The sequence below is a fragment of the Nilaparvata lugens genome, chromosome 2 (genome assembly GCF_014356525.2).
Source record: "Nilaparvata lugens isolate BPH chromosome 2, ASM1435652v1, whole genome shotgun sequence".
NCBI classification, from domain to species: domain Eukaryota; kingdom Metazoa; phylum Arthropoda; class Insecta; order Hemiptera; family Delphacidae; genus Nilaparvata; species Nilaparvata lugens.
Genome location: NC_052505.1, coordinates 78,680,771 through 78,752,859, shown reverse-complemented (window position 1 = coordinate 78,752,859; position 72,089 = coordinate 78,680,771). Strand labels below are relative to the sequence as shown.

Sequence of the window (72,089 nt, the reverse complement as noted above, 5' to 3'; positions counted from 1 at the left end):
GAGATAATGAATGAGGAAAAGGGAATAGTAGTCATAAATAAGAATTCAACCCTAGATTTGAATGAATTTATTTTCTTCTTAAAAATAACATATTAAGCTACATCAGTGGAAATCATTGTGATGATCAATGCGAAATGACATGGTGGTAGTTATAATCAACTACATTCTAGTCTGTACGCATCTTAAAGCAAGTATTTCATTCATAAATGGAATAGTAAATGAAATGGAAGTATTTCATTTATGAATGGTCAACTACATTCTAGTCTGTATGCATCTTAAAGCAAGTATTTCAATCATAAATGGTAAATGAATTGGAAGTATTTCATTCATGAATGGAATAAATATCAGTTGAGAGGTAAAATTCAATTATGAAAATAACAATAAGATCAATTTTTCAACACACTAAACTATGTTTTTTTATCATATTGGTTTCCTTCAAAAAACTGTGATAAGTAGCTTTACCTTAGTACCTTTTATGTATTTAATGTATGATAATATCATTATTGATGTTAAATTGAAATGAGACTTTATTATTGTCAACGACAAATTTCAACACATTTTGATCAACAGAGTAGCGCAATGAGTCTAGATACTTATGGTCCATTTATTATAATTATTGTACAAATTTTCTCAAGTGATTATTATTTTATTCCCATGAAGCACTTTATTCTCAAAAACCTACAGGTACCTGAGAAAAACTTTCATGAATAGCTGCTTCATCAGAACTGCAACCAACAACCGCATTGTTATTGAAGGTAAAAGAAAAGCTGTGAGATGAGAAACTTAATGGAAGCCAGCATTCTATTGACAAGTTCATCTTCGGATTTGCATTTTTATTATTAAGATGCAAATGAGCAATTGGCTGAGTCGGATGGTCTAGCCACAGGAGAATTATTAGTTATACTTCCGAGTTGTTCTCGACTATCTATGAGTTAGATTGAGAAATAAGTAATTTTGTTCCACTTCCATCAAAATATAAATAATAAACTTGAAAAAGTTATTAATTTCCACGTAAAATAGAAATTGCACTTCTGATTTTTATTCTTTCTTATAGAGAGGATTCATAGATTCAAACTTTCCAATCAAAAACCTTTCCACCTCTTTTTTACTGTTATTACTCTAAAACAAAGTTAAGAACTTCATTTTCAATTCTAGAAAGCAACATTATTCTTTCGAATTGAAAGCAGCAGACAATAGGTTTCAACTAGGAGGTCGAATAAATTGTAAAAATAATATTCTCAATTTAGAATAAGGGATGATATTATTCTACGTATCAAACAAATTTACAAAGTTCTAATTCATAATGTTTTTTTATTCTTATGTTTGACGCAGAATATTTCAGAAAAACAATCTCAACTACCTTCTAAACAAAATTCTTTCCTCCTTTTTTACTGTTATTATTCTACAACATAGTTAGGAACTATTCTATTCAATTTCAGTTTTCTTTGAAATTCTTTTTTTGTCATAATCATTCAATTTCAGCTGTTTTACATCCATGAAATCAAGCCGGTAAACAGCTGATTGTAGAACAGATAAATATATGATTCTCATTACAGCATACTATACTGTAATAAAATCATATGTTTTCTTCACAGTCGAGTATGTTTCCTAATTCCGAATTTGGAACAGCAAAACTGGTGAAAAAGCCGCATTTTAGCTCTCCAGGTCGTCTCCAGAAGTCAACTACAATTAAGAAATTCCTGATTCGAAACTTGTAAACTTGGTTATGTTTATAGAATGCATGTAGTAATGTCAGCACAAGCAGGTAATGTTTTCTGTTTCTGAATTATTCTTTTCTAGATTATTATGACAAAAATAGTGTAAGTTACTTGGACGTGAATGTCTTTTGCAGTGCTCGAATGAAATTCTAGTCTCGGCTAACGCCTCGACTAGAAACATCATTCTCGCCTGCAAACGGCCCTTCCCGTCCTTGTGACTTAAGATACTATTCCCGTATTAGAACGACCGACAGAATAAATTTACGCACAGATATGAGTTTAGCAAGCTAAGCCCACCTTGTGTGAGACTCCCAATTCCTGAACTGAGAGGTAACCATGCAGGAGGCATTCAACACTGTCGTGCGTCCCCAGTATGGATATAGTAGTATCTATGCAGGAGACGCTCGGCACTGTCGTGGGTCCCCGGCATAGACACTCTCAACTCTGGATGAATACCCACTAAACTGCCTAGTGTTCCCCAAGAGTGAGACTGGAGTTCCCCTAGGGAGAATCATGCTTCAGCCTCATGGAAAAACTAGAAATAATTTTACACCACTTCTTCTGCAGTTGGAGGATTCTGTATCATGTGGAAAGATTTCATCAAGCGAGAATCATTATATTCGAGAATACATTACTATATTAGCACCGTTTCAGCTCAATTTTAGGCTCGCAACCAATCCAAATATAAGTAGGCTATTAACAAATTAAGCGGAATAGTTATTTGTGCAACTAGTGCGCAAAGTGACAGTTTGCTGCACCGAAAGAAACGTTTACGCCCGAGCCGTAGGCGAGGCGGAATGGTTTCTTGAGTGCAGCAGAGGAACTTTGCGCACGTGATTATTATTTTATTCCCATGAAGCACTTTATTCTCAAAAACCTACAGGTAACTGAGATAAACTTTCATGAATAGCTGCTTCATCAGAACTGCAACTAACAACCGCATTGTTATTAAAGGTATAAGAAAAGCTGTGAGATGAGAAACTTAATGGAAGCCAGCATTCTATTGACAAGTTCATCTTCGGATTTGCATTTTTATTATTAAGATGCAAATGAGCAATTGGCTGAGTCGGATGGTCTAGCCACAGGAGAATTATTAGTTATACTTCCGAGTTGTTCTGGACCTATCTATGAGTTGGATTGAGAAATAAGTAATTTCGTTCCACTTCCATCAAAATATAAATAATAAACTTGAAAAAGTTATTAATTTCCACGTAAAACAGAAATTGCACTTCTGATTTTTATTCATTCTTATGGAGCGAATTCATAGATTCAAACTTTCTAATCAAAAACCTTTCCAACTCTTTTTTACTGTTATTACTCTAAAACAAAGTTGGGAACTTCATTTTCAATTCTATAAAACAACATTATTCTTTCGAATTGAAATCAGCAGACAATAAGTTTCAACTAGGAGGTCGAATAGATTGTAAAAATAATATTTTGAATTTAGAATAAGGGATGATATTATTCTACGTATCAAACAAATTTACAAAGTTCAAATTCATAATGTTTTTTTCGATTCTTATGTTTGACGCAGAAGTGCCACCACCACAATATTCCAGAAAAACGATCTGAACAACCTTCCAAACAAAATTCTTTCCTCCTTTGTTTAATGTTATCACTCTACAACATAGTTAGTAACTATTCTATTCTATTTCAGTTTTCTTGGAAATACTTTTTCCCGTATTAGAACGACCGACAGAATAAATTTACTCACAGATATAAATAATAAACTTGAAAAAGTTATTAATTTCCACGTAAAACAGAAATTGCACTTCTGATTTTTATTCTTTCTTATAGAGAGAATTCTTATATTCAAACTTTCCAATCAAAAACCTATCCACCTCTTTTTTTACTGTTATCACTCTAAAACAAAGTTAGGAACTTCTTAGCTTAGCAAGCTAACCCCCCACCTTGTGTGAGACTCCCAATTCCTGAACTGAGAGCTAACCATGCAGGAGGCATTCAACACTGTCGTGCGTCCCCAGTATGGATATAGTATAGTATCTATGTACGAGATGCTCGGCACTGTCGTGGGTCCCCGGCATAGCCACTCTCAACTCTGGATGAATACCCACTAAACAGCCTAGTGTTTACCCAACAGTGAGACTGGAGTTCCCCAGGGAGAATCATGCTTCAGCCTCATGGAAAAAATAGAAATAAGCTTACATCACCTCTCCTGCAGTTGTAGGATTCTGTATCAGATTTAATAAATGTAATGAATATGAATGGATTTAGACATACTATAGAAATACCTACTAGAATAACTGAAACTTGTAAATCAGCAATCGACAATTTCATTACCAGTCTCAACAAAACTTCTATTAAAGTGGAATGTTTGATAACAGCTCTATCAGACCACGATGGACAAATTTTCCATATTTTAAACACAAATAATAAGTGTGAAGGTTTAAAGACTAAAACAATGGGTAGGAAGTTTGGGAAGTCCCAAATTCAGCGCTTTATAAATGATCTAGATAAATTGGATTGGACTGAACTTTATCAGTGTCCTGTAGAAAACAAATTTTCATACTTTTACAATGTGCTCAAATATTATTCTGATCTTCACTTTCCGTTTGGTAGAATAGTAATAGCGAAACAATGTAGTAATAAGTGGATTGATAATGAGATTATCGACGAACATAAAAGGCTAATTGAATTGCATCAGCGATACAGGAAATACCAAAGTAATATAAACTTGAAGAAAACTATAAAAGCACATAAAAAGCATCTAAAAAGAATTATCCTCTACAAAAAAAAAGAATTATATTGACTCAAAAATAAAAAAATCAACAAATGTAAACAGAACAATATGGCAAATAGTGCACAATGAAACAACAAACAAAAAGGACAAGAAAGTTATTAAAAATATTGTACTTAAAGAGAATGGTATAGACATAGATGATCCGTATAAAATTTATAACACCCCACTAGGGTTCTGTGCTATATTTATTTACTTATTATTATTATTATTATTATTATTAGCCGTCAAGCTCCCAGATGGAAGACGCTGAGCAAAATTTGGTTCATTTTTGTTTTTCTTGTTCTTTTTATCAATCCACCAGTTTTTCATTTTCAGTGAGAACTCCGCTTTCCTTGCTTCACTCCATTTTGTTCCCACTCTTGGCACAGTCATCTCTGGTTTAACTTCCCATTTTTCAACCTTTTCTCTGAAACTGTTCCTGTTGTATATTTCATCATTGTTAATGTTAGCAAGTATTAAGTCCTTCTTGACGTTTTTCATCCATGCACCTCCATTACTAAGGGTTGCTACATATGTTACTATTCTTTTTGTAAGTCTGTGATCTGGAAGCCTCATTATGTGACCATAAAATTTAAGGCGCCTTTTCCTGATGTCTGCTTCTATGTTAGAGTATTCTTCAACTTTGGCTGTTTTCTGTAGTCTATAACCATCTTCGGTCTTTCTTGGTCCAAGTATTTTTCTAATTATCTTCCTTTCTTCTTTTTTCAAATTTTCAGTATCTGTTTTTCTGCTAAGTGTTAGGGTCTCGCTGGCATACAACATTGTTGGCTTGATTACTGCGTTATAATGTTTGATTTTGGTATTGATAGACATACATCTCTTATTATAAATATATTGCACTAGCCCTAGGCCTTTACGAGCTTTCTGTATCCTTTCATTTTGTGCATGTTTTTCTGATATAATTTCCCCAAGATATTTAAAGTATGGTACCTTCTTAATTGTTCCATATTTTGTTTGTAATTTAGTAACTTCTATATTTGATGTTGTGAAAACAGTTTTTTCAAATGATATTTGTAAGCCTACTTGTTCAGCACATTCTTTTAAAATTTCTATTTGTTTTATTGCACTTTCCAATGAATCTGACATTATAGCAAGGTCGTCTGCAAAAGCTAAGTATGGAATTTGAAGATTATTTTTCTTGGTTCCCAGCGAGATTGGCTTCCAGTGGTTCACCTCCTTCAGTTTCTTTTCCCATTCTTCCATTACTCTATCAAGAACTATGTTGAAGAGCAGTGGTGATAATCCATCACCTTGCCTAACACCAGTCTTTATCTCAAAAGGCTTCGAAAGTTCTCCCATAAATTTTATTTTTGATGTTGTGTTTGTCAATGTTTGTTCTATGATTTTTCGAGTTTTCTGATCCAGGCCTTTCTCTTCAAGAATTTTAAATAGTGTTGGTCTGTGGATTGAATCGTAGGCTTTCTTAAAATCAACAAATACGTATATTGTGGCTTTACTTCGTAATTTTCTTATCTGTGATATTAATTTCAAGTTCAATATTTGTTCTGGACATGAACGATTTGGTCTAAATCCAGCTTGGAAATCTGAAATTTTGGGTTCTAGTTGTTTCTGGGTTCTTTCAAGAAGACAAGCGTCAGGTGATCAATTTTCATAACGGCAAGGAAAGTTGTGTGAGTGCGCCAAGCCAGATTTTTATTCTTTCTTATAGAGAGAATTCATAGATTCAAACTTTCCAATCAAAAACCTATCCACCTCTTTTTTACTGTTATTACTCTAAAACAATGTTAGGAACTTCTTAGCTTAGCAAGCTAAGCCCACCTTGTGTGAGACTCCCAATTCCTGAACTGAGAGCTAACCATGCAGGAGGCATTCAACACTGTCATTACTTTTATTACTTTCATCACTGTCATTACGTGCGTCCCCAGTATGGCTATAGTATAGTATCTATGTAGGAGACGCTCGGCACTGTCGTGGGTCCCCGGCATAGACACTCTCAACTCTGGATGAAAACCCACTAAACAGCCTAGTGTTCCCCAAGAGTGAGACTGGAGTTCCCCTAGGGAGAATCATGCTTCAGCCTTATGGAAAAACTAGAAATAAGTTTACATCACTTCTCCTGCAGTTGTAGGATTTTGTATCATGTGGAAAACTTTCATCAAGCGAGAATCATCACATTCGTTTCGACTATATTAGCACCGTTTAAGCTCAATTTTAGGCTCGCAACCAATCCAAATATAAGTAGGCTATTAACAAATTAAGCGGGAAAAATTATTATTCGAATTCCTATTCAATTCTCGGACAAAACTCACGAAGATATTAGAGATGAGTTAAATCCTACTGTAATCCACTTTCGAACAGTGGCAGTTGATATGAAGCATTATCTCATTTTGTTAACTACGCATCTATTAGAATCTCAACTTGATTTGATATTCGTATCCTCTCAGTTCTGAAAATCGATTTAATCATTTGAGAAATACTCCTGCAAACATATCCATTAACGCAGCAAAATCAAGCACAAAAGAGAATTATTCGTTGAGATTTTGAGGATATAAATATAATGAAAATACAGGAGGGAAAATCCCGGAGTTTCTACTTTCTCACTCTTTCGTCTAGCAAGTGCTCCCCTAAGATATTACAAACTATAGATAATAATATTCCAATTTAATAATTTTGAGAATTCAAATGTTTTGATATCACTTTATCATATCGTCTGAGTTCATTTAGAAATGTGCAGTATTTGTGTCAATTTTTCAATCAATTTAAACTTTATACCAGCCTTCGAAACACAAACAGTAGAAATCCTGGCAGGCTTCTTTTTCAATAATTGACATTGTGGGTCGGGGTCGAGTGAAAGTGAGACTCTGGTGGTTCGATAGCCGAAAAAGAGCCCGAGCAAAGGTCAACACAATCTATTGGAAGGTTAAAGTGAATTTGCAGAGTAAAACAGTGCCGAGCAGAGCAAAGCATAGCTGCGCTGACGAGACTTATGATTGGTCGGTTTGATTATGAAGTTGACAGCGCTCACTGCTGTGCCAGTCGATGAATATTAAACAGTGTGTGCGCGCGCGCGTGTGTTTGACTTTGCCACAGTAATTTGCGAAATCTGAGTGCGTCTCGAATTTGTGGTGCCAATATCAGTTGTGCATTCGGCACGTAGACTACTTGTTCGTTAGACTGCGCGGTGCTTCTCTCTCTTACTCCTACACACAAGAGATTGTTACACTCTTTCTCTCAGCCTGCATGAAAAATGTACGCCACGAACCCGGTACAGCCCTCAACCTGCGATTCCTATGCAGCTTTGCCTCGCGCATCAAATATTCCACCTCTCTTCGGCATGACTGCTCCGCCCGCGCGCCAACTGAGAACCCCGCTCGCTCGCCCACCCGCTTCCCTACTTTCCCAACTACTCTAGGTAAAACCGAGACTGATTCCCATTCATAGCAAATACAATATTGGCGAAATCATGCTTTACATGGTAATGCTCTTCATTATTCAGATGTGAGTTCAGCTCAGTTGATAGCGGAAATCAGAGTTTTTGAATTGTTTTCAATTAGTGCTGAATCATCTTCACTTTCCCCTGATGATGATGCCCACATGAGCATCATCTACATGGCTTATACAGAGTGGGGCGAAGCCGATTGACGAGTTTGGAAGTGTTATAAGTAATGAACCTTTCAACTTGGAAAAAAAATCTTTAATGGGTTCAATTCAATTTGAAATTTAGTTTTAAAAAATTATATCAGTTTAATGGATGTAGCGTATTTTTGAAGTTTAAAACGCATTTTGGCACACTGCGATTGGTAAGGCCTGAATCTCTTCTTTGATTCGCTCCCTCAGTTCTTCCAAGGTGTGTAGGCCATCTTTGAAGACTTTATTTTTGAGGTAACCCAATAGAAAAAATCGTATAAGCTTGAATCGAGTGAGCGTGCTGGCCATCTAAAGTCCACCCTTAGTGCGGTAAGCCGCCCTGGGAACATTTGTCTCAACACATTCATTGAAATGCGCCTGTGGGCTGTAGATTCATCCTGCTGAAACCATATTTCTCCCAAGTCATGATCCTCAGGAAGTTCTTCAAATTTAGGGCGCAGAAACATTCGTAACATTGTCACAACGCTGGGAGGTGACATTGACGGTAATGTTAATATTTTCAAAGAACTATTTATTAGGCTAGCACAAACAATACAATGATCAGAAAATAAAAAACAGGCTATTGCCCAAAACTTTTTCAATTTCCTAATTTGGTTTCAAATTGTCCAAATATTATACATAGGCTATGTCCATTTCAATTTCTAAACTATTGTCCATTTCAAACTATTGGCCACTATTAGGCCGCACGCTCACACAATTTTTTTGTTTCGTTCACCTCAAAAAATGTTTTCAAAGATTGCCTACACACCTTGGAAGAGCTAAAGGGGCGAATCAGAGAAGAGATTCAGGTCTTACCAATCGCAGTGCGCCAAAATGCGTTTTAAAACTTCAAAAATACGCTAAAAAGTAAATTCGTATGGCTTTTGTTGGTGGGGAGTCCCTTGCGGGAAGGTCCCACCGCCTGAATATATAATTTGAGCCGTCAATGGGCCTTACGACTGTCATACTTCAGCCGGGACCGTCAGTTTAACGTGCACATCCGATAACACGGGAGTGATCTGGTTAAAAAACTTTTGGTTGTGAGAGGGTTCGAGCCCGGGATCTCTATGCTGCTACGCATGCACTCTATCCACTAGACCACGGATCACTCCCACGGATCACTCACGGATCAAAAATACGCTACATCGGTGTATTCCTGCTGATGGCTGCCATTTAACTGATATAATTTTTAAAAACTAACAACAAAACTACATTTTAAATTGAATTGAGCCCATTAAAGAATTTTTTCCAAGTTGAAAGGTTCATTACTTATAACACTTTCAAACTCGTCAATCGGCTCTGCCCCATCCTGTACTTGAATGATAAGGTTAGAGAAAATCCAAATGATCCCATTGATTCTAATAACAGGTGTAATGATAGTAGACTGAATTTGAGGCCTCCGCTGGCCAGCCATTTATGTGGATTTTTCTTGCTAGAAATCGTCAACAACAAAAGAGTTGATTGTAATATAAAGAAAACATATCGAATGATACATATTGGTACAAAACAGATATATATATAACTTGAAGGCATCATCAATGATCTACTAAACAGCTTTCAACGTACGTATTACATGAAGCTTCAAACATCAATAACATATATTCATTCGGTATAACATATATTCTCTTAGACTGGGAAGAATTTGAAAATTATTTAGAAATGCCTCATTGAGTGAACGTTGAAAAAATAAAACAGAGCCTGGAGATATCCCGTTAATTAGCAAGCAAGGATCACTAAGACGATTGGTATTCATAGATTGTACCGTATTTCAAGGATTTAATGAATTATGTTCCCGATGAAAAAAAGGTGTTGCTTTAATTCAATGAAAAGTCATGCAAACTTAAAATACACCAACATTCACTTAATCTTACTCAATATCCTGTTAGTTAGATGAAGAACTTATGCTGCTAGTATTGCTAATTTTCAAATATTATATACTGTATGTATCCCTATTGAACTTAAATCGAACCGTCCTGTGTTATATGCAGTGAATGTCATTTACTTCCAGTATTTTATCACTTTCCTCAACGTAACTTTTTCTTCTTAGTTTATTCCACTTTCTAGTAGAGATTGCATCTGCTGAGATTCGATTCATATTGTCATCATAGGAGGAAGGCGGAAGTGACTAATGATGCAAAAGCACAAAGATCGAGCTGTCCATTGAGTTATTTGCATGACTGGAGAAATATTCAGCATATCGTATATCTTTCTTCGAATATAGTGCTGCGGCAATAGAGAAATTCTCCGGCTTTGAGATATTTTCCGAACCGAGCTCAGAGCATAAATAACGAACGCAATCTTCTTTGCCATTTCCCGATACAAAGGTGGTCGGACATAAATTTCAGCAGTGATACGCTTCGCTCGAAAGAGTCGCAATTTGAATCCGAGCCGAGCGCGCCAAAGTGAAATTTTCCGGCAAGAAAAGCGTCTCTAACAAGCGGTGGCATTGTGAGGACACCCTCGTCTGACCACACACTCAATAGAAGAGAAAGAGCAAACAAACGAACCAAGTGGGGGCGATTGAGCAAGCATGGGGTAGTTCTACTAACTTCTCCCTCTCAGTGCCCTGGTCTAAGTTAGTCTGCGGCTTCTTGAGGACCCATACTGGAATACCACTACTTTTATTACACATACTACTACTTTTATATTAGGCTACACTCTACTTGTGAATATTCTTTTGATAGCAGTGCAAGAGTCCAAACTCGATAGAATCAGATTCACAGAAATGAAGATACAATTTATTTTCCATGACTTTCTATTTATTTTTATCGAGTTTATAGAAAAACTATTGACGAGCGATTTTGAACAGTCTTTTTGTTCTCTTCTAATCAATTAAATTTGTATCGCCCAGCAAATCATTGTTTTATGATTCATGATTATAGATAGTGAATAAATTATCAAAATGTTAGAGAGAAATTATTATCAATTTCTGTCCTACTGTAGAATAGCTACCATCTGCCACTCTCCACTTGTCCTAATTTTCATCAAGTATTAATAGAAATAAACTTGCTTCACTTATAAATTGAATCATTCCGGGAGGTTTTATGACAAGCGCTTAGTAATACGATTAATTACTAATTCTGCTTAGTGGTTTTGTTTTGGTTTTATATATGTTTGGACTTTTTAAAATCAAAATAAACTTTATTCCGAAGTGAAAAGTGTAAATTTGAAGTATAGTGCTCACTATAACCTTAGTGTCCGGTTTCCCATTAGGAAAGTTTGGACTATATACGGCGAGGTGGAACTACCCTTGGGTCTCCCCAGTCCCCACCATTCAAAACCATACGCTAATAATAATAATAAGTAATACGATGTGCATAGAATTGACTGAGTATGATATGACTTAAAGAATTCAGGAATACGACATTTCAAACTCAAATTCATCAGGTTTAAAGACTTTCCTGGTCCATAAGGAAACTACTCTCTTTTATTCTGTTGTTTCATTAATTTATCTGCGCTTTCTTCAATCTTAGTCATTCCAGAAAGGCCAGGAAAGTAAGCTTTTTTTCTTTCTGTAAGATTTTGTTGAATTATTTCTCTTTCATTTTTAACAACTCAAATTGGAGCTATCTCCACTCTACCAATCTTCTAACCGTTCCACTGTAATCAGTCTGATCAATTTGAACAAGATTCTGTATATTTGACTATAAGTCTTCAATGGGTTTTTCAAAAATAAAAAGATATTCATAATAATACAAGCTTATAATGTTATTCTGTTATTATTACTTATTCAACTTTCATAGCTGTGTTACTGTTATAAGACACTATTCTAGTAGTATATTATTTGGAAGTTGTCATTATTAAAGTAACACAGTCAATGAAGATATAATGATAGTAATGAAGGTATTTACAGTACTATTATTGTGGCCGATTCATTTTGTGATTATTATTATTGAATATAGAAATTGAAATGATTGAAAGCTTTTATTGAATACACTAAAATTGTGACACGCGTTAAAAGTAGAACGATAACTGAATTGGATATCGTATCTTTTTGAAATGTGATATTTTAGACGACATATTGCAAGTGTTACTGATTTTTATAGAGATATAACACTTTACCATTTTGGTTGGTTACTATTCCACTATTTTAGGTTTCAGTCGCTATTTAATTCGCTATTTGATTTTAATTCGGTTACTACTCCACCATTCACGTTTTAGTAACTATTTTACTGACTGAATAGTACTTCTATTCCATAATTCAAGTTACTTGTTGTTGAAGTTGGTCATTGACACTGACACAAGTCAGCAACAGTGTGCAAAATATTGAAATTGAAAATCACAATGAACAAAGTAGGCGGTTGAGCATTGTTGGAGTTTGATGCCTATTCGAATTTAGAAACATGTTGAGTGTGCTTAGCTTAGCGGGGGTGTCCCGGAAGGGAAGAGTTTAAGGTCAGGACCAGGAACTGAGCTGGAGAAGAGTGTTATACAAAACGGCAGAACATTGTTCTGGACAATGAGCGCTGCGAGCAAAGAGGATTGTTGCAAGGAAACAATGGCGCCAACTGAAGGACACTTGGTCCGACAAAAGCCCTGCGCCCTCCAACCTTTGCTCCTCTCATAAGTACCAAAATTCTCCCCCCCCCCAACTCACACCCTCCCCTCAATCCACACAACGATCATCACCCGCTTCACTACTTGTCATTCTAATACCCCTCCACCCCCACCCAAGCTTCCTCCAACACTTCTATTCAACCGTTTTTCTTCCGCGCTTTTCCTTTTTTTTTGAAAATAGCGCGCGTTCTCTGACAACGTTCACCACCTGACAAGCAAACAGTGCACGGTTACAGTTGTAACAGGCCTATTCGCAGTAATTACGCCCCCGAGTCACACAACTTGGCTCAATGCTGAGGTCATTCGGTTGCTCTCTGATATCCCACTAACGCTACAAAGTATCAGTGTTCTGCTACACACAGATTGCAGCTTTGAAGCGGTGGCTGAGAATGGATTCTGACTCAACAAAACGACATACAAGTTGATTGTATGGTCGTTTATCAAACCTACACCTATCAGAATTTCCCCGAAACTTACAGGAAAGCTTAACGTGAACAGTTTCATAAGAAGAGGTTGGCCTAAAGTATGCCCAGCAGTCAGTTTTCTTCTGTGGTTTGACTTTGTTATACAAATTGTCACCCTCTATTATATAAATTGATGTAGGCCTACTAAACATGCATACGATATGTTGAATAAATATAAAGAATGAATTTTACATACATCAATGAGACTGCTCATAGGGATTATGGGATCGCAGTTTCAGGTGGTAGTCCTACTAGGTAACTAGGCTTTATCATTAGTCACGGTGGGTAGAATGGCCAATAGAGCTGATCATTGTAAAAGTAAATGTGTGTTGATCCAAGTATTTGTGGATTATCCTTTGCCTCCCTTTATAAGGTAGTGTAAAATATATCAAACTGTTCTCTGTTGTCTTCCATCCATTATTCACGATTCATTTTATTCCAAACAATACAGCTCATTACATGAATGGGCATCTAATAATCACTGTATTTTATAACAGGGGAAAATTATCACGAATATGAATTAGTATTATGATGATATTTTCAAAAAGCCCGAGAGCAAAATGAGGACAAATTGTGAGATTCTCTTCAAACTGACAGCATTGGCTAAATGGGTAGTAAATATATTATTTATGAGAAATGCTGCCAGTTTTATGTGAATCTCACTGGGAAATATAATGAAAAGTTTAAAAATAATTCCAGGAGCCCATCTGGATAGAGGAATTGCTAGAGGGAAAAGAGTGTGAAAATTGAAAAGGAAAGTTCAAAAGTTCAACACCAACACATAATTCCAATCTTCAATGAATGATTCGGTATCTCTTTTTCAGATCAATCACCCTAACAAGATATTCTCATTATCGTTCCGATGAAGGACTCTGTTAAATCATCTCATCATCTCTCTTGCGAGATGAGCACAGGCTGTCTTGATTTCACAGAAGAGCAGAAAACATGGAATTAATGGCCTGTTCATTTTTAATGGGTACAGTTTTGTCAGAGTCGTTTCAATGCAATTGAAGACTTTGAATTTTGCAGCATCTCTTTTATGAGAGCTGTGAAAGTGAACAAGAGAATGAAACGAAGAGAGAATTCAGAGCTATAACAAAAGCTTGCAATGACAATCCTATTGTTCTTTGGTGCAAGCGGAGAGACGCTTTAAATTAGCCATTCAATTGACTAGCGCATTTCTTCCCTCCAGCTAAGTCCTTTCTTTGCTCTTTCGTTTGATGTAAATTTGACAGACAGAAAGAAGTTTATACGTTCTTCGAACTCAGTTACTGATACACACAAGCAACAGGACTGATGTTCAACCACTGAGTGGTTCATTGCTTTGACATCAAAGAGAGCCTATAAATTGATCAAATTCCCGTCATGTAATCGCACAATTATATAATTTCCCATATCAAATGTTCATCTCTAAGAACCAGTTTTTTGATGGCGATCATGATTGGACAACTAACCAGCCTTCCATCCATTTACAAACATACGAATAACCTACATTTCAAAATTCTAATTCGGAACGTACGATCTGATGAATTAGATCCATTGTTATTCTTCCCCTTAGATAACTTAAAAATTTTACAATTCATGTAGTTTTTCACATTTTTCAAGATTCACAGTATACTATGTTTAGTTCAATTCAACTTGTCTGTCTGTTGAATAGAGGAATAACCTGTCAAAATTAATAAAGGTGGTTTGGCAAGTAGAGTGACGTCAGTCACAAAAATTCAAAAATGCGATGGGATGAGTGAATGATTGGCAAGTATAATGTATCTTCATCTATTTACTCACTATCCTAAGACATAATGACTATAATGACCCCCAAAAGGCAAACCGTGAGATGGAAAAAGCCCCGATTTTATTTAGGAGAAATAGGCTACATGCCGACAACTGAATGACAATATTCAATATAAAATAACTAATTACTCCCGAGATGTTATTAATGTTGTCACTGTGTAAACGGAATAATTAGATGAATGAATAAAAATATACTTTATTTCATCAATAAAACCCTATAATATAATAAATAATAGACTGAAATTCTATTATGCGGTTCTGTGGACTGAAATTCATGTCTTTCTTCCCCAACCAGCCATTTTCCGCCTGAGTAATAAAGGAAAATATGTTTTCTGTTTTTTGTTAATATAATTATGATCATGAAGGAAAAGCTGGGCTGAGTCTGTACGATTTATCTCCAATATTTTGATAAAAGTAAATGTTGTCCAAAGTACTAGTTGTTTATGAAATCAGACATCACTGCTTTGCCACCTAGTTTTCGGTTCAGGAACAATTTATTATCTGAAAATTTTCAATTTGAAGGTTGACGTAAGAAATAGAATGAAAATGAATGTACCACAGAGAACAAGAAATTAAAACCGTAAATAATATTCAAGAAAAATCGTATCACTCTTTTAAAGCATAACACTGGTTCTATTGATTTATTAACCATTCAAACCCATCAAGTGCAACATTCCTCTAGCTCTATTGATTTATTATTCTACATATGGAATTAAATAGAGAATGCATTTAATCAAATGCTGATTAATATATAATTATTATTTAACGAAAATCCCAAATAAATGCTGCAAATCACCCCGAAGACTTCTGCTACTGCAGACATTGACAACAGGGTTAACAGCTAGATGGAAATTCGATGAGAACTACTATCCAAAAATTAGTTGCCAGCCCGGGAATCGAAGCCGGTGTACCTCCCAATTGTTAGTCAGGAACCTTACACCCTTACACCAAACTGACAATCTCTGGATAGCAACGTTCATTTTATACGAAGCCATAGCAGCCAACCAGTTTACAGATGGAATTAAATAGAGAATGCATTTAATGCAAGGTACCGGGTTCGATTCCCTGGTTGGCAACTAATTTTTGGATAGTTGTTCTCATCGAATTTCCATCTAGCTGTTAACCCTGTTGTCAATGTCTGCAGTAGCAGAAGTCTTCGGGGTGATTTGCAGCATTTATTTGGGATTTTCGTTAAATAATAATTATATATTAATTAGCATTTGATTAAATGCATTCTCTATTTAATTCCATCTGTAGAATAATAAATCAATAGAGCTAGAGGAATGTTGCACTTGTTGGGTTTGAATAAATCAATAGAACCAGTGTTATGCTTTAAAAGAGTGATACGATTTAGAAAAATCTACTAAGAAGTAGCTACTACTTGAGAAGGGTCTTATGAGGCAAAGGAGACGTTTTAATGGAGAATGAGGATAAGATGTTTGTTTGTCGTGGGGTCGGTAGAATGTAGGCGTAGTGGAGACCGGCATATAATAGAGAGGAGAGGGGGGCTTCAGTCAACATCGTTGCAGATTGTATCGGCACTTAATTAAGAGCATTCAATCTTCAATGATGACCATCCTAAAGCAAGGCAGCACCAAGATAAAGCTGAAATATAAGTGTATCTTAACCTAAGGGTACTGGTTCCTCCGGTCGTTCCTTATGGTGCCATTAATTAACGCCGTTGAGATGAAGGGGACAGAGAATGAATGAGGCGGGACTTGAGAGAGAGAGAGAGAGAGAGATAGAGTGAGAGAGAGAGAGAGCAACTTGCAACCACCTGTTCCTTGCAGATGCCAGATAAGCCACAGACTAGCAGCCACTCATTCACTGCAGGAGTCCCTTCAGTCACGAACCTTGCAGCCTCCAAATATGAAATTCAAAGAGACTACAGTTTGAATATGAGTGTCTCAGATGATGCTGTTTTCGTGAAGGTTTCATCGTTCCTATTCACACCTTCAATGAGAGAAAATAATGGGAAAGCGGTTTTCCAATTTTATTATTCATAGTTTTTTTCCCGTTAATTGAACATTCCATGTCAGCTTAAAACCAGGATTATCCTGCACATGTTTCACTGGCCTGGGAAATTTGGAATAATGCAGATAATTTTCCAACATTTTCGCATAATTCATATTTCTGGAGTGATCCGTGGTCTATTGAATAGAGTGCTTGCGTAGCAGCATAAACACAATTAAGTTCATAACTCTCGGTCTGGCGAAAACCTCCACAGTACACGCTGATAACGAGAGATCCCGGGTTCAAACCCTCTCACAACCAAAAGTTTTTTAAGCAGATCACTCCCGTAATTTCGGATGGGCACATTAAACTGTAGGTCCCGGCTGAAGTATGACAGTCGTAAGGCCCATTGACGGCTCAAATTATATATTCAGGCGGTGGGACCTTCCCGCAAGGGACTCCCCCACCAACAAAAGCCATACGAATTTACTTTTTACTTTATTCATAGTTGTTGACCTATCATCTGGTCACTGTTTTTGTGTGATACAGTGACTTTTAACCACAAATGGCATTAAAGTGGAAGTAGCTTCAACGGTCATACATCACGGAATTTGTTCATTCTAAACAGATAAAAACTGTATCACATACAGTACCGTACGGGCCGATTCAAATCGGTTTCCATAAATGGCGCAGAAGCCGATTATTCATACGGAGATCTCCAGTCATTGATCAGTTGACTGGGTAAAAGCAGAGACAACACTGATACAAGTAGTATACTCACGCTATCTTTTCTCTATGGTAGAAGCCTGTAGAAGTTGGTATGTTTTGAGTATGTAACTAACACAATATGCCACTTCAGAAATTAAATGAAAGAATTGTAATTTTTAAATTTTGGTTTTTGAGAGCTTATACTTGAAGTCAAATTCAAACTGATACAATCTAAAATCAAAAAATGCATGGAGAATTCTAAATGGTAGTCTATAATTTTTTTTTTTCTTGATTTTTATAGCACCTAGTTAAAGACTAATAAGCTATTCTATTTTGACATAAATTGATAAGAATATTGTTTGTGAAGGTAAAACCCATTGGTTAAGCCTTCTATATTGGTCAAGGATTAAATAAAGATTATTTTTAGCATAAAAAGTCTATAATATGACAATAATGGGAATGGTGTATCAAGTGAAGATGGTAAAGTTAGGCAACCCGTAACACTGCTGAGGTATCTCTATCCTAGGTATCTCAAACTCTAGGCTCTTTTTCAGGAAAGTCATTACACAATTTCCATAACGATTTTGTTTTCAATTGACCTCTTTTTCTATTGATATGATATTTGCCCTTAATTTGGCTTGATCATTTCATATACTTCTCACGTTGATAAAGTATGATCTGAAAGAAGGCTGTTGTGTCGCTATCTGCGTAAATTATCTAGAACAATAACAAGATTTTATCTATCGATACAAACCTAATTTTGCCAAGGTATGAATAAACCAACATTGTTATATTCAATCCTGTATTTACAAAATGTATTAAAGATATTCCATAGATTTCGTTTTGTCAGAATTTGTGACATTTCTGATGACTGAGATTATTTTATGAATTCGTTGATAACGTTCAAGTAAGTGTATGTTGCTTTGAATATCTGAAACAAACAATGAATACCTTGTGTGAAATTCCTGTAAACTTGATGGAATATTTTCTTGTAAGAAGTGATCGGACCTCAATAAAATCAATGCAACTGGTGCAATGAGATCTTAATCCAAAAAAGAGAAACTGATTTGTCAGATCTAATGATGAATCTCTATCAACTCAGTTATAAGAAATTAAGAAGATTGACACAAGGGAAAAGTATTCTTTAATTTATTAAGTGAATCTGCAGACAGTTATGCTTGAGAAAAATTCAAGTCAGTTTCTGCAAAAGAAATTATCACAGGTATAATATCACACAATCAGCATTGTTCTAACTCTGCATAAAATCGTGTTCAGTGAGCTAAGTTATTGTCAGCATGTTATAATGATTATTTAGAGTTCTATATCGTACATAATTTTCTTTTAAAATACCAATAATATAAGGCCATAAGGTCATTCTAATAATATAAGGCTATCATTATGTACTACCATGATGGTCTACTATTTTTGAATGATCGGATGTGTTATTTCTTATGTTCAAGAGAACCTTCATTATCCTTCAACATGTAATCAGATATTACACAGGAATAAGTTTCCATCATGAGAGCTGAGAAATTACACCAATATTTTTATTCTTGGACAGATATATCCTTTTCAATATTACTCAAACATATTCTACTCCGAAGGCTGTTATTCAAAAATAATAATAAAACCTACAAGCTTACAAGAGAGAACAAAATAACGGAAACGATCTGTTAAATAACAGTATAGGAGAATAATTCATAAAATACTTTGGTACTGTACTGACATTAGCCATAAATACGCGGTCGACGACATACAAGCCATAAGGCTTCATAACCAACGGTTGATCAGCCATGCACTTCATTATCAAAAGCATTTTCTTCATCCATTGCGGCTTATCCACCCAACAGCATTCATACAATGTTTCTCCAAATGTCTCTCCCTGTAATATGATCAATATTAGCGGAGTGCATAGCAGCATGAATGTACAATATTACTGAAAAAATAATTCCATAGTACCCTTTTGTTTTTAAAAACTTTTTACATAAAACAAAAAAAGTATTATTATTATTATTCAACTAAGAAATCAAGTAGCCCTAATAAAATAAGTTATTACAATATTACATATACATGTTTAATAATATTGTCGAACAGTCTAGTAGTCTAGAGCTTACTGATAAGCACAAGCTTTTGTGGGCAGTTATTAAGATAATAGGCGAATTTATTTAATATCATTAAAGAACTACCTATATCTTGGAGCATCTTATAGTAAATTAACATTAAGAAAAGTTTGTGAATGAAAATTTATATTTTGATAATAAAACATTCAGTCAAATTACAGCAAAGGATACCATCAATTCTTGGAGATATTCTATCAAGAAAGAATTTTAACTCGTATATTCATTTATCAAATTTATGAAGAAATTATTTTGAAAGTGAAATTTGTTGTATGAAGTATCATATTAAATAAAAATAAATTTCTATTGGTGAATTTTATCTGATTCAAACAAAAGCAACTGTCTAATTTAATAATCTCTGGAGATGTCCAAAAATAAGGGAACATTCCTGAATCACTGATATTCTGTATTGATAGAATGGGCTCCGTATTTTGATGAAGATCGAAGCTCTCTCTAGAAAAATAAATGGTAACACTATGTTGAACTTAGCAATAGGCTACTTTATATTATAGATTACATATTTTTGCCTTTTATTGTAATTAATGTATTTCATATTACATATTGTCAGAATAAGCATTGAGCATGGGTTACAATGATAAATAGTATGATTTTGCTGGTGAAGAATAGAAGATTATAAAATACCAACCCGATCTTTAATCCTTTGAGAACAAGAAGCGTACTGGTATTGCAGATACAATGCAAAAGCATAAAGTATCGCAAATTTTATTCGGAAAACGATATCTTTCAACTGAAAAATAAATGTCAAGAAATTTAGCAAACACCAAAATTTAATCGATTCTATAGATTAGCATTTTTATAAGGCAGATTCAGATTTAGAAGACATAACTTAGTTGCTTCCCAATTCATTATGATCCTGTACGGATTTGAAATCATTATTTTTCATCACAATTATGTTCCTATTGAAAATTTTTTAATGAAAAAGATATCATTTTTATAAGGTATTCTTCTCCAATTTTTATTTTTCAAATCTATAGTAGTACCAAGAGGTCTATTGAACATTATCATAACTTGATTAGTATTTATTTTCCCAAGTAGAAACACTGGCGTTTTAGGTGATGAAAGCTAGAACTAATGCATCATAATATTTATTGTTCTCATCATGTTTTCAGTACGTAATAACAAAAGAAAAAATATAGCATAAGAAGATATCCCATGGTATAAGCAACCATTTCTCTATGGTACTGTGTACTGAGGTTCTGACCACCTTACCCACTCCAACAAAGTTTTATCTCTGATCAAGCATGTATATTCATGATAGTAATATGATATCAAATAGAGTTTAATCTTTAAAGATTTAATTGTTTGCTAGAAATATTTCACATGAACACATTTATATGTGATATATTTAAATTAGACCTAATAAGTAAATGCAAAATTATCCACTCTTTTCTGAAGAAATCAAATGCATTTGCATGGAATTAATCAAAGGATATATCGTTCGAAAAACAAATAGATAATATGAATATATTTTGGTAATTTATTAGAATTCATAACGTGACTTACTTTCATGACAAAAACTAAGTACAAGCAAAGTTGCAAGCAGTACACGTTCAAAAATAGAAACATCGTGAGCTGAAACATCTTGTTCATCAGCTTCATTGACCTGTGAAAAACATTTGTAATCTTTGTAATCATATAATATAACATTGTAATGCTTATATTTTTTGAATATAAACAATTTAATGGTTTGAGTGATGTTACAGCCGGACATAAATTACATAAGTTAAACATAAATTACAACAGTAAAAAGTCTTCCATGATGATGTAACATAGCCTACTTATCTATGCAATTTGTATAATTAGCATCTCATATGCTTGCTGACCTTTCAGATTGAGAATCATAATAATGGTGCCTTTATAATTAAGTGATTTTTAGGTATATGAAGAAAAATACTTTGAATTAATTTTTTTCAATAAAGTGATAGAGCCTGGATTAAAGTAGGAAAAAGCCAAGATTACGAGATTTTAAAAACAGATCTATCAGTCAAAGTCAGCAATCTCTTGATCTGTTTTTAAAATCTCGTAATCTTGGCTTTTCCTACTTTAATCCAGGCTCTATCACTTTATTGAAAAAATTAATTCAAAGTATTTTTCTTCATATACGAGTACCTCAAAATCACCTAACTATAAAGGCACCATTATTATGATTCTCAATCTGAAAGGTCAGCAAGCATAGTCAGCAAAGTCATCTGTATAGATAAGAGATTCCAATAACATTCAGTTTCTGTGAAGGTGATGTTGTGGTAAATACCATCCATTTCAAATGAAAACTACTTGATATTGTCAAAAGCACTGATTTATAAGAACAGTTCGAGAAAACTAGTGGTTTTGACCAAATCAAGTAGTTTTCATTTAATTCTAGAAAAAGCTATACAACTATACCGGTATGTTTTCTGATATCAGTAACTCAGTTTACCATCAGTTGTAAGTTTCTTTATAGATAATAGATAGCACAAGCTATGCTATAGCTAAGCTAATGCTTTCTTTTCTCTATGGTTTCTATTTTCAGTTATCTGAGGAGTCCAAGCACAACAAATTTTGCAGAAATTAACAACATATAATAAAAGCTATACTTCTCAACCGTAACAAAACAAATTGATAGAGCATCTCCATACTGTATTAAATATAATTCCATCATTTCAATATATTAATTATCGTTGATTGAATATTTTATTAGAAATTGCAGTTAACAAACTGCTGGAATATTACTACTGTATAATAATATTACTTCAAATATAGTCTGGGCGCAATTTCTGGACATTTTCAGTATTCAAATTTATTTCTGCTATCAAGTTCTTCGGTCAATATTTGCAGTAGCGGAAGTCCTCAGTTCTATTTGATATAGCTTTAATTGCATATTTGAAATAATTATTATACAGTAATTAATTACTGTCACAATCAAATTATGGATTAAGTTGGTCATTAAATAGTTCAAAATCAAATGTTTCTTTAAAATCAAAACTTGGTACGTAATAATTCACAACTCACTTGATTATATCTTGATAATGCTCGATAATACTATTGAACTTGTTTTTGAGAAGGACTTCACTAGTATGCATGATGCTGGAAGGTGTGTTCTGTTCGGCTGACGGAATCTGATCGAGCTCATTGACCGACTCAAATAGTAGCTCCATTTCAGTGCACAGACAGCCAAGGCCGATCACAAACAGTTTGAAAACAATGTTCCAAATGTAGAGAGACATCGCGTACCAGATGGAGGTGGCCAAGTTGACCACAAAGTAACCGACAGTCGTTCTCAGACTGAGGGGAACATAGATGTGCAGCACAGAGGGCACATTCGCCCCCAGTTGCCTGCCGGAGAGCTTCGCCTTGGCCAGTATCACTGTGATGTGCGCCAGAGGAAGGCCTGCCGCGAACACAAACAGAACCCGGAACGCGCGGCGAGAGAACTCATTCAGCCATTTTATGAACTCGTTCATTTCGTTGATGATTTTTCGCTTCTTCGGAGAATGGTGAGGCTCATCGACGTACTTCAGATACTTGAATATGTAATCATTTTCCACGTTTGTCATATTAAGATGTGAAAAGTAACCGCCTATGCAGAAAATGACCAGCGCTATTTCTTTCATTGTCAGTAGGCGCTTCATGAACTCGCTCCATTCGTAAGTCAAGCAAAAGCCCAGATCCACACTGACTACAATGGTCAATACGAAGAATATGACTCCTTTCCAGCCTGTTATACGTGGTTCACCGAAGCAAGACACCAAGCTAGCTCCAGTCAATGGCTCGTCCATTAGTTTTCTGCAACATTTATAACTCCTTTTCAAACTATTCATTATTATCGTATTTTAAAGTGAAAAAACACTCACATTCTTTGGAGTGGCGACGACCGTTCATGCTGGAGTTGTGCACATTCTCAAGCCAAACAGAAACTTACCGAAACGGTCGTCGCCACACCAAAGAATGTGAGTGTTTTTTCACTTTAAAGTTATATTAAAATACAATAGTAATAATATTAGTGAAAACAAGATGGATAACTAACAACATTCATGTAATAAATATGTACAATCATAGAGTGGAGATACCGTTATATTAAAGATACCTAGATTATTAGTCTCTGGTAGAACATATCAATCTGTACAGTAGCCTATTCAAACAGGTAACATTTTCATCCAAGCATTCACCCTATGTAAAATTCATCACTCAGACTTGAGCGTAAATAGGAAATGACATTGGGTAATACGGCAAGGCAGAACATCCAAAAGGATCTCTCCGCCGATAAAAGCCATAAGAATAAATGAATAAAATAAAGTCACTCTATTAATTTACTCTGTCACATTGTTAATACTAACTTTTAGGATATGGGTCTAGATGTACACTTGAAGTGAGATTTTCTAGTGTTCAACCTTAATTTGAGCACTTTTGAATACATATTAAATTACGACATAGCAGTCAGATTTGAGGTTGATTTGAGAAGTTGAATCTCAATAGAATAATAACTCAACTTGAATTATTATAATCATCACTTCATCATCAACCCAGTAGAAATCAAACGCATATAACATAGACAAAAATTGCATCTTCAATGATTCATGAAATCACTGCATCCTTTTATGATGGTCTACCCAGAAGTTGATCAATTTTCCCTGCTATTATCGTTTCTACGAGAAACTATTCTGGGGCTTTAAGGTCATGCTTTTTACAAATGGAACTGGAAGATGTTAATTTTAATAATGCTAATTTGCAAATACTCTAATTAACCAACTTCTTAGGGTGTGGTCACATTAAATGCGTATATGTGCAAGTGCAAGCTTGGTTATGCAAGACCAAGCGTGCAGTAGAGAAACAAACTCTGGAAAAAGCAATGGGAACACTCACACTGAACGCTTGCACTTGCTGTTTGCGTTCAGTTTGAGCAGCTACATGCAAGACAGAACGTGTCTCAATGACACTTTTCCAATTTTGTTTTTCGGTACTGCTCGATTCGACATGCTCTTGCAATATGATCACACCCTTAGTCTGATCAACGAATAATTATTTAGCTCCTTATGACCATAACAAAATAATGTAAAATATAAATCTCTGTACCCTTTTAAATTATTCTGTGACAACATGTTTCGGACACTAACATGTGACAAAATAATTTAAAAGGGTACTGAGATTTATATTTTTATTTATATTAAAAGTAGCCCTAAAGAAAAAAGATAATGTAAAACAAGTATAAGGACTGTTTATTTTTTGTAATCCTCAGTAGTTGGAGTTTGATCAAATTCACATGTCAACTCATGAATGGGTAAACCTAATTACAATAATATTCAATATGCAGATGGAAGTTAATGAAAAATTGCATTTATTCCAATACTTATGAAAAAAATATTATTCTTAAACGAAATTCCAAAGTTAAATGCTATTAAAGTTACATAATTTTGGATAGCAGCTCTCATCGAATTTCCTTTTAGCTGTTTACCCTGTTGTCAATATTTGCAGTAGCAGAAGTCTTCGGGGTGGTTTATAGCATTAAAATTTGGATTTTCGTTTAAGAATACATCCAATAAGCATCAACATTTATTGACTTTCTCACAAACATACCTTTGATAAAGATGAGTACTGTACTATCGATGGAAGATTTCAGATAGTGATTTGTCCAAAAAAAAATTAACTGTCCAGATAGTTTCAGATTTTGGAGAAATAATGTAGGCCTAGATGTTATCGGACCACTGGGTTGCGCAGCAATGACAGTCTACAAGTTGGTAAGTACAGCTTTCACAAGAATAGAATATCATCACTTGTAAACCATGTCATCGACATTATAATAACTGTTATTATCGACAATTATTTGGCAAAATCAAAGTCCTGACCACTCGAAAAGCACAAGTAGTAATTATAATGCAAATAGCTGTCATTTGCACACCACCTGAGAGTTAGATTTGTTTTGCTGTTGTCGTCTAGTACAAGGTGTATTTTCAGCACTGTCATTAAATCTGGATATCTGAAGATGTGGGTATGATGTCCTTATTTGGTATAGCAAAAATAAAATCTTTTGTTTTTAATCAACCCTCAATTATTATTTTTCAGACAATTCTTGATCGTCTTCGAATATCCAGAGCTATCAATTCTGAGAACAGGAGTGCAATCAAATAAATCAGTCGACGAGAAAACGGTACTTGTCTTTGGTATTGATATATCGACATATTACTTGTATTCATAATCTTCAGCACATCCACTCATCTAAAAAGTGAGTAGTAGGCCTACACGTTATCGTGAGTATAAATCTTTTCAAAAATCAGCATAGGAATTATTGTATAACACTTTGGCCCGGTTGCGCAAAAGCCAGTAAAATTTTAACCGTGATTAATTCCACGAGAACCAATCAGAAAAGTCGTTTTTGAAAAGACGGCTTCGCTGATTGGTTCTCGTGGAATTAATCATTTATTATTGTAAAATTGTCATGGGTGACAATTTGGCATTATTTAAATTTGGGTGTCTGATGACACCCAAATTTTGTCTAATCAACACAATTAATTTAATAACCAAACATATCTGGTTATTTATGCTTTTAACATCCGGTTAAAATTTAACTGGCTTTTGTGCAACCGGCACATAGTACCCTAGAAGGTAATAGGGCGATCTTTCATGGAAATAAAATTGATGCCTATGCTTACAGAGTTTGAGCTAGAAATACATTTGAATCAGCAGTCAGTCCTCATTTAGGAGTATTCTCACTAACAACCAAGTGAGTAACGTTACCTGGCGACTGGCGAGCTTAGTCTTTTATTATTCCATAATACACCATGCAATATCATACTTTTTCAAATGTTCAACTAAATTTAACATACAATTAAATGGGACAGGCAGAAGATGAAATTGTGAATGAAAAGAGATTCTGAGATTAAAAAAATATATTTCATCGTTCATCTATCAATTAATTAAAGGCTACTCAATTCACAATCATATCACAATCGAGATCTGCAAATAATGCAAAATTAGTTTGGCACATTCCGTAGTTTTTCTATTATTATCAATATTTATCAAATGTTAGGATTCTACTGGCGTCGATAAGCAGACAGTTTCTTCATTTCCAGTTTGGTTGTCTCTCTCCTGTTTGTCACCGACTCTGTAGGATACGTCTGCGTCTTCCTCTGGAACACTAAACCAGAAAAATTATATTTAAAACAGATTTATAATTGAGTACCTTATTTGAAATATTTTGGAATTTTATTTAAATTACAACACGAGCCACAATTGTATGAATAAAGTTTTTTCATGACTCTCTTGATTTTGATATTAGTCAAACTTTGATAAAATTAGTCATATTCTTCAAAATTAATGTGGCTAATGCCCCAACTATACAAACGTCATAGACTCGTTGAATTTTTTTTCAGCTAGTTTACAGGATGCTTGGTTTTTATGAGGAAATTTCAAATAATATCGAATATCGGGATATCAAATAAATTCAACAAGCCTATTACGCTTGTGTAGTTTGGGCATAAGTGTTTTAAACGAAAAACTACAATTTTAGACAAAATGAGATTATTGTATGTTTGACAACGTCATTTAGGCTCTACAAACTATAAAAATATCAAATAATTTCAAGTCATAGTACGTGTATGCCAATGTTTCATTGGTGTTATCTTCTACGATTGAAGAAATAGTAATGTGATATATAACATTCCTACAAGTAGGCTGGTTCACTTAAAATTAATCACTTAAATTTTAATTCCAAAAATATGCAACTGAATTCTGTCGTACATGCTACTTCCTTCAGTTTTGAACTTTCTGTTCATTATTACTTTTTCAAATATATTTTATTCTGTGAGAGATTTTTTTGTAAATTACTTTTTGACAGTAGGATTTTAATTTTCAACAATATCAAACATATTTGGAAAAATATTTTTAAATGTTTGTTATTGTAGAATGTATTTATAAATTAATTTATGTTTATATATTCTATAAAGGGACCAGCATATTAATCTGACGATTTTGTAGTAATTGTTATGTTTGAACCACTGTCATTAAAAGGCGGGAATGTTGTATATCGACAGGTCTATTCTTGCCATTTCAGTAGCCAGTATGTCGTGGTCAAGTAAACATCAAGCGATTGTGATTGAAGCTTATTTTAAAATAATGACTCAGTTATTCTAACACAGCGTTTATGACGCAGACATTTCTGCATCATAGCGTGCGTTGCACTAGCCATTTCTGATCGAAGTGTACGACGAATTCTTCATTCCGACCTCAAATTCCATCCGTATAAGATAATGTCGATGCAACAACTTAATGCAAATTATTGGGCACATTGCAAAGCCGCTTGCGAGTTCATTCTCGAAAATGTCCACCAGGATGCCGTTATTATTTCAAGTGACGAGGAACAGTTTCATTTTTCGGGATTTGTGAATAAACAAAATTACCATTATTGAGCAACCAATAATCCATGGAATTAAAGTAAATCATTCAACGAGAAATTAAAGCAATTCCACAAGTGATGATTGAGCGAGCAATGACAAATTTTAGAATTAGGTTAAGTGAGTGTGCTAAAACAGCTGATCAAAAAACTTTTCATTATTTGTGTTTATTATTCAAAATCAAAACATTCATACTAATATCATCTTATTGCCATTTGAAAGAATAAAAAGTATAAACTCAACCTCCCATATAAACATAGAATCATAAAATTAAAACATAAAACATTAGAACATAATTGAACATAATATTTTAGGTTATTTATACAATTTGAAATCCACCCAAACTGAGATCCTCACCCTGTCGTGGTGGACGATGCATTTACGCACAAATGAAAACTTATTTTTTTGTGTGGCGAAAAATAGCGTTCGCACCACGGGCAAAAATGTGTTTCCGGCTCTCAATCTTTTCTAGTCCTCGGCCTACGGCCTCGGACTTGAAAACCGATTTCAAGCCGGAAAAGTCTCATTTTCGGCCCTAGGTGCGAAATATACTATTCCCGCACTAGAGCGGAAAAGTGATTCTTTGCGTTCTGTAATCAGTGCAGCAATGGCGACTTTTCAAGGTAACTGTAGGAAAATATAATTTGATGCCTATGCTTACAGATTTTGAGCTAGAAATACATTTGAATCAGCAGTCAGTCCTCATTTAGGAGTCTTATTCTTACTAACAACTTGAGTAACGTTACCTGGCGAGCTTATAGTATTTTATTATTCCATAATACACCATGCAATATCATACTTTCTCAAATGTTCAACTAAATTCAACATACAATTAAATGGGACAGGCAGAAGATGAAATTATGAATGAAAAGATATTCAGAGATTAAAAAAATATATTTCATCGTTCATCTATCAATTAATTAAAGGCTACTCAATTCACAATGATATCACAATCGAGATCTGCAAATAATGCAAAATTAGTTTGGCACATTCCGTAGTTTTTCTATTATTATTAATATTTATCAAATGTTAGGATTCTACTGGCGTCGATAAGCAGGCAGTTTCTTCATTTTCAGTTTGGTTGTCTCTTTCCTGTTTGTCACCGACTCTGTAGGATACGTCTGCGTCTTCCTCTGGAACACTAAACCAGAAAAATTATATTTAAAACAGATTTATAATTGAGTGCCTTATTTGAAATATTTTGGAATTCTATTTAAATCACAACACGAGCCACAATTGTATGAATAAAGATTTTTTTCATGACTTTCTCGATTTTGATATTAGTCATATTCTTCAAAATTAATGTGGCTAATGCCCCAACTATACAAACGTCATAGACTCGTTGAATTTTTTTCAGCTAGTTTACAGGATGCTTGGTTTTTATGAGGAAATTTCAAATAATATCGAATATCGGGATATCAAATAAATTCAACAAGCCTATTACGCTTGTGTAGTTTGGGCATAAGTGTTTTAAACGAAAAACTACAATTTTAGACAAAATGAGATTATTGTATGTTTGACAACGTCATTTAGGCTCTACAAACTATAAAAATATCAAATAATTTCAAGTCATAGTACGTGTATGCCAATGTTTCATTGGTGTTATCTTCTACGATTGAAGAAATAGTAATGTGATATATAACATTCCTACAAGTAGGCTGGTTCACTTAAAATTAATCACTTAAATTTTAATTCCAAAAATATGCAACTGAATTCTGTCGTACATGCTACTTCCTTCAGTTTTGAACTTTCTGTTCATTATTACTTTTTCAAATATATTTTATTCTGTGAGAGATTTTTTTGTAAATTACTTTTTGACAGTAGGATTTTAATTTTCAACAATATCAAACATATTTGGAAAAATATTTTTAAATGTTTGTTATTGTAGAATGTATTTATAAATTAATTTATGTTTATATATTCTATAAAGGGACCAGCATATTAATCTGACGATTTTGTAGTAATTGTTATGTTTGAACCACTGTCATTAAAAAGGCGGGAATGTTGTATATCGACAGGTCTATTCTTGCCATTTCAGTAGCCAGTATGTCGTGGTCAAGTAAACATCAAGCGATTGTGATTGAAGCTTATTTTAAAAATAATGACTCAGTTATTCTAACACAGCGTTTATGACGCAGACATTTCTGCATCATAGCGTGCGTTGCACTAGCCATTTCTGATCGAAGTGTACGACGAATTCTTCATTCCGACCTCAAATTCCATCCGTATAAGATAATGTCGATGCAACAACTTAATGCAAATTATTGGGCACATTGCAAAGCCGCTTGCGAGTTCATTCTCGAAAATGTCCACCAGGATGCCGTTATTATTTCAAGTGACGAGGAACAGTTTCATTTTTCGGGATTTGTGAATAAACAAAATTACCATTATTGAGCAACCAATAATCCATGGAATTAAAGTAAATCATTCAACGAGAAATTAAAGCAATTCCACAAGTGATGATTGAGCGAGCAATGACAAATTTTAGAATTAGGTTAAGTGAGTGTGTGAAAAGTAATGGAAATCATTTGGATGATATAGTCTACAAATAAAAAACTTTGTGAGTAATCTATGTAATTCACTATTAATTGCAAAATTTGATCTTTAATTTGATATATTATATGATTAAATTTTATGAGAAAATTGTATTGAATTTTCATCTGGAACTGGGTTTTCCCCTTTTCAAAATAATTCAATTGAAATAAATAATTCATTCATTTTACATGATAAAAACTTGGAGGAATATTATAGAATCTATTGTAACCGAGCATGGTTTTCATTCTTGTTTACTTGAAAGATTTAATTGGATTATTCAACTTGAATAACTTTGTCCACTCTTGTTTAAATAATAACTTGAAAAATGATCATTATTTCAACAATATTGTAAACAGTCCCACTGTCTTAAAATAATGGCTGAATTAAAAAATAATGAATTGAAAGGAATGGGCTAAAACGCATTGAAAAACAATGTAATGCACACATCTAGCCAGCTAACTCCAGACCTGGCATTGCAGCGTTTCCAACTCATTGGCATTCTACTGTATGTAGTTGCACTGTAAACCGATTTAACAAGATATGAGTAAGCTAATTTGATGATCAAATAATAGCAGAGGAAATTCAAATTTCCTCAGAGCCTATTATAATAGTAGTATTTAGAAATTTCGCCCATTATTAGAAATGAATGATTTAAAATTTTCCCAAAAAAACACAAAATAGAATAAAAAAATGGATTTCCTAAAAACAATCCATATTAAAATAATAGGAAGTAATTTACTTCCAAAGGTACACAACCTATGTGCAGGTGTTATACATAACCATATTTTGTGTGTGTGAAAGGTGAACTCATTCTGGAAGGAATAAGCCAGTCCCAGTGGATGTAACAACACAGTCTGTCCGAATTAATCAGGCCATTGGGCACAAACAACCGCGTTGACCTTTATCACATTTCACTACATAGAAATCAAGATTCGTGTTGCCATGTCCTGCCTGCTTCGCTAGGTTGAGAAACTAATGAGGATTTGATATACGGCGACGAAAACTAAACTTGCTCATGTAATGAGTAGGGAAACAAGAATACAGCACTATTCATAAATTGCTGCACAATGATCTTCTATCCATCCAACAAACTAATTTCCTATTCGAATTTCTGTTATTAGATATGATGACACTAGATAGTGGAGCTTGGATAATTAGCAGTGGCATATTATTGATTACCAGCACTAATATAACACACTAACCCACTGTGAACATCTACTGTAATGCATCTAATATTGCAATGCTCAATTCTGATGTATAGCCTTTATTACGAATGAGAATTTATTAATTGTTATTTTTAATAGAATATTACAAAAGATTGATCGTTTTGAATGTTGGAAAATCTCCATTTTCAAATTGAGGTCCGGCTACCATCACGATTTCTAGTGGCAAAATATATAATCATAAATTTTATTTATTTTTTATTTTATTTATTTATTGTATAAAATGCTATAATCATAATACAATTATGACATTGGAGAAAAAACTAGGCTAAGCCTGTACTATTTCTCTCCAAAAATTTTGATAAAATGTTAATGTTGTCCAAAAGATAAATAAGGTTATATATTCACACACTGCTTCGTCACTTGATTTTCGGTCTAGAAATGATGATTTAAAATTTTGAATTTTGAAGGTTGATTTTATACTCTAAATGAATCACAATAAATTAAAAACTTTAGAAATATTGCACTTATTTAAAAGAATTGAATACAAAATCAAAAACCTACTCACTATTTGTTATTCACAGCTCTAAAATATATTTAGACTGACCACTGAAATTAATCACTCATACTTCATGCTATATACATCTACATACAAAATTCAAATTTTATTTATTCAAACACACAATATTTACAATCAGAATCAATTGGAAAAACAAAAACACACAACTCAGTAAGATAAAAATATAATTAAAAAGATTAATAAAATAAATACTGGTATGTTTTATTAGAAAGAAATTTAATTGGAATAAAAAAATACTACTTGCTGGAAGTATACAATACTCGACGTTTGTAAGTAGTAATTAATGTTTAATTCATGGATAGATGGTGGAAGAAAAAGAAAAGAGAAAGAAAAGACTAGCAAGCATTTACTCTCACATTCACTCACCTTGCACACTTTCTAATAACAGCTCATCTTACTAATGCTTATTGCAAGCCACCAAAGTTACATTTAAACTAAGAAATTGCATTGAATAAGGATTCTAAATGGACAGGCAGAAGACCTCTGAGCCATGTCATACATGACATCAAAACCTATTCAATTTTTGAAATATTATTTTGTGAATTGGAGATCTGGTCGTGGATTTAATTATTAAATATAATTTATAAAGCGAGAAGATCTCCAATGTACAAAGATGAAACGTGTGTTTTATCACGTTTCGTGAAGGCAATATTATGGTTTTCAGCTCCATGCTATACAAATAAGAGTGAGTTGGTCTGTGAATCAAGGCTGCTGTTTTTCACATAAATAGATTTGGAATTTTTCTTTCGAGGCCCGTATTACTTGAACCGTTTGTGAAGTTAGTTGTTGAGTTAAGGCATTGGTTACCTGAAGGATTCTGTCTTGAGAATTCAATTATAGGCTGTCGCAGTCCGGGCAGTTTAAACCTACATTGTGTTTTTCAGGATTTGAATCTTGTAGGGAAAGCTGGTATTTTTGATTCAATCAACTGGCAGAGTTTTTTTTATATATTTTTTTTATTATTCGGGAGTGTTTTAACTGGACCTTGAAGAGCAGGCCAAGGGACTCTTGTTAAGGTGAAGTAAGATAATAGTTAATTGTACATTTTTTTCTTAATTTTTCAGATCTATAATTCTAAAGAGTGATTTTTTTTTTATTATTATCATAAACTGAACGACCACAGATCAGCAAAGCGAGTAGCCCATGAAATATTCATCAGATTATTATTTCGTAATAAATTCTAATTCTAATTCTAATTTCCTAATAAATAATTTATTGATTTGTTTTTAATATCAAAAATCTGTACGATTTTTTTGTTTTTCATTTTCCCACCCTTACATATTTGGTGAAGGCACATCTTGCTTACAGCCATCTAAGAATTCTTTTTATAGAAACAAGTAGATTCTAAATCCTCTTGATTTCAATTGAGATGTTATTAAAAAACTTAGGCACAAGAAATACAAATAGTGTGCAGTGTAGGAAGTTAATACAATATAATACAAAATTTACAATATAATAGTTTGGCTGGATAGCAATCCCCCCTAGGTTCTCCCCTCTGTTCCGGAACCTTCAATTTTACAAATTAAGCACTCTCATCATATCACTCACGCACTCCCTATTTTTATGTATTCTTACAATAAGTTGGTACGTCATTAAAATGTGTATTACCCACGCACAACCTAAAAGCTCATGTGGACATCATCCGCAATAAAAATATGTGTTTGAGTTACACCAAAGAGAAATATATTTGTCTATGGTTACACTGACCAGTCGTATAATCTGAGGGAAGCCGAGCAGACCGATTCCGGCGACAAAGGAGGCCACGCCCATCGCCTGGCTGCGTATCACAGTAGGCAGCAACTCGCCAATGAACACGTAGAATACACTGAACGCTGCGGCGTTGCCAAACTTACCAAACATCGCCAGGACCAGAGTCAACCACACGTTATCTGTCAACCGAAACCACCATCATTGTTCAAACATCAAGAAGAAATCAAGATTCTTAATTTGCCACATTTTTTTTACAAAATGTATAAGCTCGGCATTATAACTACAAAATGTATAAGCTCGTCATATAACATAGAAATACAGTGTAGCCTACTTGATGCGTAACGGAATTCAACGAAATTATGAAGTACCCTATTTCTTCACAAAAGTTGAGACTAGCTGTGTTGTCAAAAAATAAATTATGTTTCAATAATTTCAGTAACAGGTAAAGTGATCACCAAGATTGTGCATGGAATTTGTATATTTTCTTCAATGCAAGTCATAATGCCACCAACTGTTTGTTTTCAAAGATATTTTTGAATATTAAATTTGAGTTCAAATGTGTTCTGATTCAATGGAAGTCATTTTTATTTGAAGACAGATCAAATCTAATGGAAAAGAGTCTCAGTAGAGCATCACCAGCTTCAAGGAAAAATGAATAAATAATACATTGCCAAATTGAGAATCAAGGTACCCTCTTTCAATTTCATTTCATTTCTCACGACATGTTTCGATTTGTTATTTTCAAGTGACTCACTCACTCAAGTCACTGACACACTCACTTGAAAATTACATTCTAGGTCAAAATATGTTGAATAAAGGATACTTTGATTTTTAAATTTCATATAAAACTAGTAGCCCTTAGAAAGAAAGTGCATATTGCATAATACAAATTATTCAATTCCATAATAATTATTATTGTAATTGGAATTTAAATTGTATTTAATTCTTCTTCGTTTACAGTGTACAAGAAAATATGCATAACGAGTTTGAAGAAAGCTCCTCACATGGGCGTGTTGTACTCACATGTCTGGTGTACTTGATTAAACTAAACTCCAAATAATGAATCAATTATTCTTATCATATATTTTTTCTAATGGAAAATATGTACATTATTAGCAATGATTTTATACAGTATCTCCTATTCCTTCCAGAATTCAATTCTTTTTTCAATCATCCAATTCAAATGTATTATTACAAACGAAGAAATTATTTCACGCTTCTCAAATTCTAGATTTTGAATCAATTTTAATAGCCTATTTCACTGAAGCTAATTGAAAGTTTAGTCACATAGAATTACCAGTAGGCCTAAATTAAAACTGAAAGAGTGTCCTAGTGATTCTATGCAGTTGAATTTTAATGAATGAAATTAATTTGAATAAGCCACGAGATTATTTTTTAAAAAAATTGGAATGACACACCATAGTTTCCAAACACAATAACCAGAACGTGCAAGTTAATATATAAAATATTTACAATAGAAGGTACAAGTTGTCATTGAGAGCACCAAATTTTTAAAAGTGGAGGGTGAATTTTTAAATTATTATGACTATTAATATACAAGTGATATACCTGTAAAGAGCTGCATTTTTTGAAAATTGAGTGTGCAAAATAATTCACGTTTCTAGAATCAAATAGTGTTCAGCTTTTTCATATATATTTCCAAATATACAGGCTTAATAATATAGTTAATGGTCCACCTTTATAGAATTAGATAGTATTCAGCTTATTCACAGAAGATATTTCCAAATATACAGGCTTAATAATATAGTTAATAATCCACCTTTATAGAATCAGCTTATTCACAGAAAATATTTCCAAATATACGGGCAGAATATTCAATTTTAGTTATTAATTCTCAAGATAGATAGATAGCTGATGTTACGTTGGAGAGGAAAAGTGACAAATACTCATTCCATTGAAAACTTTACAGGCTTTGATAATTCAAGGGAACAGAAAACACATAAATAAATGATAAAATGTATGAAAAGAAAGCAATCACCTTCCGCAACCAACATGCAACTGATGCAGGCAAGACCACCGGAAAACATCATCGAGAAAAGTACGTTCCTGCGTCCATAGATATTCATAGTGTACAAAGTTGCTAGGTGACCAGGAATTTCAACAATCCCGCCTGCAAATGGTCCACAAATCAGCAGGGCGAATAATATTCTTTTATTGATTCAATGATACACAATTATTTCCAAAATAATTTGGTGGAGGATCAACAGGCACAGCCCAAAACTGTTCCCCCCCGAATTTCGATTTATTAAAAATAGTCCAGGAAATATTGCTGATCAAAAGTACATGACGAAAAATACTACTATTAGAAAACGATTCAACACTCATGTCACTATCCTACGCTAAGGCAAGGTAGGTAGATATAGACGCTATGGGTCGTGCACTTCACAGTTTTTATTTTTCGTTTTAATTTTGCAAAGTTGAGAAGAAAAGAACATAGCTATGGCAAGGAGCAAAATATCACCAAAACGGATTATTCAAACAGAACTCGAATCACACACAGTTTTCAAATTATAAAGCAAAATACAGAGAATATTATTATTATAATACTAGTTGGTTTATGATGTTGCAAGATAAGTCTAGTTCAAAGTGCGTTACAGTTCACCTGAAACTACTTTATTTTCAACACTAATCTATCCTTAGAGTACTTAGGTGACTTTGCTGGCTGTGCCAAAACATTAAAATTTAATAAAACAATATTGAAGCTTGAAGTACCCTTCATTATTCAAAATAATAAAGGGTACTTCAAGTTTCAATATTGTTACTAATTTATAAAAGTAGCCCATTCAAGAGAAGTGTTTTTATTAAGATTTATTATAATTTACATTTGTCTTACGTATCTTGTATTTTGGCCAAATAAAATATTCTATTCTAAGAAAAAAAGATTTCCCCATCGAAAAAATTCTAATTGGAATCTGAAAGGAAGAATTATGTTTTTATACAATGCTAAATTTTAAAAATTTCAACATTGGTACAGTTCTTTAAATTGATGTGCAAAACATGGAACGTGTCAGAATTTTGGAATATGAGTTTTATGAAATCGATAGTTCGATTCTTCCCAAATATTGTATTACTTGATTCCACCTATGAATAAATAAGAACTCAATTATTATCATTAATAATAATGACAATTAATAACGCCAATAAATAATTAATCCATTATAGTAAGTAGTTTTAATAAGTAGATTTAATTCTGAGGTATTATAATGAGCCAACTTATTGAATTATCAACAGGTAGAGTCGGGTGTATCACCAAGTTCAAATTGCCTGTACCACCTAATAATAGGTATTGAGTTTACTGTATTAATTTAGAAAAAGTTAATACGACACTACAAACTCACTAAACTGAAAATGCAGGTCATGATCAAATAATAATTTAGAAAAAGTTAATAAGACACTACAAACTCACGAAACTGGAAATGCAGGTCATGATCAAATAATAAATGCGGACTCCATGAAATGTAAAAAATTCTAACTTGGAATAGGCTGAGTTGAGCATACTTAAGCCCAGTTCACACGAAGCCAATTGAAAAAACAAGTTGCCTTATTCAATTTACTTGCCACTTATTGAATTTAAACAAAATTAAAAGGTGAGAATTGTAACAAGTGGATTTAGAGTAAGACAAGTAACATAAATTAATCTACTACCTTTAGGCTCGCCACAAAGTAGACCCATACTAATCCACGAAAAGCAACCCACACCGTGGGATGTTTTGTAAACATTGCTATAGAATTATTCATAATCAATCAGCTGACATTGCATGTATTACACAGATGCCTGGTAAAGCCTAGCGATGGTTTAGAAAACATCCCACGGCGTGGGTTGCTTTTCGTGGATTAGCGTGGGTCTACTTTGCGGCGAGCCTTACTGGCCTTGACTGAGTGGAACTGCAAGTTTAAAGTGTAGCTAATATACCAGCTGAGTGGTTGAAAAATAATACAATTTAGCATAGAGAAAAGTTAGCATAGAGAAAAGTTAGCATAAGATTTTAAGCCGAATTTTTGTTAACTCAAGCCTATTACTGTCGACTACTCTCTATTATCACTCTGTTGACCGGGGTAGAGTGTAAGAACGGCACAGTATGAGAGACTTCCAGCATCACATAGCTTCATGAAAAATAACTACTAGGACTATCGACTTGAATTAACAGTGAAATTTGGAACATAAACACCCTATGCCTATACCATGGGATATCTTCTTATGCTTTCTTTTCTCTATGGTGTTAGTTACTGAGATGAGTTCTCAGCTACACTCTAGACTCTCTGCTCTACTATGTTTTCACCCTGAACCAGGCTTCAGTCATTTTCACCATGACCTGAGCAGTAATGTTTTGAATGTAATGTATTGGTGTTGATATCTAGTGCATTCTTACCAATGAAAAACGCCAGCTGATCGCTGATTCCCAAATTGCCCACATTGTAGGACAGTCCGTTGTAGACAATGGAGTTCGCAATCCAGTTGAAAGAAAGAATCAAGAATTTGATTCTTGTTTGACTGTAGCCGAGTGCATCGAACAGAGTCACACACTTCTCTTCTTTTGAACGAGCTTTCGTCGAATTCCTTATTAATTCAGGCGTCGTTTTTGGAGAACTACAAAAAACCTCCTGAAAAAACGTATTTCAATTATTTTTTAATAGGAAAATTCTCAATTTTTATCAAAAAAACGTGGTAGTATTTTTCAAAATTGTGTTAGAAATAGCAAGGGCTGTGTGTCGTCTACTATGTATTTTTTTCATTAAATGAAATACGGTAAATAAATATATTCAAAACAAACTCTTCCTTCTGTTCAGAATCTATTTCAAATCTTTGATCAAACAAGAAGTGGATCACAAGCTTAACAAAAGTGATAATTAAACATAAATCTATTCTGAATGTAATTATAATTGTATACAACAAAACATGATTCGATTATTCATGTCAAGTTTATTGAACCAAAACATCTTAGGTGGGCCGTCCACTGGAACCGATTTCGTCCGAACTAGCATCGGCCGAAAACTACCGAACTCGTCCGAAAGATCCCCCAACAAAGAAAGCTATAGATGCTCGTCCATTGCAACAGGTTCATACGTCCGTGCACGGCCGTCTCCGGCCGATCAAGCTTTCGATCCGAATTGAATGGGATTTTCCGGCTCTATCCGGCCGAAGTCGAGCTGAGACAACATCATCCTAACCTCAAAATTGAAACAATTTTGAGGTTAGGATGATGTTGTCTCAGCTCGACTTGTCTGTTTTTGTTTTTAGAACTTGTTCTGTTTTATAAAGTTTTAACTATGGACAATGAAAAGTTGATAAGTTTGGTTCAAGAGCATGTTCCATTGTGGGATATGCGAGACAAAATATATCATGGTCGTGATGTTCAAAGGAATCTGTAGACAAATATTACTGAACAAATAGGATTTGAGGGTAAGGTTATTGTAATGAATAATTAATTTAGTGGATATTTGTTTATTCAATTTTCAAAATCTCAATATAATCATTGTTTATGAAAAATTTTGGTGGATATGATAGTAGTTAATTCAATATTTATTCAATATTCAATAGTTCAGCCAACTACTGAACTAGACTGACGTAAATGGTTCCAATGGACGACCATATTCGGCCGAATTAACGGCCGGCAGATTCGTCCGATCCAACGGCCGAACGGATCGGTTGAATACGATTCCAGTGGACGGTTACCCTTAAATATCTGATCTGTTAATCAAAACACTGATTCTTTTTCAATTATAATTTTTGACAATCGAATTGCTGCAATTCTATTTCTGAAATTATTGAATACTCAGCAATTTTCAACACATGAAAGAATAGATTCTCTCAAATAATGAAAGCCCTCTTTCATCTTGAAAAAACATGTTTACCACATATTTTCCCATATACAGAGTTGTGCAGAGGAAACGCATGTTTTTCGAACAGCCAGTACTCGTCAACGGGAGAGGGTATTGCCCTGGATTGTTGGCAGACGACCCATACTATGACATTTCAGTTGCTATGAGCGTTGGAACGTACAACATCGTGTGTTCGCTGTTAAGCAGTTTTTTTTAGAAACAATGAATCACTGTAGTCACAGTGCTTTCCCGTCAATATTTTAGAGTTGGGCGTCGAGGTGCAATGCCCGATCGAAATACTGTACTCCGATAGGCTGCAGCGTTTAGGAGTACTAGTTCTGTGATGAAAAAAAACACCTGTTATTTCCCGTTCAGTTCTTACTCCTGAAAGTGAAGACCGAGTCAGTGTCGTCGAGTCGATCGTCCAGGACTGGGAACAACTACCGTTCTAACTCGGTCTACACTTTCCGGGGAACGGGAAAGACCAGGTGGTTTCTTTTTCATCACAGAACTAGGACTAAACGCTGAACCATCGAAAACGCTGAACCATCGCATCTCCTAAACGCTGCAACCCATCAGAGTACAGTATTTCGATCGGGCATTACACCGCGACCCTCAACTCTAAAATATTGACGAAAAAGCGTTGCACTGTGACTACAGATTCATTTTTTTTTTTCTAAAAAAAAACTGCTTAACAGCGAACACACGATGCTGTACGATCCAACGCTCATAGCAACTGAAATGGCATGGTATGGGTCGTCTGCCAACATTCGTTCCAGGGCAATACCCTCTCCCGTTGACGAGTACTGGCTGTTAGAAAAACATGCGTTTCCTCTGCGTAACCCTGTATTTAAAAACTGATGCAGTTTCAAACTTTCAAGATGTTCCATTGGTTTCATCAGTGAAACTTACATAAAGCCCAAACCAACAAAAAATGCATTATTACTTGTAATCAAACAGTAATGAAACAGTATATATGAAACAAGGAATAAACTCCTTGAATGCTTCCCTGTACTGCAGCATGTCAACACTGGTTGTAATACGATAAGATTTGATCTATGATCCTTTAAATCATACTTAAAATAAATAAAAATTTAAAGATTACCTTGAGCGGTTTTGAAGGGTAACATTGCGGTAACCATGTGGCTTTGGTTTTCGTCAGTTTTGCAATAATTATTTTGGCTTCTTCTCCCCTATTTTTACTGAGCAGCCATCTCGGTGATTCTGGAATCAACCAATAATAGCTGAAAAGGAGATATACAACCAAGATGAAAAAGTCTATATATTTTAGACAGTCTATCCAGTCGTCATATTTATTCCTATCACAATGTTAGTTAGATGTCGATAAAAATATACTATTAAAAAGTCAATTTTAATAATGCAATTTCTAGTCTCAACATATGAATTTCATAAAATACGAATATTAGAATTTTTTTTTTTTCAATCGTAATATGAGAAGTTTTTATTAATATAGAAACTTACAGGTATAATTCAACTGTGAGAAAAATTTTGCACACTTTGAGAATAGCACAATAGTAAACGAGTAATACGAAAACGTTTGTATACTGTCAACATAAGCAGTAAGCAAAACTTAAATTTTCTAATAGAAATCACAAGCCAGTCGAAAGCTGAATCAGTTTTCTCATGACTCTTTTGATAAATGATATTATTTTCAACATTAAAAATGACCAAAATTACTTTCTTCACTATAAAATCAATTATTTTAAAATATTGAAGAATTTCCCGATCACTAAATCTTAGTTCCCGAGTAAATCACATCTCATTGACAACTCGAGTTATTAATCTTCACATATTTTTTCACTAAGACCAATACAATAATTATAAAACGAAACAATATACATTTAGATAGCTATCTGAAAAAGTATTTACAAGTTCCCATGAATTAAATAAATGTCGATTTACTGTCAAAAGATCATTGCAACCATTGAGAAATCAAAAATAATACTCTATAGACGCTATATTCTATTTACATAATTGGAAAACGACACTATAGAAAATAAATATTATACAAGCCACAACCAACTTCTACAGATATATTCATCTTTTATCATTAAAGAAAGAAAAATTAGAAGAAGAAATCATTTAAATAAAAATGATTTGTTGTTTGTTAGACTTGAAAGTTCTTACAACCAAAAATTTATTAAAATATCGTTAAACTTCAAGTATTTTGATTAAATTTGGTAAATTCAAATCGTTTTATTCAATAACTAATGTACCACCATGATATATCAATCTATACTTATCATCAGAATTTCAACTTCACTAGTAGACAAAAACAAATTATATTCTACAGGGTGTCAGATAAGTCACTCTCTTTTTTTATACAGCTATAATTTCTTTATCTATGAACCAATTTTGTTAGAACTACATATGTTAGAAAGAACACTCCTTGAGGTTGTGTCAAACACCAATTTTCATTTGTTTCAGTTTAAAAACGATCCCTCTCTTGAATGTGGAAGAACGAGCTGAAATAGCAGCTCGTTATGAGGTCTGATGATCTATGGTGCCAGTACAAAGATGGTGGAGGGCTGAACGAGGGATCCATGCAACACTGGATGCAAAAACTGTTAAAAATTGCCATTCCAAATTAAAAAAAAAAAATAAAAAAAAAAATAGCAGCTCGTTATGAGGTCTGATGATCTATGGTGCCAGTACAAAGATGGTGGAGGGCTGAACGAGGGATCCATGCAACACTGGATGCAAAAACTGTTAAAAATTGCCATTCCAAATTACTAAGAACAGGGAGTGTCGCAGATAGAAGACTATCAGGAAGACAATCAACGTCAAGGACAGCAGAGAATGTTGTCAGAGTAGGTGAAATGTTCATGAGGAGCCCTAGGAAATCACTGCATCAAGGATCTCGTGAAAGTGGTCTTTCTCGTTACTCTGTTGCAACGATTCTTAATAAATATCTCAATGTTTTTGCATCCAGTGTTGCATGGATCCCTCGTTCAGCCCTCCACCACCTTTGTACTCGCACCACAGTTCCCCAGAACTCAAAAAGAGCTGCTATTTCAGCACGTTCTTCCACAGTCAATAGAGGGGGCATTTTTAAATTGAAACAAATGAAAATTGGTGTTAAACACAACCTCAAGGAGTGCTCTAACAAAATTAATTCTAGAAAATTGGTTTATAAATAAAGAAATTATAGCTGTATAAAAATAGGGAGTGACTAATCAGTGACTTATCACTCTGTATATTGTATTTTTTACGGCTACTTTTAATATAGATGAAAATATAAATCTAAGTACCCTTGAAATTTAATAATTTGAAAGGGTACTTAGATTTATATTTTGATTTATGTATTCTATATTGTTTGGTTTGACACATTCAAGATGAATATAGAGCAAAAGTAGAGACTTGAAAGTAATTGGAGTGAGAGGATGGAAAGAAAAGGCAGGAGATAGAGAAGCTTGGAGGCGGATTGTGGAGGAGGCCAAAGCCCACATAGGGCTGTAGCGCCAGGATAAGTAAAGTAAGTATAGAGCAAAATAACAATTTAAAAAAAAAGGATTATTTGATTAAATGGCTATATACTTGATTATTTGACAGGTCTCAATTTACTTGGAATAAACAGATTGAAGTAGAAAAAATAGTTAATTTGATTACCTGAGCATGGCAAGGAGCGGTACTGATGTAGCCAGTGACAGCTTGAATGCATCGCGCAAAAAATGGCTGAGGATAGCAAGCAAGCACATGCCTAACGCGAAGCACATTGCTATAATAACACCAATAGTTGTGCGCTGCGAATGTCCTACAAGCTCCAATGCTGCAAGCAAAACATAGCTATCAATTTTCTCAATCATACCAATTTCATCACATCAACCCTAATCCGATCAATTTCATTCACGCAGTTAACCCGGTTTTTTGCAACTAAAAATAAGCTACTATTCACAAGAATAAAGAAAAGTGTACATCTGTACTAATTTTACTTGTACAAATACACAAGTACTTTAAATGATCGATTTGAAAAAATATATATAACTAAAATACTAATCAAAAATATAGTTGAATATATCTTTCCTGGATTTCAAATTCAAGACTAGATGTTGAAAAATAAAGTGAAGAAGTTGAAAGAGGGTAAAACAAATCAAGGAAATTGATAGCATCTTGAAAGTTTCATTATTTTTTGCAAGCGCTTTACAATAACTTATTGATAGGTTGCACCATAAATAAGAGACGGCCTATTTGGATGTTGTCTAGCTAAGGTAGGCGCACACAGATCGTCATCGGACGGACGGCACGCATCGGACGATTAGATTTGATGCATTGTTTTCAAATGAAGTGCGCATACCTATACGATGCAGGTTGGTTTCAATTGGAGTGCGCATACCTAAACGATGCGGATAGGTATGCGCACTCCAATTGAAATCAATGCATCAAATCTAATCGTCCGATGCGTGCCGTCCGTCCGATGACGATCTGTGTGCGCCTACCTCAACTGTTCTCTCTTTGGAGCTTTTTCACTCTTACACTATCTTTTCGCTATGATTGCATCAAAGACAGATTTAATAGCGATTTCAAGCAGGTATTATAAAAAGATAGTGTAACCCAGAATATTTATGCTACTACAGAGTTTACGCCTTAAAAGCATACTTGTATAGTTAACAATCATTATTATCATCATGTAACCCGTACTAACTTGATATTTGACTCATGTAATGATCCTTCCATCTAAAGAGAGGAGCCAGTCTGGTTAACTAGAACGAGGAATTGAAGTGGATGAATATCAATACGTTTTAATGAATATCAATAAAAATCTACTGGCATCGTGTGAATGACTAGTTGATTGTCTACACACGTTAGCATGACAAAGACTACACAAAACTAAGAATAATAGCTATGAAAGTGTAAAGACCCCAATTTTTAAGTGTTCATCAAGAAACATATAATTTGGAAAAATCTCTGAACAATGAAACTGGAAGTTTTCTTCCATTTAAAATCCTACAGTGAAATTTACTTCAAACTATCAGCATGGGTTGAATAGGTAGCCTAGGATTAATGTTTTATAGAGGGAATGCTGAAATATTCAATAGAATCTCACAAAAGAATATTGTTTAGTTTAGGAATACATATTTTAATAAATAATACGAGAGTATCAAAAATCTAATTTATACCAAATCCTGTGAATCAATACAATCTATTTATGAAGATATAGCAGTTATAATTTTTTTTCTTAATTTATTTATTCTTTTTTTACAATGAAGCACAGATTGGGAGAGAAAAACTAGGAATATCTTGTACTTTTTCTCTCCCAAATTTAGGTAACATTAAAAGTCCAAATGAGGTTACGTCTTCTAGATTTCCACAAAATTTTCTGTTCAAAAATATTTATACAGACCATTCTTTTGAATTTAGATGTTCCAAATACCAAAATAATAATAATTTATAACACTCAGTTATTTTTAAAATAGAGAATATTCACTTATTAGATCTTGAGATATAATATAATATAAGATAGATTTAAAAATCTAATATATATCAAATTATTTGAATCAATACAATATGTATTATGGAGATGTAGCCGTAATAATTAGATCTAAGGATACAATAGTAGATTCAGGTGATATTCATTTTTTCTGGTATTTCAATTGTCCAGTTGTTCAACTTTTCGTTATTTGTATTTATTATCTAAAATTAACAATACACAATATCAACATATTGCCATTTAAAAGCAGAAACCCTAACCTTTCCTTTACCTACATAATTAAACTGAACCTTTTAGGTTATATTCATCTAATTTTATACGCAAGACAATTTTAAACATGACCGATATGAGAAACTCCTCTTGATACAGTATAACAGATTTGAATTTCATCTGCCAATGAAGCTAGAATAAAAGTCGGGGGAAATTAATTCACATCTAAGTAAATAATAGAACTGAGTACATTTCTCTAATTTAAAAATATGGGGGACAACTCACCCAAAACAAAGCATATCTGATAAAGTGCCGGGAAGAATAAACCAGATAGAGTACGCAAGATAGTGTAGACCATGTAGTTGGGTGAGTAGCAGGTCATCACTGATATCAGTATGTCTGGTATCAACACAAGCAGAAGTGCCGGTCTCCTTCCATATCTGTGGAGCACATTTCATTTTGGAGTTGATAAGTTGGCTATAAAAAATACGTGAAAGACATAATTTTGCACAGTGCTTAGCTTTTCAAAGAGACACTTTACATGTATGGCTCCCAAAATAGCTCTAAAGAGAGAGCAGTTGCCCTGCATCCAAATACCCATTGGCAATCATGTTGCAATGAATATTCATTATTGGATCAAATAAAACAAATTTATTCTCTTAAAAAAATTTATTAGAGTAAATTTAAAAGTATGAAGATTCGAAACATTGAAAGTTTCAAAACATTCAAAGACAATTCCAAATTTAGTTAAGATCCAGAACATGAAAGTAATACTAAATCATCAAACATTTATTATACTATTTGAAGTGTCACGATTTAAATATTGAGTAAACATTTCTTGATTTTCTTGGAGATTTGTAGTTGAGGAAAATAAGTACATATCACACATCGACATACTGATTTGTGAATGAGCATTACAAATAGTACGGTATGTAAATCATTGATATTGGAGAATATTATAAGCCAAAAGGTATGTGATATACTAACGGAATTAATAAACCTATAACCCTATTCTATCACAGTACTTGGAAAACTAAAAATAATATTATTAGATGAGATTACAACCGACTATGAATGAGTAGACATTTGAAGAAATTAAAGGTATTTGGTACCTTAAATCAAAATATACGTGTTATTTTCATTGAGAAAATATTTTCACCACATTCTGAGCATGATCATCTTTTGAAGCCATCCTAAAATATTGCCAAATTGGAACTCAAGCAAATTATCAAGGAAGGCAGGCATTTGAAATTCTCCAAAATATACTAGAATAGTTATGTTTATTATTCAACAAAACAGAAGCAAAAGTGCTGAATAAGGAATTGAGCACCAAAACAAATCTACAGTGACTGATAAGTCACTCTCTATTTTTATACAGCTATAATTACTTTATTCATGAACCAATTTTGTTAGAACTACATTTGTTAGATAGAGCACTCCTTGAGGTTGGAACACCAATTTTCATTTGTTTCGGTTTGAAAATGCCCCTTCTCTTGACTTTGGAAAAACGAGTCAAAATAGCAGCTCGTTATGAGGTCTGGGAATCTGTGGTGCGAGTACAAAGGTGTTGGAGGGCTGAACGAGGGATCCATGCAATACTGTATGCAAAAACTGTTAAAAATTTCCATTCCAAATTACTAACAACAGGGAGTGTCGCAGATGCATGACGATCAGGAAGACCAGGAGACCTTGAATACCAACTTCAAGGACAGCAGAGAATGTTGACAGAGTTCGTGAAATGTTCATGAGGAGCGCTAAGAAATCACTGCGTCAAGGATCTCGTGAAAGTGGTCATTCACGTTACTCTGTTGCAACGATTCTTAAGAAATATGTCAGTGTTTTTGCATCCAGTGTTGCATGGATCCCTCGTTCAGCCCTCAAACACCTTCGTACTTGCACCACAGATTCTCAGACCTCATAATTAACGAGCTGCTATTTTGGCTCGTTTTTTCACAGTCAATAAAGGGGGCATTTTCAAACTGAAACAAATGAAAATTGGTGTTGAAAACAACCTCAAGAAGTGCTCTATCTAACAAATGTAGTTCTAACAAATTTGGTTCATGAATAAAGAATTATAGCTGTATAAAAATAGGGAGTGACTTATCAGATACTCTGTATATTATAAGGTACGTAACAAACGGTACACGTTTTTCTCACCTATCAGAGATGAATCCAAAGACTATGCTTCCTATTAAAGACCCCAAATAAAAAAGGGTTGTTGCTAACGATGGTTTCCAGGAATCATCACAGACCAAATTAAGCTGCAAAGGAAAAATATTGAGATTAGACTGGAACCCTATAGTCCGAGAGATATTACTTTTAACACGGCTCTCACTCGAAGACAGAGAGGCCCGATACTCTTTCCTTCACTAGTCACTCCTACTACCTAAAATCATTATCCCTACTTTTGTGTTAGCATCCAATTGTGCGCAGCATGCTTACTCCTCTCCAATACTCTGTCCATGCTACAAACCGAGGAAGGAGAAACTGGTTTCCCCTCTTCATGTAAAAAATAATATCTCTCGGACTATAGATGTTTTTACTTAATTTAATTTGAAGAAGAATATATTTCAGCAGAAGCTTGTTACCCTTCGTTAAGTATTACTTTTACGTGATTGAATAAGTAAATCAATAAATAACTGACCTGAACAATATTTAAATTGGTTGAATTGGTCTGAATAATAAGTGAAATTGAACGAAGGAATTCAAGTAGTTGAAGTCAAACTGGAAGGTGACTGGTATAACTTGACAGTCGCAATACAAAAATTCTGTTCATATTGAACAGGGGCCACCGTGCTTCTACATTGATTGGAAGCTGCTGGGCTTTGTGCCTTAATGGAAACATTTACAATAATTATGATTATTAATAATAATATGATTTGTTCTAGATAAATTAGAATAGTCTGAATAAGCCTAAACGCCACAATAAGAAGTACCAAGCTTGAATGTTTCAATTTATAACTTATTACAAGCTTGATTACATACATGAGGACAAGAGATACTTGCCTGGAACTTTATCCTGAATCTAACCCGATCCTCAAGATATATAGACTGATGAGGATACTCGAAGTTGATTGGATGAGGTTGCTGAGGAATCAAATGTTTGCTCCCCTAAATTGTGAGCATGACTATCTGAAGGTTTTCATTATTGTGACGTATTAAATTTATGACTGCAACCTTCTTTTTCTCTTGAAAGAGAGGCTTAATGGTCATGCTTTTTGCATAGCCACCTATTTAGTCGTTTACCCTATTACCCTATAATTCATAATAATCAATACAAGTTTCGCCTAAGATAAGAAAAACAGAATACTTCACTTACCTCAGTAACAAGTGTGCTATCGTAATTGTTTCTGTCATAGGTCCATCCATATTGGCAAGGGATGGTGGGTAACGTTGCATTAACGTTATCAACGTGAGACTTGTTGAAGGAGCTCAATTGTTTACGATAATCGATATCGTACATAAGGCACTTTTCATATCTACCATTCTTGAATGGTATAGACATAGATTTCTTTTCTAGCTCAGTTAACGAAATGTTGCCTGCAACCAATAATTCATCAACCGATATAAGGATACTAGAGGTCTCATTCACGGGTTTTTGCTTTCAAGATATATTACAACTACTTAAATAAAAAGAATGAAATATTCATATTATTTTGAAGTAATACTGAAGTAATTCAGTATTATCCAATTTCCATACATGACCGTCAGTGCGACGGACATTTTTTTTACAGATTTTGTACAAAAATCTAAATTTGGAAATCTGGTTTGGACTGAAATTATTGTGTGAGGACATAATGCCTAGTCCACATGGTTGGCCTAGTCGCTTGTCCAGCCTGCAATGTGACCAGTGTCCAATTTAGGCCAGCGGTAGCCAGCGTTGGCAAACCGCCCATACACACACTGGCGCGGTAGTCATTGGCCAACATGAAGATGCGGCATAAAATACACAGCTTCATTCCGCACTTTGTAATCATATCTGAATTCGGGGGAGAAATAGCACAAGGTAGCCTTATTGTTTTCTCCCCCAATCATTCTAATTAAGTATTTTTGTAAAAATAAAGAATGAAATATTTCTTAAAAGAATGGAATAAAACAATTAACAAATTAGATTTGAGAAGGCTCGTTTCAGTGGCTCTTTAGTTCTACTAGATCTTTCAGTTCATGAACAGATCTTTAGCGCACTGTTCAACAAGGCCACCACTCTTGACCTATCTTATCGAATACTGGGGATTTTTTTCTCTCAGAGCGAAGTAACTTACATGGATTTAAAACAGAGCAATTTTTCTTACGTTGGAGACAACAGAAGTCAACCAATGGATGTGGAATGAAACAGCATAGTAGATAAGAAGCTCGCCCGTACATTTTTTACCTGTCATCAATGTTGAAAAAACTAATTTCAGAGACCCTTAATTGCATACATTGCTTGGAATTGCATTCTGGATCATTTTTACGGTCCCAGCTACTTCCAGAGACGAAGGACAATTTTATGGCACTATCTCCAATCAGATAATTATGATAATAATGGGCAGATACGGGTTTCAGGGACATGGTTGCTGATTACCTAAGAGACAGCAAGTTGTATCCAACATGGGTGCTACCTCTGGTAGGGTATGTGTACCACATGGAGTACCGCAGGGCTCGGAACTTGGTTCATTGTTATTCTTGATAATGATTAATTACTTGCGCCTGAACAACTCCAGCCTGCAAGGAGCCCCAGGCAGCCAAGCAGAAGACCCATGAGCTTTTCGAAGAGTTAGTTCTGCGCGAATAAGCTGAAGTTGAATGAGAGCAAAACTCAGCAGATCAGCTGATGTTAGTGCAGCTCCTGTCTCTTTGCTTGGATTCAGCGTGGATACCAAATTGTCTAGGGAACATAGCTTGATACTTACTTGATACTTGATGTCTGGGTCGTTGACTGGGGGTGCCAGATGGACCGCGTCGTAGTCGTGCATCCAGCCTGGTCATCCGGCAGGAAAAAGTGTCTCTTCGTCCAGTTCGTTGAGCGAGTACAAGGGCCGCTCAAGAAGTTGGGTTTTCAGGGCTTTCTCGAATCTCTCAAGTTCCATTTCCTGAACATCGGTGGGAAGTTTGTTGAAGATCTTCAATGCCGCTATCTGGAAGCTCTTCTGATTGCTTGTCAATCGAGTTCGTGGAATTTCCAGGTTCCCTGCTGACCGTGTATTGTAGTTGTGGACCTAATTTCTCCTTTTCATTTGTTCATTATTCTTCCTCACATGCATCAATGCAACGAAAATATATTGGCTGTAAACAGTCATTATTTGAAGCTCTCTGAACAGCGGCCTGCAATGTTCCAAATAATTGGAGAACGTCATTATTCTCAGAGCTCTTTTTTGAATCAGTAGCATTGTCGGAGTCTGCAAAAAGGTGTCACGAGTAATCTATTTACTTCGTAAAATGAGAGAACTTCTGAGTGTACAACAACTGCTGATGCTGTTTCACTGTTGAACTGTCTCATCCAGTATGGAATATTGTTGTGGGGACATTCGGCTCATACAAACGACATTCTCCTACTCCAAAAGAAAGGACTCCGTGTGATAACGTTTAGCAAGTTTGATGAGCATTGCCAGCCCATATTCCAACGGTTGGGCATTCATGCTGACTACATATAAGCATCACTACTTCATGTCAAAAAACACCTGTCTACGTTTTGAAGAAGAGAGAAAGTGCACACTCATGACACTCGAGGGAGGATCAACTTGGACGTGCCACGCCGTCCATTGTTTTCCAGTGCTGGCAATCAGGATGACAACTGCCTGCCACACTCAGGGCTCACCTACTGCATTCACAAACATCCTATCAAGGTGGCTCACTGGGAGGAGCTTCTATTGTTTAGAAGATTTTTTAATGACTACTGGTCTATGACGCCACCATCCGAGTGAATTGAATTTTTTTTTATTTTTGATACGATATATCCGGGGAATCCTGGTCTTCGTTCATTATATTGGATAAAGCTCTAAGTTATCGACCATTTGACCATTCACAGAACGTTGGATTCAAATACTTATGTGAGCATCAGCCAGCATTAGAATCTTGAGATCCCAGTCCGGAGACCCATGTATCAAAATAAATAGGCCTATGTTCAGTATATTTAATTAATACTTACTTGATACTTGATATTCTCCCACTGAGAGAGCGTTTGCGCCGCGGTCATCAGATTTTTCATCATAATGTAGAGCTCAATTTCCTTGTGGTTCCTGGAGTCGGTGTGGTGAGATTCTTTCCTCAAAGTATTCTTGTAAACTATAATATGGTCTTGTTGTGAGGAATTTTTTTAGTTCATTTTTAAATTGACTCAAGTTTTCCAAGGTCTTCAATTCACTTGGCAAGCAGTTCTAAATCCTAGCGCAGATATATTTGGGTCCATATTGGGTCAGTCTGGATCGTACCACTCTCACATGAGTGTCGTTTCTTCGTCTGGTGTTGTGGTGTTAAGAAAATTAACAAAATAAGTTAGCCTAACAAAAGTTAAGATTACTTACCATCATAAGTGAAATCATCTAATTCCGGTATCCGACACCAATGATCAGGTGTTGCACTAACAAATACTTGCGAAAAAACAAGGAAGACTGTCACCACGGACGCTGGTATACAAAGTAGAGCAAACAGCTTTTTTTGGTGAATCGTTGTAATTTCATTGTCCAGGCAAACTTGTTTATCACGGTCAGAATCAGCCATTATAAACTGCAAATAAGATGAGTCAGTATTATAAAAAGCAAATTATGGAATTTAATAATTCAAAATTTAAATGGAAATTTTTCTAGGTATAATCATATAGCTTAAAAAACTTAGGTATTTGGAATTACAAGTTAGATTAATATGATTTAGTAAAACTTCAAGTATTTATGACTAAAATAATACAAGAATCATTTAAAATTATGTTTCAATTGAAAATGTGTTATAAGTAATCAAAACTTAAAGAAGACAGTTTAATTTTATAACCTAAAAATACCGGTAGAATAAAAAAAGAATTCCTTCAATGTTAAAAGATATAATAAAATATATCAATATTTACCTTGATGATTTCAATTCTTAATAACCAATCATATTAAAAATTTTGTTCAATTTTAATGAAGTATAAGAGATAACATTGCAAAAGAGCAATACAAAAACCCAACATCATAACCTTTCGAACCACGAAGTTCAAAAATAATCATTAGATTCAAGGAAATTTGTAGGAGTTGAACATAAATTATTAGTGAAAAGGCACAAGATAAGAACTAAAATAATAACAAGTTACAAAAGATCAAAAATAAATCTTTGCTCAATAATCTAATCTTTTTACAGTTTTTGCATTGTACATTATTTTTGTTTTCTGAAATCTGAATCCAATCAGCTGACTTGGATGTAAAACTCATGTAGAGAGCAGCTCTGGCGGTACAGACCTATTCAAAGCGCCAAATTTTAAAATGATTTGTGCCGGTTGCACAAAAGACAGTTAAATTTTAATCCTGATTAATTCCAAGAAAACCAATTAGAGAAGCCGTCTCATCAAAAAAACCATCTTATCAAAAAGACCTTCTCTGATTGGTTCTCGTAAAATTAATCAGGATTAAAATTTAACCGGCTTTTGTGCATCCGGGCCTCTATAAAATAAATTGTCTTTTATTTTAAAAAACTTTGCACTTTCACTTTTAAATAAGTTTTGTCATCACTGATAATAATTAGAAATGGTTGAGAGAGATTTTCTTATCAATGCTTTCTTTTTTTATTCTAAGTAGGTGGTAATCTATTAATTTATATTGATATTTAATTCAAATCTACGGTACCGTATTCAATTTGTGTAAACTAACTCAGATTTAATAAAAGTGATGATTTTTATTGACTCTATGTTCTTTCGGAGAGCATAAATTCAAGTTTCTTGATTTCATCGTGTACACTTCACTGTCATGGGATCAACACAACATGGTCTGTAATCGTCCCTCCAAGATGACTTACCTGATGCGAAAGTTGAGTGCTATTATAGCAAAAGCTACTGTAACTGCAAACCATGCATTGTTTCATGGTCATATTCATATCAACTACGAAATTGTGCTTTGCGGCCATGTGAAATGGTAGAAAGAGAAATCTATAGATCAAAAACGTGGTATATATTGTACCGGTAAACAACATCACAGTTTCACTGTACGGTCCCTGCAACAATGTCGGTCACAGCTTATTAAGTTGGGGTTCTAATCGTCTTCAGCCAGTAGCCTATAATTGTTCAACTCTCAGAGAGGTCGGATTCAAACTTTCAAACAGCATTTTAATAAACAGGCCAAATTTATAAGCACTACATTGAAGATGTAGGATGTGAGGCTTGAAGATGTTGATCTGCCACGCTCCAGATCACATAGCCTACCAGCTAGGTACCTACCCAAAGTTATTCAACAGGCTTACACTGTATATTCGCCAATAAATTGTAGGAATAATTATTCAAAAACGTGATTCGAGATGGATTATTCAAACATCCACTCTATTTAAACATCCACACGCGCCAAACTTACAGGAGATCTGACTTACCTGAAACTAATCTAACAGTATGTAGAATGCAATTTCCGTATAGATGTGACAAACTAGTAAATATTATACCACAAGACTTCATATCAGACAATCAAAATTGCTATAAGAGAAAAGAAATCTTATCATGGATCAAAACATCACCTGACGTTTTCAGTAATCAAAGGCAGTAGCTTATAACAAATTCTAAATTTATGTTTCTCCACTCACCTCTTCTCATCACCAGTTGACTTGTGCATTCACTGTGCTTCTTCTCTTTCTCAGGTTTTCCCTCTTATATTGTAAAAAAACTGTTCTTCATTTCACTCTGTATTTCAAATTTGTTTTACCATTAGGCTATTCTTAGTCATTTATTATATTCTATTTTATAAATATTTTTTCTTTTCCACGTTTCTCAATCTTTATATTCTCTTACTCATGCTCGCGAACAGACGAAAGTCTTGCGAGCTACACATTCTTTTGTACTCTTTATTTATTTTTGTATTTTTGTATATTTAAACTATGTAAAATGTGCAAAGAATGAATAAATTGAATTGAATTGAAAAAAAAAAATTCCTGAGTGAATAGGAAATAACAAGTTGCATCTATCTCTTTGACTCGCTTTCTTAATAGTTATGAAAATATTAGGAGACTTTTGTGAGTTTTTTTTTCAAATCATGATGAAATCCATCCAGTACAAAGGCTGGTCATGGATTGAAAATGAATTGGAAAAGCTGAGCTTGAGCAGTACCATAGACATTTTGATGGGCTGAGTTTTAAAAATGGCTGTAGTTAGTGCTTAGACTCAAAGTAGGCAATGCTGATAAGTCTATATTCTTAAAGTTTTAGGAAAAAACGTTAACATTGACTTAATTATTCTTAATTAAAATTATAGCTCAGCAAGAGCTCAGCTTGTGATGTGCCTTCAAGCTTCAAGTAGGTACCTGACAGGGCCACAAGCAGCACAAGCTGTGTTAGCACAGGTACTTTGTATTGTGGACAAATCAAGAAAAACTTTTCAGTCTAGAGGGTTTTCCGTTAACGCGGAATATTTCATGTTACTGGAGAAGCAGGCAGAAGCCACTTTCGCGATCCTTTGCTTCCTTGCCCCGCACAACTGAGCGTAGTCTACCAGGAGCAGCCCCAGGACATCGATCTTGGGATTTCAACTGAGAACCAGATTAAGGACACCAACAAATTAAGTAAAAATTACGGGATCTTGATCAACAAATAAGTTACAATTTATTAATAACATTAAATTGAAAAGATCTTTCAAATGAAAGGATGTATTTTTTAATGATGAGTACAACCATGAAATCGTTAATAGGATTTTAATTGGAAGATTGATTCAATTCCTCTATCATTTTTTGTATTTTCAACTTCATTATATTCTCTCCTTTTATATTCTTTACTTCAAAATATTACTATAGAGAAATGATAGCACAAAAATTATCCCATAGTATAGGGGTAACCCCAGGGTATGAGGGTATGAGGTATAGCGCATATTCCAATTTTCAATGTTAACTTGAGCTGATAGTCCTAGAAAATGTTTTTTTCGTGAAGCTATGTGACGCTGGTAGTCTCTAATATTGAGACGTTCTTAAGCTGCGTTACACCGGAGTTGATAACACGAGTTATTAACTTGACTGAATCGCCAAAAATGTATCTTAACAAACGTTAATAACTCATATTTTCAACAGAAAATTTCTTGTTATTGAAGAAAATGTTATTAACATTATGTTAATGACTTTTGTTATTAAGTTAAAATGTTGAAAACCTTTGTTATTAACTCCGGTGTAAACGCAGCTTTACGTTCACGCTCACCCTTCAAAACAGTAATAATAGACAGAAGTCGACAGTAATCGGCTTGAGTTACAGAAAATCAGCTTGAAATTTGTAACATTAACTACCGGTATCTATTCCATGGGATATCTTCTTATGCTATCTCTTCTCTATGATATTACTTACTTACTTGATACCTGATAACTTATGAACTTGATCAATCCTAGGCGAAGACATTAACAAATAACTACAGTTCTGAATACTTGTTCAAGTTGCATTGAGTAATTAAAATTGCATGGAATAATCCAGCTGACTGATTTTGAATTTTATAGTCAGCATTTGTTAAATGGGAAGCGTTGGTATAATTTATAGGGAATGCTGACAGTTGAAAGTTATATTACTAGCAAGATGATTTTTTACTTTCCTTGCCCTATTACCATAGGTAAGGAAAGTATTGCTTTCCAAAAAAATTAATTTCAAGTTGTAAGTACCCTAATTTCAAGTTTTCTATACGTTTCAAGGTCCCCTGAGTCCAACAACATGATTTTTGGGTGTTGGTCTGTGTGTGTGTGTGTGTGTGTGTGTGTGTGTGTGTGTGTGTGTGTGTGTGTGTGTTGTGTGTGTGTGTGGTGTGTGTGGTGTGTGTGTGTGTGTGTGTGTGTGTGTGGTGTGTGTGTGTGTGTGTGTGTGTGTGTGTGTGTGTGTGTGTGTATGTCTGTGTACACGATAACTCCATTCCTAATCAACCGATTGACTTGAAATTTTAAACTTAAGGTCCTTATACCATGAGGATCCGACAATAAGAAATTCAATAAAATTGAATTCAAAATGGCGGAAAAAATGGCGGATACTTACTAAAAAACCATGTTTTTCACAGTTTTCTCGAAAACGGCTGTAACGATTTTCTTAAAATTTATACCATGGATAGCTATTTATAAGCCCTATCAACTGACATGACTCTCATTTCTGAGAAAATTGCAGGAGCTCCGTAATATTCTTGAGAAAAATGGCGGATAATTACTAAAAAACCATGTTTTTCACGATTTTCTCAGAAATAACTTGACCGATTTTTTTCAAATTCATACCCTGTATAGTTATTTATCAGCTCTATCAACTGGCATGAGTCTCCTTTCAGGGAAACTAATGGGGGTCCACCCCATCCTTGAGAAATGGACTTAGTAACCTCCTTCTCGTGCATGAGGTAGGTAGGTAGCGCAGTTCATAAAAAGAACACAATACATAGTCGAGATATTTCATCCGTAGAACAGCTGTTTTGACGACTTTAAAAAAATCCATCGAATTTCACAATTTACACAAAGGAAAAGTACTCTGAAAACAATTATTATAGATACACATAATATACAGAAGTATGATCGTAGTTTCAAATATGAGCAAGGAAAGTTGTGTGAGTGTACCACACCAGATTTATATATCACTAGTTTCCAGTGTTGTCAATTTTTGAGCATTGTTCATTCAACTGACTCTTTATAACCATCTGAAATTGAGTTTTTGAACATTTCTATGGCAACGCCGACGCAGAGAGCGATCAGCGTTTACGTTCTTGGTAATACCAAGAAACTGAAAACATAGAAACTTAATATTATTGAATTAGTAAGAGAGAGTGAGAGAGACACTCATCTATATAATAAGAGAGAGTAGGGTTGTGTTTGTTCGTTTGTTCGCATCAAAACATGTCAACATGTGGATTGCATACCGGAAAAACGGGAATGATTTAGATCTCCAAATTTTGCACATAGATTCTAATAATATCAATCTCGTGCACCTGGAAGCCCAAATTCCGATTTTCCTTTTAGATTTTTCAAAATTAATGTTCAAATTTCATTAATGGTACATACCATTTCATAGCAAAATAAAAAAATCACCAAATCATATGGTCGAAATTAAAAAAGGAACATCTGTTTCTATTATTGCTTTCTACCTGATACCACTTAACCTCAAAAATATTGTTTTGATATTTGATAAATATTTTCAATAATAATGATAATATTTATATTATAGATATAATAATAGTATATTGTTTTGATAATTAATAAATACAGTATTTTCATTTTCACAAACTCTGTATAATAATATGGTGAATGTGAATCAGCTGCATCGAAAAAATTATCTCAAAAACATCTGTTTAGAAAAAACATAGTTTTGAAACTTCGTTTTCCTGATGCAATGAAATGCATACACGTGGTATGGATTATTAATTTTTCAGCTAGAACAGTTTCTTGAGACAAAATGCTAAATAAACGTCTATAGTTTCATCAATGCTGTATCGGCAATATGAAAACGCATGAAGTTAATAATATGTCTTTGAATAATGTGTTGATATTTACATAAATAAATTATTCTCTTCTATTTTTATTAAATTAAAATTCCAAAATTATTCGAGCCCTGATAAAATGACTGACTCACTGTACAGTCAGTCGAAAATTTTAATATTGGAAAGAGGGGTATTTTGGCAAGCTGAGCAAAAAAATTAGGTCATATGCACCTTTTCGTTATATCTTCAAATGAAAAATGAGTTTTGTGGGTTGTCAAAACTCCCTCTGAAAGGGAAACTACTCAACTTATTCTATATTTTAGTAAAATAACAATGATCATCCATCCATCTATCATCTTCTATACTATAATAAAGGAAAGAACTGGATTATACATGTATACAGGTGTAAAGTATAGGAAAATCATATTTGACGCATCATCGCGTCTGAACTACTGGACTGATTAAAATTTTGCATATAGATTCTTGCTTAACTGAGGATGGTTATAGACCTATTTCAAATTCTTCAAGATTCGATTACATAAAGTTTTCAGACTGTCAAGTTTTCAATTATTTGTCATGCTTCCAGTTGTATGGAAGCAGCAGAACATTTCGCTTGAAAGGGAAATTCATTTCTTCTATTATAGTATAAAATATGATAGATAGATGGATATATCATCCATCTATTTATCATCTTCTATACTATAATAGAGGAAAGAACTAGCTTAAACACGTATACACGTGTAAAGGATAGAAAAATTATGTTTGACGCATCATCACGTCTGAACTAGGCACTGAACTGATTTACTTGAAATGCTGCATATAAATTCTTAATTAACCGAGGATTCATATAAGCCTTTTTTCAATTCTTCTAGATTTCATTACGTCAAGTTTTTAGTTTGTCAGGTTTTTAAATAGACCCTTGCGAAGCACGGGTTACCTGCTAGTTTCAAATAATACCGGCCTATTGCTTATAGGTTATGTATATTGCTTCATGGTTCTTGATTAAATTGCAGTCACTTCTCTCTTCTATTTGAAATACTCAAATAATGTCACTGTGTAATAAGCGACGCAAAACTAGCGAATTGTGGAGCTTTTTCACTCCGTTGAATAATGAAATAGCTACTTGTAATATGTGCAAATGCCAACTTTCATATAAAAGCACAACCTCCAATTTGCGAAAAACACCAAACTGTGTCCTTAACACCATCAATGGCAACAAAACTTACAAAAAGTAATCAACTTGTTGAGGTAAGTTTTATCTGTGAAAAACATTATACATTATACTGGTTGAATGGTTAAAGCACAATCAAAATAATAAGTTCTTGATTTTGATTTTCCATCACAGACTGTTTACAATATTATTAGGCCTATGACTACTTATGGGTAAAATTGATGACTAAAAACTTTTCTAATTTCAAAAATCTGGTGTGGCGCACTCACACAACTTTCCTTGCCGTTATGAAAATTAATCACCTGACGCTAGTGTTCCCGCGCATCTCAAGTCTACTTATAAACAACGATCTGAGCCAGCTGGTGACAGGACAATAACGCTGGATACACACGAGATCTGCTATCTCTTCATAGTGAATCTATATATATAAAAGCGAAATGGCACTCACTCACTGACTGACTGACTGACTCACTCACTCACTCACTCACTCACTCACTCACTCACTCACTCGCATAACTAAAAATCTACCGGACCAAAAACGTTCAAATTTGGTAGGTATGTTCGGTTGGCCCTTTAGAGGCGCACTAAGAAATCTTTTGGCAATATTTTAACTCTAAGGGTTGTTTTTAAGGGTTTAAAGTTCGTCTTTTAGCATGTATATTCTTCTTCTCCCAATCTCTTAATTATAATTGAAATTTCCATATCATATGTTACTATAGAACTATAATCTAGATAGAGTACCTCTTCGAAACAGTTGTTAACTGGCAACTAAATTAATAATTTTGTCAGGTTGGCATTAAGTTGAGTTGACTTTGTTAGGTTGAAGATTTAAATGCATTTATCGCGGAAAAATTGATTGGGCACTGCTACTTCAATCCTGAGAATATTATATTACTAGCAGTCAGGCTCGCTTCGCTCGCCATATCCGTTTAGTCTGGACCCCCGACTGTATTGTCCTAACATATGATAAAAATGCCCAAATGAAAAATGCAGGCGAGCGAAGCGAGCCTGCTGATCTCATTCTTGGACGATACAGTCGGTGGTCCAGGGGGCGGAGCCCCCTGGCTAGACGGATATGGCGAGCGAAGCGAGCCTGACGGCTAGTCATTTAATAGAATCAACAGTTGCCAACAGTTTGCAATTGAAATAATAACATTTTCTCGAATTTCGCGCTTATTTTCAATTTTAGGTGAAAATATTACTGAACATTAATTGTAGAGATTTTCATGCTCAATCTTTTCCACTTGACATTTTTTGTTTAAATTGTATATGAAGGCTGCTAATTGAGAATCTAGAATCAAACTTTGCATAGATGGGGCGGAGCTCCTGAAATTTTTACAGATATAGGACTTGATAGAGCTTATCAATGACTATTTCCGGTATGAATTTGATCAAAATCGTTGGAGCCGTTTTCGAGAAAATCGCGAAAAACCCTGTTTTAGACAACATTTTCGCCATTTTAGCCGCCATCTTAGATTGCATTTGATCGAAATTGTTCGTGTCGGATCCTTATAGTGTAAGGACTATACGTTCCAAATTTCAAGTCATTCTGGGAGATGAGATATCGTGTGCACAGACGCACATACACTCACACACACACACACACACACACACACACACACACACACACACACACACACACACACACACACACACACACACACACACACACACACACACACACACACACACACACACACACACACACACACACACACACACACACACACACACACACACACACACACAGACAGACCACTACCCAAAAACCACTTTTTCGGACTCAGGGAACCTTGAAACGTATAGAAATTTAGAAATTGGGGTACCTTAATTTTTTTCGGAAAGCAATACTTTTCTTACCTATGGTAATAGGACAAGGAAAGTAAAAATAATCTGAAAACGTTTCATCTCTGAGATATCCAAATTTCAGCTGAGAGTCATCAATATTCATTTTAATAATGTCAAGTAAACTTTTTTTTAGATTATCTTAAAAATTATAATTAATATATTTGTCAAATTTAGTTGAGAAAATTACCATGATATATGAGAAAAAATACTTATAGGAGATAAATGAAAGAATACGAAAATTAATATAAATATGCATAATTTTATTCAAATTTTCATTAAACATCATCCATGGTGAATATAAACTGCAGACTACAAGACATCTATATCGTCTGGTAGGCTATGGCTACACGGTACTTTCTACATGTATCGTTTGATAATATTGATAGCAGTTATTAAAGAACGGTTTAAAATAACCGCGTTAAGCAGAAGTAACAGTAACGGTTTTAAAAGACCAGAATTGGGGAAAAAAGACCGACTATTTGGAATTAAAAAGACCAGATGATGAATCACCCATGAAAGACCCCATGAGGACCAAGGTGATTCTCCAAAAAATAGAATTTTATGTTTTAATTTACTCGTTTATTGTTTGTTAGGTAAGTTAATAGAGCCAATGAATGAGGAGAGTTGAAACGATCGCACAAAACTCTAGCGAGAGGCAGCAGACTGAAAGTCATTTATGAGTAACAAATTCAATGTACATTGCATTAAAACTCATTGAGAATGTTCATAGCACATCAAAGAATGTTTTTAAGGAGTGAAAACTGATAAAACAACTTGAAGATCTCAATAAATTCCCCTGATAAAAATTACATGGACGGAAAATCGAGTAGAGAAAAGCTTAATGTAGTTTATTATTAACACGCTAGATGGGGCTGGCAACGGGTACTGATAAGAGAGAGAAGGGTTGTGTGCTTGTGTGTGTTCGTTTGTTCGACTGTTCGTTTGTTCGCATCAAAACATGTCAACTTGTGGATTGGATACCGGAAAAAACGGGAATGATTTAGATCTCCAAATTTTGCACATAGATTCTAAGAATATCAATCTCGTGCACTTCAGAGCCCAAATTTCAAATTTCCTTCTAGATTTTTCTTAATTTATGTTCAAATTTCATTATGAGACATGACATGTTTTATACAGCCAGCATAGCTTACATTGTTGTAAAATGTGTTTGTAGTGAGCAACCTATAGCGTTAGTACAAGACATCATATTTTCAATGCAGCCGTGGTCTAGCCACAGTATACATACAGTACGGAAACTTGGCTATATCCTGACGCCAAAATCCGCCATCTTGTTAGGAAGCGCCGCATTGTAATAGTATTGATGGTAGGTTCGGATCACTTCAATGATCCGGATCAATTGATCTCGTTCACTGCCACGAGCCAATCAGAAGACCAGGATTGGAACTTCCCAACGTCACGTGACGTGTTTAGTATTGGGGTCATGTAAAAAGCATTGGTTAGATGGGCGATTGATTACAAGTTTCCATTCTGTATATTCTGTGGTCTAGCGGTAGAGTCTGTGGTAGAGTGCTCGGCTTCGGCATGAGTGGCGAGTGTTCTCTGTCGGATCGATTCCCGAATTTTCCACTTGGGTGAAAAGTCTGAGAACGGCTTAATATCTCATAAACAAAGGTAATTTGATGGTGGGTGTGATTGGGGATCCCACTAAAATTGAAAATACTATTTTATTATGTCCTCAAAAATCTGGTCCGCCATCTTGGATCCGCCTGTTTGAATCCAACTTGGTTTTTTAAGTAGGAAGGTGGTCATCCCTGGAGTTGGCAAAACAACAAAGTTTTGGCTGTCTCCGCGCATTTTGGCTTGCGCATCTCTTCGGCCATCTTAGTTTGACCACAGAGAAGAGGTCCTCCTAGAAGCTTCTTTTTGTCACAGATACAGAGTAACGGCCAGCAACGGTCACAGTTATCACATAGTTTTTCAAAAGTATTCTTTGAGTATCTATAGTGAGGACCACGTTATAATGGCAATATGTGATTTGCAATGGTGTTGCTATCCTTGTGTATTATTCAACAAAGCAGATGGCACTATCTCTTTCAAGCATTGCAAGGCTGTCACATCGTTTATCCACAATGTAGAAACTCAACTAATTGACAAAATAGGGTTAAGGGTTAGGTTTTATTTAGGTTATATTTAATAATGTTTCATAAGGATAGGTTAGGGTTTTGCTTTGAAATTGCAATATGCTAGAAGAGGCTTGGGTCCAGGTAGAGTTATGTTTTTTTGTTATTTCAAAGGTGAAAGGATAGGTGAGGGGGTTAGGAGTTGGCTTTGAAATCCAAAGTATTGAATGTGAAAGGGTTAGGGGTTAGGTTTTTTCAAGTTATATTTAATAATGTTTCATGAGGCTAGGTTAGGTTTTTGCTTTAAAATTGCAATATGCTGGAAGGGATTACGGGTTTCTACCAAGATTTATGTTTATTAATGTTTTAAATATAAAAGAGAAGGTTAGGGGGTTAGGTTTTTGCTTTGAAATGACAATATGCTGACTTAGTTGTAGTGTTTTTTAACATTAGTTAAATAACAACCGTTATATTCAATTAATTATATTATTGAAGAGTACTCTTCCTTTTATTGAATGAAATGATGATGATATGTTGAATATTATATCGAATTTAATAATAAATCATCATTGGATAATAATATCATCATCAAGATGGAATGACGGCTCAAGTTACGGTGCTCGGTAACCATCATCACAAAGAACGTTACATTCAAAGAACTGACTGAATGGAACGGGAAAAAACCGTTACTAACGCATGCGCGAAACGGTGCTGTCTGAGACCGAGAGTGGTTTGTGTCCTCCTACTTTGTGGTTTGACCAAAACATTGCACTGCAGTCATAGCATTGAAATCTGTGCTAATGTGTTCATTTAATTGATTTTCATTCAACAAAATAAAAGTTACGATGAAAATGGTAACCTTTTGTGCATTTGGATGTACAAAAATAAGTTCAAAGAAGACTCCAGGAGTGACTTTTCACAGATAATAATTAATAAATTTACTAATTTGTTCACTCTTGTTAAGGTTAGATAGATGGATAGATAGGCCTAGATAAATGCCTTTTATTTACACTTAGATCGATGGATAAATAATTTTACTGTCCAGCTCAAGCATGCAACACAAATGAAATACAATAAATACAAGTTCCATCCAAGTAATTCAAAAGTAACACAATACAAAATTCTTAGGCATGGCTGAAGCCGTGAGCTAGAGTTGATATAGGTACATTCCCATTAACAAATATTAAGTTCTGTATCACAGTATTGATACTATATCATTAATAGTCATATCATTTCTACTGAATTTCCATTTTCTGTTTAACAATCATTTTACCAATAATCTATTCATAGAATTATGTTATCCATTGTGCATGAATTCATTCTGATATTACAGAGAGCTTCAAACAGTATCCAGTTATGGCATATAATATTACATAAAACGAATAATAAACATATGGGATGAATAAACAATAATTGACTGAGAAGTGAAAGCTTTGTTTCAAGTGGAGCCTTTGGCATTTGTCTGTCTGTCTTTGCAATAAGTATGCCTAAACCAAGGCCAAGCTATGGAAATATAATTCAAATGTATCAACATTATAGCTCGGCCAAGCCTTGTTTGATTATAATGAGTTATTAATTTGTATGGTAATGAATTTTGAATAGCCTCTCATTTTTTATAGGGGAGCTGATTCACTCATTCATTCTGTAAAACCTTTTTTTAGTAAAGCTTTTAAATCAAATTTGACAACTTCTGATCAGAATGACATCTTCAATGAATCAATTCATAGTAGCCAAATACTTTTTATTGTGAATCTGCAATAATTGTGGTGTTTTTTTTATTTTTATATCACAATGTTTTAAATGTATACTGTACCATACAGAATCGAAGCATGTTCAATTATTTTGAAGTATGTAAGGTAGGTCAAGATTACAGTACAAACTTTACACATATGCCCAGTTGCACAGAAGTATGTTGAATCTTAAACATGATATGAAGTGGCCGTAGTCGATTGGACTAGATGCTGGCTTTAAGATTCAGAGGTCCAGGTTCGAATCCATTGAGGACATAAACACGGGTTTGTAATCCCATCGACAAAACAAAATCACTCATGGGTGATTTACCATACTCCTGTCCACTGTGAGCCAGTGCATGTTTTGAACATTATCAGATTCTATTTGACCGACTTGGTAAATCCTAGCATTAATAACACTCAAAGATTTTCTTCGAGGTTGGAAACATATTTTATGTTTTGGTGAGTTTCCCTTTTTCTTTTATCCTACATCATACTTCAAACATAAATCGTATTAGCATTACAAAGCATTCAACTAGTTTGAAAAAAATCATATGGCTTTTGTCAACATTACTGTATTAATTCATCAATGCTTATGGTCTATTTTGAATCTTCCAGAACTATCGTAACGTGAAGTAAAAATATCCTGAGAATATTATTTCTTAGTGAGCACCTAGGGCCTACAAGCGAAGCTATATTCCAATCACTGCAATCCATAATGGTAGCCTACAGTAGTTTTCCACAAATCGTTATCAGTGAGAAGTCAGTGATATTCCAGTTTTATAAGTATATAAATAATAACATTGGTATTATTAGTTTTGTCCGAATACTTATTTTCAACTAGAGCCATTGATAATAACTTAATCATTCGTAAATAATGATGAGAAAATGCATAACTTGGAAAGACATAATTTGAATTATGGTCAATCCAACAAGGCTAGCGCGGGAAAAAGTGGCGTCGGTGTACCAATGGGATAGCCTATTGTGGTCATCCGATACATGGTTTCAATACGGAATTTCAAGGCAGTTTCACGGAATCTCGAACCCTTTGGAAGATTTTTTTTTTAATTCCATATTGAAATCATGTATTGCATGACCACCTTCATTTAAAAAAACAAAGTTGCATTCAATATGGCAGACGCAGACCACATTTTGAATTCATAGTAAAGTAGTATTTTCAATTTTAGTAGGAACCCCAATCACACCCACTGTCAAATTTAATTACCTTTGAGTATGAGATATTAAGCTGTTCTCAAACTTTTCACTCACTCTGTATGTAAAATTTCTCAACCAGTGTAGATGAATGGACATGGGTTTCATGCTGTATTATTGTAATTCATAAGAAAAGCATTATCACAATAAAATTAGCACCGTAATAATTTATATTCTTCAGTTATAATGTACTATTAGACACAAATTAGGAGTGAAACGAATTTGTAGGTATTTTGTTTAGAATTGGGAAGCAAAAAAAGGCTGCCTGATTCAAATTGAGGAGGATCTAATCGATTCTAAAATTGATGTATTGATAAAATCAATATGATTTGAGTTTTTCAAGTATTTTGTCTTCTTCAGTTATCTATACTACAATAAAGGAAAGGAACTGGCTTATACACGTACGGAATAGGAAAATTATGTTTGACGCATCAACATGTCTGAACTACTCAACTGACTAACTTGAAATTTTGCATATAGATTCTTAATTAACCGAGGATAGTTAGAGGCCTATTTTCAATTCTTCAAAATTTCATTACGTCAAGTTTTCAATTTGTCATGCTTCCAGTTGTATAGAAACAGCTGAACATTTCTTTTAAAAGGGCGATTAGATGATAGGTATGATTGGTGATCCTATTCGTATAAATGTAACCGGTGACGGTAATTTTAACCCTACACCACACCTGACATCATTTCTGTAACCTGAGATATCTTTTTCTCTATTTGATTAATCTTCCAAAAGTAGTGTAAATGGATGCTTCATCGCCAACAACTCAAGAGTACTATCAACTCATTTGATGGCGATGAACCATCCTGGTAGGTTCTAGGACATCAAGTGAAGGTAGGTTCTAGGACATCAAGTGAATTGAACTCACTTGTGCCAGTACTTCAAGGTAGGTTCTAGGACATCAAGTGAATTGATAGTTCACTTCACTTGTGTAGTGAGTTCACTAGATGTCCTAGAACCTACCTTCACTTGATGTCCTAGAACCTACCAGGATGCTTCATCGCCATCAAATGAGTTGATAGTACTCTTGAGTTGTTGGCGATGAAGCATCCATTTACACTACTTCCAAAACATAAAATATATAAGAATACATGTGATTCGATAGTCATTCTTGCAGACTATACCACCGCTGCGCACCAATGTAAACGGAGGGGAGGTGTTTCTTCTTCTCTATAATATTTACCAATATTATGCTAAAGTTTACTGCTATCAAATCATCTACCGGTATTTGAATCCTTGATTGGTTGGGAGCTTTTAGTGGATTCGTTCATTCAAATGCACAGACTATCATCATTATCATAAATTGTCACCTATTATAGCAACTAGCAACTACCAGTCAGGAACCTCAATGAAAAATACTAATAAAATTCAACTTCAGGTTTATTGAACTCTAAATGAATAAAACGAATTGATAAAAGTCAAGTAACATGTCAAATTTTCAAACAGAACAAAGTTATTAAGCAATCGATTCACAAAAAAATATATTCAATACCAATCTACACATTCTGGGAACCTGCTAACTTGCTGCATTTAAATTTGGGCCTCGGTCATTCTATGAAATTAAATTTTGAGCTTAATAAGAAAAACAACAAAAGTTTGGCACTCACCATTTTAACAATATTCAAACTTGGACTCTTCAGAAACACTCACATACGCTTTAATAAAACTCACTATACTTGAACTCACACGCACAAAAAAATTTCCTGATTCTACTCCTACTAACTCTATAAAATTTGGTTTCCTATTCAACCAGATAAAAATTACTGATAACTGAAAACTTAACAATTTGTCCCTCTGAATGGGAAATTGGCCCAATCAGAGGACCGAGGCTCGCACACCGTTACATGTTTTCCCAGTTACGTCTCAATTCCAACTGTGGCCTTTTCACTGAAAATTGTTCCCCCTCCACGAGCGTTGAGCATAACTTCCAGTGGAAAAGCCAAAGCTGCAAAAAGGTCAATGCTCGTACAATTTTCAAATACAGTGGCTTTTTCGACATGAAATTGAAACTGCACTTGGAAAATGCACGAAAATTGCTTTAATTTTGACAACTAGGCAACAAGTTAGCAAATTCCAACAAGACAGAGTCAATTCTCACACTAAAAACGCAGGGTTCAACAAACAGTAAAATCAAAGTTCATTTCAGTTCAAAAACCTGAAAAACAATATAAGAAACACAAAAACAACTACAATAATACCCTCTCAATATCACACTATTACATAAAAATAACTGATTTTCTGTCGCATCAAAATTCTGGTCCGCCATCTTGGAATCGCCAAGTTCAATCGCTAAATTCAACTTCATTTTTTTAAATTGGGAGGTAAGTCATATGATACATGATTTCGATAGAGAATTTTAAGAGGAAATGAATGGTGAAAACCGCACATCGATTTCTCAAACCGCTCAAAAGTTATTGTCATTCAAAGATACTTATAAATCATCCATCTATACAATAATAATGGAAATAACTGGCTTATACACGTAGCGGGATAAGAAAATTATGTTTGACGCCTTTTTAAATCAATCAATCAATCAATTTTATTGGAAAATAATTTTTTACAATGTTGGGTCCTGCTAAACCCATGGGTTTTTCAGCAGGTGCCATATCAAAACAAAATTTTTCACAACTTTAAATTAAAATAAAGTACAAATAAAATAAAATTAGGCTATTTGTCGTGAATACAAGAAATGAAAAAAAAGGAATTACAATAATAATGAGAAAATAAAAAAGAACATAGTAATCAGAAATAAAAATAATAGAGTTAATAAATAACATTATTATAAGCATGATAAATAAGGAGTTAATTAAGAACTAAAAGGAATAAAAGGAGGAATAAAGTAGAAAGTATTTTATACAATATTAATATTACTAAATTATTAGTCGTTCAGGCTGGCGGCAGTGACTTTACAACATATATATAATAATTTAAAACCAGCGGAATAGGCTATTTGAAAGATGAAAAAGAAAATTCATCGTACGCAGGCCTATTAGAAATTATTATTCAAATAATGATAATAAATATTTATTGTTTATTTCAGAATTTAGAGTTCTATTATCACTGTGTTTTATTCTCATTTCGATTTTACTGGGTTGAAATCAAGTTGGGAATGTTTATTACATAGATCATTACATCCGTTTTTGAGTAGTCTCTTATGTTTGCAGGTAGTTTGTTGAAAAGGAAAGGTATTATGTAGAGCAGAGATCTTTTTCCATAAATATTATTGAACTGGGGAAATTGGTATATTATTGGTGACCTGAAATTGTAATGGGCAGGAGGAGCTAGAAGTCTATAGTGGAAATTATTTTTGAAAAATACTATTATTTTGAAGGTGTAAAAATTTCTTGGTGTCAGAGTTTGATAAAAAATTTGTAGGGTTTGAAGGTTGTTCAAATTTAAGTTTAGATGGGGTATTCTAGACGAAATAACTTTTAGGATCCTCAACTGTATTTTCTCTACTCTCAATAATAAGTAATTTGCAGCACAGCCCCATGATTGAACTCCATATCGTATAATGGATTCTACTAACGACTTATAAATTAAATACAGGCAATCAACAGTGATGTTTTTATGTAAATAAAATATTTTAGCGCTTAATGCCTGGAGTTTCTTGGATATATTGTCAATTTGAGAATGCCATCTCATGCTACAATCTATCATTATTCCAAGGTAACGTGTATCACTGACCAAAGACAGAGATGGACAACTACAGTTTTCAAAAGAGTTAATGAAGAGGCACTTACAGTTGTGAACAAAGATTTTTGGAGTTCCTTCACATCTAATATGGGGTGATTTGAAATGCATTACAACTGTTTTTTTCTTGTTAATTACCAAGTTTCTATCATGAGACCATCTGAGAATTCGATTGAAATCTGATTGGAGTAATTGCTCCGCCGCCCTTGGATCTCTATGCGCGACTAGTAGAGCCGTGTCATCAGCATACATAAAAATTTCTCCATGTCTTATTACTCTTGATATGGAATTAACATAGATATTATAGAGAACTGGACCCAGTATACTTCCTTGAGGGACTCCAAGATCATCATTTCTGATCAAATCACTGTAGTTGTCGTCAATTTTAACCTTAAAATATCTGTCCTTCAAATAACTCTCAAATAATCTAAGTCTGTTGCCAGTTATTCCTATACTATTAAGGTCTTCTAACAATATTTTATGGTTAAGGGTATCAAATGCTTTTGAGTAATCTATAAATATGGCTAACACATGATATCTGTTATTCAGGAAAGTATTGATTTTATGTGAAAAATTTGATAAAAGTATTTCTGTACATTTTCCTTTTTGAAAACCATACTGGGCATTGGACAGAATATCGTTTTCAGACAGATATTTATTTAAATTTGTGAGTAAATATCTTTCAAATATTTTTTCTGGTGTAGACAGTTTCGAAATTGGTCTGTAATTATCTAGATTGTCTCTTTTCCCCGAATTGCTTAAATTTTCAAATTGCAAGTTAATATTCACGTCTGAACTAATGGACTGATTGACTTGAAATTTTGCATAAAGATTCTTTATCAAGGATGGTTATAAGCCTACTTTCAATTTTCCAATATTTTATCACGTCAAGTATTCAGTGTGTAAAGTTTTAAAATAGACCCTTGCGAAGCACGGGTTACATGCTAGTCATATTATAAAATTGATACTGAAGCAGCACATACTAGCACAAATTTAAGCCCAAATCCAGTTTCAACAAGCTTAGTTTCAGTTTCAACAGCCCAGTTTCAACTAGGCAGCGTTATCGAGAACCACGCAGCGTTATTGCGTGATCCGTCATCAGTGATACGCGGTAACCACGCGTTCGTGTTGAAAAAGCGGGTGTTTTCTCTGGCACCAAACTCGCAGCGCGCGATTATATTTTCAGTCATAAGTTAAGTGATTGGACGACACGACTGAGTTTTTAAAAATTGAAACTTTATTAACACTACAACTACAGAAAATACCGAATTAAAGAATTTCGGGAGCCGAGTGCTCTCGTCAAGAGTTTGAGTAGAACTAACTGAAAATAATTAATTGAGACATAAAGAAGACAATGCATAGTCAGCTGTATTCTATAACAATGGGGTTGTAATACTACTACTATAGATATTTAACTCTTCCACCCCTAGACTGAAGCTGTCCTCAGCGATCAGAATTTTGGGTTTGGAGGCAAGGCCCAAGAACAAATGTTGGGGCTTGCGAACTTGCTGCTACATTAACATTTCTACAATTATTTCGTAAAGAAGTTACATATTTAATAAAGTTATATAATTTAAATACAATAAATATACTAAGAATGACAATAAAACATATAATAAAAATCCAAATATAATAAGTATCGTCTTTTGCAATGCTAAGTTCCTCTATTGCTAGTAGTGGTTCAATCTTAATATTTGCTTCATGTATAATATCAAAAGAAAAGTTTGTTTTCAATTTACGAAATGGAACTTCAGATGGGATTGTTATATCACTTTCCCAATATTCATGTATTTTAGGATGTTCGAATAACTGTTCTGACTTATTAAGATACAATAATTGAGTTGATTTTGGATATAATGTAGTGTTCTTTTTGTCTGATAAAATAATAGCTTTGTCAATTTTGTACAGTAGATATTGATTTATAATTGGAATGAATTTTACAAAAGAAGCAGAATCATTAATTACTAATTGTTTACAGTGTTCTAATTTCTTATCTTCTAACATTTCACTTATACACTTATTTTTTATCACTGTCACATTTCTGCAGTAGTAGTTGTCACACAAATATTCACATTTACCAGATAAAATTTCGTCATATCTCAGGATAAGGGAAGGATATTCATGAATGGTGGTAACTTCAGTATTAAGATAAACAGGATAGGATAATAAGAAGAAGGTTTCATAAGTAGGTGATTTTAAAGGGAATTCAATGAAGTAGGATATATATTCTTTATATATTGAGCAGTGTACTTTTGCTAATTGCCA

General features: G+C 34.2%; 2 protein-coding genes across 3 annotated transcripts; both read right to left on the bottom strand.

Annotated features, from left to right (window-relative positions):
• Positions 1-18,328: 18,328 nt before the first annotated feature.
• Positions 18,329-25,504, bottom strand: LOC120349992. Its single transcript, XM_039421830.1, has 6 exons — positions 25,229-25,504; positions 22,667-23,440; positions 21,182-21,281; positions 20,304-20,405; positions 19,267-19,422; positions 18,329-18,471 (listed from the first exon to the last, which is right to left on the bottom strand). The coding sequence occupies exons 2-6, from the start codon at positions 23,431-23,433 to the stop codon at positions 18,418-18,420; spliced, it is 1,179 nt and encodes a 392-aa protein (XP_039277764.1). The 5' UTR covers positions 23,434-23,440; positions 25,229-25,504; the 3' UTR covers positions 18,329-18,417.
• An 8,112-nt stretch (positions 25,505-33,616) lies between these two features.
• On the bottom strand, positions 33,617-52,884 carry LOC111046678 (organic cation transporter protein). Of its 2 annotated transcripts, XM_039421828.1 has the most exons (10): positions 52,566-52,884; positions 52,033-52,234; positions 48,849-49,069; positions 47,687-47,790; positions 45,815-45,969; positions 43,501-43,660; positions 40,976-41,114; positions 38,421-38,652; positions 36,029-36,160; positions 33,646-34,208 (listed from the first exon to the last, which is right to left on the bottom strand). In XM_039421828.1, exons 2-10 carry the CDS (start codon positions 52,226-52,228, stop codon positions 33,958-33,960), a joined length of 1,590 nt encoding a protein of 529 aa, XP_039277762.1. In that variant the 5' UTR covers positions 52,229-52,234; positions 52,566-52,884; the 3' UTR covers positions 33,646-33,957. The 2 variants fall into 2 exon arrangements, with proteins under 2 accessions (XP_039277763.1, XP_039277762.1); XM_039421829.1 differs by lacking the exon at positions 36,029-36,160 and having other exon boundaries at positions 33,617-34,208.
• Between the last annotated feature and the right edge of the window lie 19,205 nt (positions 52,885-72,089).

What these genes read in the sequence shown, in the direction of transcription:
- LOC120349992 (XM_039421830.1), bottom strand. Translation starts at nt 23,433, where the DNA reads ATGGACGAGCCATTGACTGGAGCTAGCTTGGTGTCTTGCTTCGGTGAA. An exon ending in CATTATCAAGATATAATCAA is followed by an intron (nt 21,282 to 22,666) that starts GTGAGTTGTGAA and finishes TGTTTTTCACAG; the next exon opens with GTCAATGAAGCTGATGAACA. An exon ending in ACCGCGTATTTATGGCTAAT is followed by an intron (nt 18,472 to 19,266) that starts GTCAGTACAGTA and finishes TGTTTGTTTCAG; the next exon opens with ATATTCAAAGCAACATACAC.
- LOC111046678 (XM_039421828.1), bottom strand. Translation starts at nt 52,228, where the DNA reads ATGGCTGATTCTGACCGTGATAAACAAGTTTGCCTGGACAATGAAATT. An exon ending in TCAGATATGCTTTGTTTTGG is followed by an intron (nt 43,661 to 45,814) that starts GTGAGTTGTCCC and finishes TTTTGCTTGCAG; the next exon opens with CATTGGAGCTTGTAGGACAT. An exon ending in TTGCATGTTGGTTGCGGAAG is followed by an intron (nt 34,209 to 36,028) that starts GTGATTGCTTTC and finishes TTCGGTTGACAG; the next exon opens with ATAACGTGTGGTTGACTCTG.